General features: G+C 38.6%; 1 protein-coding gene across 1 annotated transcript; it reads right to left on the bottom strand.

Annotated features, from left to right (window-relative positions):
- Positions 1 to 293: 293 nt before the first annotated feature.
- LOC144892964 (olfactory receptor 51I1-like) lies at positions 294 to 47,991 on the bottom strand. Its single transcript, XM_078781975.1, has 3 exons — positions 47,895 to 47,991; positions 594 to 1,475; positions 294 to 469 (listed from the first exon to the last, which is right to left on the bottom strand). Exons 1-3 carry the CDS (start codon positions 47,989 to 47,991, stop codon positions 294 to 296), a joined length of 1,155 nt encoding a protein of 384 aa, XP_078638101.1.
- Positions 47,992 to 60,948: the final 12,957 nt, after the last annotated feature.

Here is a 60,948-nt window from a genome sequence, read left to right as displayed (position 1 = left end):
TTTGTGGTCTTTTGGGTTTTTGGGTATTCAGTGTCTTTTTGAGCCTCAGGGCATTGAAGGGTACTTTGGGTCTTTGGGGTGTTTTGGGTCTTTGGGGTATTTGGGGGTCTTCAGTGTACGTTGGGTCTTTAGGGGTCTTCAGGGTATTTTGGGTCTTCAGGGGTCTTGGTGGTCTGAAGGGTATTGGGGGATTTAAATGGTCGTCAAAGGTCTGAGGGGTCTCAGCAGTCTTAACGCAATTAAGAGGGTTAATTAAGAGGGTGGTGAATTTATTTGAAGAAGAAGAAGACGTTTTAGTCGCATATAAACATACAGAGCGAACCATATTGGTTTGCTCTATTATAATAAGATGTGACAATTGGCTGTGTCACAGAATGTTTTGCAACAAACGTGATGTTCTTCTGGTGAGGCGGGTGTTTTGGTAAAGAAACCTGTCCAGATTTTGAAATTTCAATTTTCACTTTTCTTCCTTTGAATATTATCATTCCCAGTAACAACATTCACACCCAAATTAAATGGCTTTTCATGGTGAATTATTTGCATTTTATGGAAAGCAAGAACGATCGTTGAGCGAATTTCCTGCATTCTGAAACCGAATATTAATGGATTAACAAGAGCTGGTGTTACCGAACTTAAAAGATCCAAGATAAAACCAAACGTGGGAATTCGTAAAAATCGTTTCAACGCAGTTGTGACGATAAGTGAAATAAACTGTGCTAAAGATGCAAACAATTGTGTAAAACATGTGTGCAATGCTTTTAGATTTGCCTCTGTGGATGATTTTCGACATTTACGAACAATACACCATGTGGAGTACAGTGCTGTAAACCCGGTTAATCCAAACACAACATACATAAAAAGTAGAGAATAAATGAGTGAAGGATTAACATTTCCACAAGCTGACCTTGCAACAGGTGCAGGAAGACAGGCAACCTCATGAACTACCACAGAGTAGTTGCAGTACACCATTGTTGTTGGTATTACAACATAGCTTACACCCAACAACAACTCGATTGTTAAAACTACAATCACAAGTTTCACAGCACCACCTTTGTTCACCATCAGAGCCACGTAACTGTACGGCCAGAAAATAGCCCAATGTCGGTCAACGTACATTAACCACGTGGTGAGAAACTGATGAATCCCTGTGTAATATATACTGAACAACTGAACCAAACATTCATTAAACGATATTATTTTACGTCTTGCAATTATTCTACTGAAATAGGATGATATTACCACGACTCCCCATAAAGTGTCAGCGAGCGATGATAAAGCAATGTACATGAGCATGGGTGAATTGAATCCACGATAAAAACAAGCCGCCATGATTGCTGCGTTCAGAGGGATTGAAATACACATGCTAAACGTGAAAATCCACATGATAACTCTCCCGCCGTTATCCAAAGGAATGTCCGACACATCCAATGTGACCGTGAGAGGCAAAGATCCCACAACAGTTTCGTTCATGTCTCCTGTAAAGACACAATGAAAATTGTAATAACTGTGTTACATCAAGTCCATAATGATGAACATAATGAAACATTCACTTTCTGAAACATCTGTGCCTGTCTCACAATATAAAATGACAACCATATATATATATATATATATATATATATATATATATATATATATATATATATATATATATATATATATATGTATGTATATATATATATATATATATATATATATATATATATATATATATATATATATATATATATATATACATACAGACTTGGCATTTAATATGGAATTTTTTTTTCTTTCTTGAATTGGGTTTACTTTCTGAACTCAGTATATCAATCTGGTGAGTTTTTTTTACCCTTCGGTGATGTCTTTGTTGAAAGAACCATGTCACTGAATGTCTTTCGCACCAATAAGTCAATAACAGGATTATATCACAGTAGTCAGGGCCATTAGGGATATTTTGGTTCAAATTCTTCCAAAAGCATCAAATTTGGCGCAGATGTTGCCCATGCCATACTCTTTCGATTTTTGACGGGCGCCAAGGGCGGTATGATCCGGGGACCATACCGGTCCATCCCGCCATGTCACCTGACCTATGACGTCATAATTAGGATATGCATCCAATCACATGGCGTACTATAAGTGGTTAAAGTTCAAAATGAATCGATCGAAAAATGAAGGCAGGGATCCATTTTAAAGGTTTTCATAAAATCCAATATGGCCGCCAGGTCACATGACCTATGACGTCATATTTATGACATGTATACAATCATGTATACATGAATCCGGATCATGATCGCACAAAAATTAAACACAAGGATATGGCATACAGTTCATAAAACATCAAAATCCATACCTTTGTAATTAGACTGATGAACTGCATATGCCTGAAAATTAGGAAATAGACATGTAAATATTTCCTCTAATTGTCAAAAATAAGGTCAGAGTTCGATTACCCAACCCAGAAACATAAAATGATGAACCTCGTGTAAATCTTGACAAAAAAACTCAAAAACCGACATGTTTGACTCAAAAATGACCTTTAAGATGGCCTTGAGGGTTGACCTTGACCTCGAATCATCAAAATAACATCATAATTGGATTCCGCGACCTCGAAAACCACTGAAAAGTGGTATCATATATGATTCCAACCCTTTTGGTTATTTAACTGATTTTCCTCTAATCCGGGTGGCGGCCATTTAGTATTTCGCCAATATGGGGCCCCCCGGGGGGGGGGGGCGACCGTCTTGGCGCCCGTCAAAAATCGAAAGAGTATGGCATGGGCAACATCTGGGCCAAATTTGGTGCTTTTGGAAGAATTTGAACCAAACGGCCCCAAAATATCTCTAAGGGCCCTGACTACAGGTGGCGTGACAAAATGTAAGGACAGGTACATTTGACGATTGGCTTCACAATCGGGTATACAAGGGTTGTTGCGTTCTGTATTAGTGGAAAACAACTGCTGCATGTCTACAAAAGTTATTGCCACTTCCTCTGGAGATGGTCCGTCAACTTGACAATGCTGTTTGTCATGGAGTGGTGGCTTTACGAAATTCTGGCATGAAACAGCGTGCTATTGCTCGGCAGTATGGCATCCCTCAAGGTCAGGTGTCAAAGATCCTGAAACGAAATGCTCAGAGGGGTGTCCCTACTCCAATACCGAGGCCAGGATGTCCACGCAGAACCACAAGGAGAGATGATCGCCAGCTGCACCAGTTAGTCTGCAATGGCCGTACAAAGTCAGCTAATCGGCGTAGGGCTGAGTGGCATCAACTGACAAATGTGCCTGTATCCAGAAGGCTAGTCAACCAACGACTGGTTCAAGCAGGCTATTGTGCCAGGCGTCCCCTGAGAAAGCCACGCCTGACCAGACAACACAGCCAGCACCGATTGCAGTGGGCCAGAGAGCACCGTCAATGGCAGCCAGGACACTGGAATCACGTGACCTTCAGTGACGAGTCTAGATTTCTGGTCTGTCATCAAGATGGCCACGTCCGAGTGCGCAGACAAGTGCATGAAGCCCACAACGAAGATTGTAGAGTGCCAAGAGTCCAAGCTGGAGGTGGTGGGGTGACCGTTTGGGCTGCTTTTCATGCAGGGGGCAAAACTGACCTGGTTGTTCTGAATGGAAACCTGAACCAGTACAGGGTCATTTTGGAAGAAACATTGCTTCCATTTGCTCGTGCAGCCTTTCGAGGAAACTTTGTCTTCCAAGATGACAATGCACGGCCTCATCATGCTCGCATGATCCAACACTTTCTTGCTGAACATGGTGTAGAGCATATGGAGTGGCCTGCCATGTCCCCGGATATGAATCCAATAGAGAACTTGTGGGCAGAATTAACGCATCAAATCGACAACTTAGACCAGCAGCCGACCTCTGTGCGTGAATTGCAGCAGACTATTGTCACTGCATGGCAAGCGATTCCTGTCCAAACCTTGGCAAATCTCGTGAACAGCATGCCTTAACGTGTACGTGCTCTCCTGAATGCTCGTGGGGGTTACACGAAGTACTGAACTGTAATTTTACTGTCCGTAATCCCAGTCATAATTTAGCTTTTGTTTTTGTTGAAAATATTTTTGGCTAATGTGCAAAATAAAGAGATACTTCTGGAAAACGTACAGAAGTTTAACACAGTACTGTCCGTGAATTGAGTTCGATATCAGTTTACATCACTTTCGAGGATCAATTTATTTGCTTCGAAATGTCAAATGTGGTTTTTGTTTCTTTTAAACGTCACATTAACAAAATCTAGAATAATTTCAACATAATTCCAATGAACTTTTGGTTCTAAGACATCTTGAAAAGTAAGTTCACCCCCACAAAAAAAACATTCCATATTAAATGCCAATCCACAAACACAACCGACCAATATACTTGAAAAATTCATCGATTTTGCAAGTAATAAGAAGACGTCATGAGTCGCACGATACTTGCAAAATCCGCCCCCACCCCAAAAAGTTTTCCATTGATACAGCAAATTGTCCATTTCATGAAGATTAAAATTTACAATCTTGATCAAAGCTCGGGTCAACAGGATGAAAAGTGACGATTTTTCAGATGAAAAGTGATGATTTTGCAAGGTTGACCTTGAGTTGACCTTTGGACCTCAAAAATAGTTAGTTTCCCCATTTAGTGACTCAATGTGCAAATGTTGTTCAATTTTCAAGTCAAGCAGATGAAGATTGAGGATATTAAAAATTTGGCCTATGTTGACTTATGTTGACCTCAAAAATAGTTGGTGGTTGAATTCAGTGATCATATATGTAAATCCTCTTCGAAGTTCAAGTCAATCAAATGAAAATTTGTGATTTTAGAAATTTGGCTTATGTTGACCTTTTCGCCTATGTTTACCTAAAATATAATACGTGGTTCAATTCATTGACCAGAGATGCAAGTCTTCTTCAAATTTCAAGTCAATCGGATGAAAATTGAGGATTTTAGAAATTTGGCCTATGTTGACCTTTTGGCCGATGTTGACTTCAAAAATACTTGGTGGTTGAATTCAGTGACCAGATATGCAAGTCCTCTTCAAATTTCAAGTCAATCGGATGAAAATTGAGGATTTTAGAAATTTTGCAAAGATGGTGACCTTTGGCCTATGTTGACCTTTTGACCTATTGACGACAAAAACAATAGGCTTCTTGCTTTTGACTAACTCTACCATTTGGTAAAGTTTCGTGAAGATCGGTTGAAAATTGTGACCTGTAGGCCAGTGACAATCTAACAGACAAACAGACAAACAGACAGACAAACAAACAGACAGACAGAACCACAAACATAACCGACCAATATACTTGAAAAATTCTTCGATTTTGCAAGTAACAAGAAGACGTCATGAGTTGCACGAAACTTGCAAAATCCACCCCCCACCCCCAAAAAAGTTTTCCATTGATAGAGCAAATTGTCCATTTCATGAAGATTAAAATTTACAATCTTGATCAAAGCTTGGGTCAACAGGATGAAATGTGACGATTTTTCAGATGAAAAGTGATGATTTTGGAAGGTTGACCTTGAGTTGACCTTTGGACCTCAAAAATAGTTAGTTTCCCCATTTAGTGACTCAATGTGCAAATGTTGTTCAATTTTCAAGTCAACTGGATGAAAATTGAGGATATGAAAAATTTGGCCTATGTTGACCTTTTCGCCTAAGTTGACCTCAAAAATAGTTGGTGGTTGAATTCAGTGACCATATATGTAAATCCTCTTAGAAGTTCAAATCAATCAAATGAAAATTTGTGATTTTAGAAATTTGGCCTATGTTGACCTTTTTGCCTATGTTTACCTAAAATATAATACGTGGTTGAATACAGTGCCCAGATATGCAAGTCCTCTTCAAATTTCAAGTCAATTGGATGAAAATTGAGGATTTTAGAAATGTGGCCTATGTTGACCTTTTGGCCTATGATGACCTCAAACATACTTGGTGGTTGAATTCAGTGATCAGATATGCAACTCCTCTTCAAATTTCAAGTTAATTGACTGAAAATTTAAGATTTTAGAAATTTGGCCTATGTTGACCTTTTGGCCTATGTTCACCTAAAATATAATTTGTGGTTGAATTCAGTGACGATATATGTAAATCCACTTGTAAGTTCAAGTAAATCAAATGAAAATTTGTGATTTTAGAAATTTGGCCTATGTTGACCATTTGGCCTATGTTCAGCTAAAATATAATTTTTTTTTAATTCAGTGACCAGATATGCAAGTCCTCTTCAAATTTCAAGTCAATTGGATGAAAATTGAGGATTTTAGAAATTTGGCCTATGTTGACATTTTGGCCTATATTGACCTAACAAATACTTGGTGGTTGAATTCAGTGACAAGATATGCAAGTCCTCTTCAAATTTCAAGTCAAATGGATGAAAATTGAGGATTTTAGAAATTTGGCCTATGTTGACCTTTTGGCCTGCGTTTCCCTAAAATATAATACGTGGTTGAATTCAGTAAACAGATATGCAAGTACTCTTCAAATTTCAAGTCGATTGGATGAAAATTTAGGATTTTTGAAATTTGGCCTATGTTGACCTTTTGGCCGATGTTGACCTCAAAAATACTTGGTGGTTGAATTCAGTGACCACATATGCAAGTCCTCTTCAAACTTCAAGTCAATTGGATGAAAATTGAGGATTTTAGAAATTTGGCCTATGTTGACCTCAAAAATACTTGGTGGTTGAATTCATTGACGAAATTTGCAAGTCCTCTTCAAATTTCAAGTCTATTGGATGAAAATTGAGGATTTTAGAAATTTGGCCTATGTTGACCTTTTGGCCGATGTTGACCTCAAAAATACTTGGTGGTTGAATTTAGTGACCAGATATGCAAGTCCTCTTCAAATTTCAAGTCAATCGGATGAAAATTGAGGATTTTAGAAATTTTGCAAAGTTGGTGACCTTTGGCCTATGTTGACCTTTTGACTTATTGACCCCAAAAACAATAGGCTTCTTGCTTTTGACCTACTCTACCATTTGGTGAAGTTTCGTGAAGATCGGTTGAAAATTGTGACCTGTCGGCCGGTGACAAACAAACAGACAAACAGACAAACAGACAGACAGAACCACAAACGCAACCGACCAATATACTTGAAAAATTCTTCGATTTTGCAAGTAACAAGAAGACGTCATGAGTAGCACGATACTTGCAAAATCCGCCCCCACCCCCAAAAGTTTTCCATTGATACAGCAAATTGTCCATTTCATGAAGATTAAAATTTACAATCTTGATCAAAGCTCGGGTCAACAGGATGAAAAGTGACGATTTTTCAGATGAAAAGTGATGATTTTGGAAGGTTGACCTTGAGTTGACCTTTGGACCTCAAAAATAGTTAGTTTTCCCATTTAGTGACTCAATTGGCAAATGTTGTTCAATTTTCAAGTCAATCGGATGAAAATTGTGGATATTAAAAATTTGGCCGATGTTGACCTCAAAAATAGTTGGTGGTTGAATTCAATGACCATATATGTAAATACTCTTCGAAGTTCAAGTCAATCAAAAGAAAATTTGTGATTTTAGAAATTTGGCCTATGTTGACCTTTTCGCCGATGTATACCTAAAATATAATACGTGGTTGAATTCAGTGACCAGATGTGCAAGTCCTCTTCAAATTTCAATTCAATTGGATGAAAATTGACGATTTTAGAAATTTGGCCTATGTTGACCTTTTGGCCTATGTTGACCTCAAATATACTTGGTGGTTGAATTCAGGGACCAGATATGCAATTCCTCTTCAAATTTCAAATCAATTGGATGAAAAATGAGGATTTTAGAAATTTGGCCAATGTTGACCTTTTGGCCTATGTTGACCTTTTGGCCTATGTTCACCTAAAATATAATTTGTGTTTGAATTCAGTGACCAGATATGCAAGTCCTCTTCAAATTTCAAGTCAATTGGATGAAAATTGAGGATTTTAGATATTTGGCCTATGTTGACCTTTTGGCCTATGTTGACCTCAAACATACTTGGTGGTTGAATTCAGTGACCAGATATGCAACTCCTCTTCAAATTTCAAGTTAATTGACAGAAAATAGAGGATTTTAGAAATTTGGCCTATGTTGACCTTTTGGCCTATGTTGACCTTTTGGCCTATGTTCACCTAAAATATAATTTGTGTTTGAATTCAGTGACCAGATATGCAAGTCCTCTTCAAATTTCAAGTCAATTGGATGAAAATTGAGGATTTTAGATATTTGGCCTATGTTGACTTTTTGGCCTATGTTGACCTCAAACATACTTGGTGGTTGAATTCAGTGACCAGATATGCAACTCCTCTTCAAATTTCAAGTTAATTGACTGAAAATTGAGGATTTTAGAAATTTGGCCTATGTTGACCTTTTGGCCTATGTTGACCTTTTGGCCTATGTTCACCGAAAATATAATTTTTAGTTGAATTCAGTGACCAGATATGCAAGTCCTCTTCAAATTTCAAGTCAATTGGATGAAAATTATGGATTTTAGAAATTTGGCCGATGTTGAACTTTTGGCCGATGTTGACCTCAAATATGCTTGGTGGTTGAATTCAGTGACCAGATATGCAAGTCCTCTTCAAATTTCAAGTCAATTGGATGAAAATTGAGGATTTTAGAAATTTGGCCTATGTTGACCTTTTGGCCTATGTTGACATTTTGGCCTATGTTGACCTCAAGAATACTTGGTGGTTGAATTCAGTGACCACATATGCAAGTCCTCTTCAAATTTCAAGTCAATTAGATGAAAATTGAGGATTTTAGAAATTTGGCCTATGTTGACGATTTTGCCGATGTTGACCTCAAAAATACTTGGTGCTTGAATTCAGTGACCAGATATGCAAGTCCTCTTCAAATTTCAAGTCTATTGGATGAAAATTGAGGATGTTAGAAATTTGGCCTATGTTGACCTTTTGGCCTAAGTTGACCTCAAAAATACTTGGTGGTTGAATTTGTTGACCAGATATGCAAGTCCTCTTCAAATTTCAAGTCAATCGGATGAAAATTGAGGATTTTAGAAATTTTGTAAAGTTGGTGACCTTTGGCCTTTTGACCTCTTGACACCAAAAACAATCGGCTTCTTGCTTTTGACCAACTCTACCATTTGGTGAAGTTTCGTGAAGATCGGTTGAAAATTGTGACCTGTAGGCCGGTGACAAACAAACAGACAAACAGAGAGACAGAACCACAAACACAACCGACCAATATACTTGAAAAATTCATCGATTTTGCAAGTAACAAGAAGACGTCATGAGTCGCACGATACTTGCAAAATCCGCCCCCCACCCCAAAAAGTTTTCCATTGATACAGCAAATTGTCCATTTCATGAAGATTAAAATTTACAATCTTGATCAAAGCTCGGGTCAACAGGATGAAAAGTGATGATTTTGCAAGGTTGACCTTGAGTTGACCTTTGGACCTCAAAAATAGTTAGTTTCCCCATTTAGTGACTCAATGTGCAAATGTTGTTCAATTTTCAAGTCAAGCGGTTGAAAATTGAGGATATTAAAAATTTGGCCTATGTTGACCTCAAGAATAGTTTGTGGTTGAATTCAGTGATCATATATGTAAATCCTCTTCGAAGTTCAAGTCAATCAAATGAAAATTTGTGATTTTAGAAATTTGGCCTATGTTGACCTTTTCGCCTATGTTTACCTAAAATATAATACGTGGTTCAATTCAGTGACCAGAGATGCAAGTCCTCTTCAAATTTCAAGTCAATCGGATGAAAATTAAGGATTTTAGAAATTTGGCCTATGTTGACCTTTTGGCCGATGTTGACTTCAAAAATACTTGGTGGTTGAATTCAGTGACCAGATATGCAAGTCCTCTTCAAATTTCAAGTCGATTGGATGAAAATTGAGGATTTTACAAATTTGGCCTATGTTGACCTTTTGGCCTATGTTCAGCTAAAATATAATTTTTTTTAATTCAGTGACCAGATATGCAAGTCCTCTTCAAATTTCAAGTCAATTGGATGAAAATTTAGGATTTTAGAAATTTGGCCTATGTTGACCTTTTGGCCTATATTGACCTAACAAATACTTGGTGGTTGAATTCAGTGACAAGATATGCAAGTCCTCTTCAAATTTCAAGTCAAATGGATGAAAATTGAGGATTTTAGAAATTTGGCCTATGTTGACCTTTTGGCCTGCGTTTCCCTAAAATATAATACGTGGTTGAATTCAGTAAACAGATATGCAAGTCCTCTTCAAATTTCAAGTCGATTGGATGAAAATTTAGGATTTTTGAAATTTGGCCTATGTTGACCTTTTGGCCGATGTTGACCTCAAAAATACTTGGTGGTTGAATTCAGTGACCACATATGCAAGTCCTCTTCAAACTTCAAGTCAATTGGATGAAAATTGAGGATTTTAGAAATTTGGCCTATGTTGACCTCAAAAATACTTGGTGGTTGAATTCATTGACGAAATTTGCAAGTCCTCTTCAAATTTCAAGTCTATTGGATGAAAATTGAGGATTTTAGAAATTTGGCCTAGGTTGACCTTTTGGCCGAAGTTGACCTCAAAAATACTTGGTGGTTGAATTTAGTGACCAGATATGCAAGTCCTCTTCAAATTTCAAGTCAATCGGATGAAAATTGAGGATTTTAGAAATTTTGCAAAGTTGGTGACCTTTGGCCTATGTTGACCTTTTGACTTATTGACCCCAAAAACAATAGGCTTCTTGCTTTTGACCTACTCTACCATTTGGTGAAGTTTCGTGAAGATCGGTTGAAAATTGTGACCTGTCGGCCGGTGACAAACAAACAGACAAACAGACAAACAGACAGACAGAACCACAAACGCAACCGACCAATATACTTGAAAAATTCTTCGATTTTGCAAGTAACAAGAAGACGTCATGAGTAGCACGATACTTGCAAAATCCGCCCCCACCCCCAAAAGTTTTCCATTGATACAGCAAATTGTCCATTTCATGAAGATTAAAATTTACAATCTTGATCAAAGCTCGGGTCAACAGGATGAAAAGTGACGATTTTTCAGATGAAAAGTGATGATTTTGGAAGGTTGACCTTGAGTTGACCTTTGGACCTCAAAAATAGTTAGTTTTCCCATTTAGTGACTCAATTGGCAAATGTTGTTCAATTTTCAAGTCAATCGGATGAAAATTGTGGATATTAAAAATTTGGCCGATGTTGACCTCAAAAATAGTTGGTGGTTGAATTCAATGACCATATATGTAAATACTCTTCGAAGTTCAAGTCAATCAAAAGAAAATTTGTGATTTTAGAAATTTGGCCTATGTTGACCTTTTCGCCGATGTATACCTAAAATATAATACGTGGTTGAATTCAGTGACCAGATGTGCAAGTCCTCTTCAAATTTCAATTCAATTGGATGAAAATTGACGATTTTAGAAATTTGGCCTATGTTGACCTTTTGGCCTATGTTGACCTCAAATATACTTGGTGGTTGAATTCAGGGACCAGATATGCAATTCCTCTTCAAATTTCAAATCAATTGGATGAAAAATGAGGATTTTAGAAATTTGGCCAATGTTGACCTTTTGGCCTATGTTGACCTTTTGGCCTATGTTCACCTAAAATATAATTTGTGTTTGAATTCAGTGACCAGATATGCAAGTCCTCTTCAAATTTCAAGTCAATTGGATGAAAATTGAGGATTTTAGATATTTGGCCTATGTTGACCTTTTGGCCTATGTTGACCTCAAACATACTTGGTGGTTGAATTCAGTGACCAGATATGCAACTCCTCTTCAAATTTCAAGTTAATTGACAGAAAATAGAGGATTTTAGAAATTTGGCCTATGTTGACCTTTTGGCCTATGTTGACCTTTTGGCCTATGTTCACCTAAAATATAATTTGTGTTTGAATTCAGTGACCAGATATGCAAGTCCTCTTCAAATTTCAAGTCAATTGGATGAAAATTGAGGATTTTAGATATTTGGCCTATGTTGACTTTTTGGCCTATGTTGACCTCAAACATACTTGGTGGTTGAATTCAGTGACCAGATATGCAACTCCTCTTCAAATTTCAAGTTAATTGACTGAAAATTGAGGATTTTAGAAATTTGGCCTATGTTGACCTTTTGGCCTATGTTGACCTTTTGGCCTATGTTCACCGAAAATATAATTTTTAGTTGAATTCAGTGACCAGATATGCAAGTCCTCTTCAAATTTCAAGTCAATTGGATGAAAATTATGGATTTTAGAAATTTGGCCGATGTTGAACTTTTGGCCGATGTTGACCTCAAATATGCTTGGTGGTTGAATTCAGTGACCAGATATGCAAGTCCTCTTCAAATTTCAAGTCAATTGGATGAAAATTGAGGATTTTAGAAATTTGGCCTATGTTGACCTTTTGGCCTATGTTGACATTTTGGCCTATGTTGACCTCAAGAATACTTGGTGGTTGAATTCAGTGACCACATATGCAAGTCCTCTTCAAATTTCAAGTCAATTAGATGAAAATTGAGGATTTTAGAAATTTGGCCTATGTTGACGATTTTGCCGATGTTGACCTCAAAAATACTTGGTGCTTGAATTCAGTGACCAGATATGCAAGTCCTCTTCAAATTTCAAGTCTATTGGATGAAAATTGAGGATGTTAGAAATTTGGCCTATGTTGACCTTTTGGCCTAAGTTGACCTCAAAAATACTTGGTGGTTGAATTTGTTGACCAGATATGCAAGTCCTCTTCAAATTTCAAGTCAATCGGATGAAAATTGAGGATTTTAGAAATTTTGTAAAGTTGGTGACCTTTGGCCTTTTGACCTCTTGACACCAAAAACAATCGGCTTCTTGCTTTTGACCAACTCTACCATTTGGTGAAGTTTCGTGAAGATCGGTTGAAAATTGTGACCTGTAGGCCGGTGACAAACAAACAGACAAACAGAGAGACAGAACCACAAACACAACCGACCAATATACTTGAAAAATTCATCGATTTTGCAAGTAACAAGAAGACGTCATGAGTCGCACGATACTTGCAAAATCCGCCCCCCACCCCAAAAAGTTTTCCATTGATACAGCAAATTGTCCATTTCATGAAGATTAAAATTTACAATCTTGATCAAAGCTCGGGTCAACAGGATGAAAAGTGACGATTTTTCAGATGAAAAGTGATGATTTTGCAAGGTTGACCTTGAGTTGACCTTTGGACCTCAAAAATAGTTAGTTTCCCCATTTAGTGACTCAATGTGCAAATGTTGTTCAATTTTCAAGTCAAGCGGTTGAAAATTGAGGATATTAAAAATTTGGCCTATGTTGACCTCAAGAATAGTTTGTGGTTGAATTCAGTGATCATATATGTAAATCCTCTTCGAAGTTCAAGTCAATCAAATGAAAATTTGTGATTTTAGAAATTTGGCCTATGTTGACCTTTTCGCCTATGTTTACCTAAAATATAATACGTGGTTCAATTCAGTGACCAGAGATGCAAGTCCTCTTCAAATTTCAAGTCAATCGGATGAAAATTAAGGATTTTAGAAATTTGGCCTATGTTGACCTTTTGGCCGATGTTGACTTCAAAAATACTTGGTGGTTGAATTCAGTGACCAGATATGCAAGTCCTCTTCAAATTTCAAGTCGATTGGATGAAAATTGAGGATTTTACAAATTTGGCCTATGTTGACCTTTTGGCCTATGTTCAGCTAAAATATAATTTTTTTTAATTCAGTGACCAGATATGCAAGTCCTCTTCAAATTTCAAGTCAATTGGATGAAAATTTAGGATTTTAGAAATTTGGCCTATGTTGACCTTTTGGCCTATATTGACCTAACAAATACTTGGTGGTTGAATTCAGTGACAAGATATGCAAGTCCTCTTCAACTTTCAAGTCAAATGGATGAAAATTGAGGATTTTAGAAATTTGGCCTATGTTGACCTTTTGGCCTGCGTTTACCTAAAATATAATACGTGGTTGAATTCAGTGACCAGATGTGCAAGTCCTCTTCAAATTTCAAGTCAATTGGATGAAAATTGAGGAATTTAGAAATTTGGCCTTTGTTGACCTTTTGGCCTATGTTGACCTTTTGGCCGATGTTGACCTCAAGAATACTTGGTGGTTGAATTCAGTGACCAAATATGCAAGTCCTCTTCAAATTTCAAGTCTATTGGATGAAAATTGAGGATTTTAGAAATCTGGCCTCTGTTGACCTTTTAGCCGATGTTGACCTCAAAAATACTTGGTGGTTGAATACAGTAACCACATATGCAAGTCCTCCTCAAATTTCAAGTCAATTGGATGAAAATTGAGGATTTTAGAAATTTGGCCAATGTTGACCTCAAAAATACTTGGTGGTTGAATTCATTGACCAGATATGCAAGTCCTCTTCCAATTTCAAGTCTATTGGATGAAAATTGAGGATTTTAGAAATTTGGCCTATGTTGACCTTTTGGCCTAAGTTGACCTCAAAAATACTTGGTGGTTGAATTTGTTGACCAGATATGCAAGTCCTCTTCAAATTTCAAGTCAATTGGATGAAAATTGAGGATTTTAGAAATTTTGCAAAGTTGGTGACCTTTGGCCTATGCTGACCTTTTGACCTATTGACCCCAAAAACAATCGGCTTCTTGCTTTTGACCAACTCTACCATTTGGTGAAGTTTCGTGAAGATCGGTTGAAAATTGTGACCTGTAGGCCGGTGACAAACAAACAGACAAACAGACAGACAGAACCACAAACACAACCGACCAATATACTTGAATAATTCATCGATTTTGCAAGTAACAAGAAGACGCCATGAGTCGCACGATACTTGCAAAATCCGCCCCCCACCCCAAAAAGTTTTCCATTGATACAGCAAATTGTCCATTTCATGAAGATTAAAATTTACAATCTTGATCAAAGCTCGGGTCAACAGGATGAAAAGTGACGATTTTTCAGATGAAAAGTGATGATTTTGCAAGGTTGACCTTGAGTTGACCTTTGGACCTCAAAAATAGTTAGTTTCCCCATTTAGTGACTCAATGTGCAAATGTTGTTCAATTTTCAAGTCAAGCGGTTGAAAATTGAGGATATTAAAAATTTGGCCTATGTTGACCTCAAAAATAGTTTGTGGTTGAATTCAGTGATCATATATGTAAATCCTCTTCGAAGTTCAAGTCAATCAAATGAAAATTTGTGATTTTAGAAATTTGGCCTATGTTGACCTTTTCGCCTATGTTTACCTAAAATATAATACGTGGTTCAATTCAGTGACCAGAGATGCAAGTCCTCTTCAAATTTCAAGTCAATCGGATGAAAATTAAGGATTTTAGAAATTTGGCCTATGTTGACCTTTTGGCCGATGTTGACTTCAAAAATACTTGGTGGTTGAATTCAGTGACCAGATATGCAAGTCCTCTTCAAATTTCAAGTCGATTGGATGAAAATTGAGGATTTTACAAATTTGGCCTATGTTGACCTTTTGGCCTATGTTCAGCTAAAATATAATTTTTTTTAATTCAGTGACCAGATATGCAAGTCCTCTTCAAATTTCAAGTCAATTGGATGAAAATTTAGGATTTTAGAAATTTGGCCTATGTTGACCTTTTGGCCTATATTGACCTAACAAATACCTGGTGGTTGAATTCAGTGACAAGATATGCAAGTCCTCTTCAACTTTCAAGTCAAATGGATGAAAATTGAGGATTTTAGAAATTTGGCCTATGTTGACCTTTTGGCCTGCGTTTACCTAAAATATAATACGTGGGTGAATTCAGTGACCAGATGTGCAAGTCCTCTTCAAATTTCAAGTCAATTGGATGAAAATTGAGGAATTTAGAAATTTGGCCTTTGTTGACCTTTTGGCCTATGTTGACCTTTTGGCCGATGTTGACCTCAAGAATACTTGGTGGTTGAATTCAGTGACCAAATATGCAAGTCCTCTTCAAATTTCAAGTCTATTGGATGAAAATTGAGGATTTTAGAAATCTGGCCTCTGTTGACCTTTTAGCCGATGTTGACCTCAAAAATACTTGGTGGTTGAATACAGTGACCACATATGCAAGTCCTCCTCAAATTTCAAGTCAATTGGATGAAAATTGAGGATTTTAGAAATTTGGCCTATGTTGACCTCAAAAATACTTGGTGGTTGAATTCATTGACCAGATATGCAAGTCCTCTTCCAATTTCAAGTCTATTGGATGAAAATTGAGGATTTTAGAAATTTGGCCTATGTTGACCTTTTGGCCTAAGTTGACCTAAAAAATACTTGGTGGTTGAATTTGTTGACCAGATATGCAAGTCCTCTTCAAATTTCAAGTCAATCGGATGAAAATTGAGGATTTTAGAAATTTTGCAAAGTTGGTGACCTTTGGTCTATGCTGACCTTTTGACCTATTGACCCCAAAAACAATAGGCTTCTTGCTTTTGACCAACTCTACCATTTGGTGATGTTTCGTGAAGATCGGTTGAAAATTGTGACCTGTAGGCCAGTGACAAACAAACAGACAAACAGACAGACAGAACCATAAACACAACCGACCAATATACTTGAAAAATTCATCGATTTTGCAAGTAACAAGAAGACGTCATGAGTCGCAAGATACTTGCAAAATCCGCCCCCCACCCCAAAAAGTTTTCCATTGATACAGCAAATTGTCCATTTCATGAAGATTAAAATTTACAATCTTGACAAAGCTCGGGTCAACAGGATGAAAAGTGACGATTTTTCAGATGAAAAGTGATGATTTTGCAAGGTTGACCTTGAGTTGACCTTTGGACCTCAAAAATAGTTAGTTTCCCCATTTAGTGACTCAATGTGCAAATGTTGTTCAATTTTCAAGTCAAGCGGATGAAGATTGAGGATATTAAAAATTTGGCCTATGTTGACCTATGTTGACCTCAAAAGTAGTTGGTGGTTGAATTCAGTGATCATATATGTAAATCCTCTTCGAAGTTCAAGTCAATCAAATGAAAATTTGTGATTTTAGAAATTTGGCCTATGTTGACCTTTTCGCCTATGTTTACCTAAAATATAATACGTGGTTCAATTCAGTGACCAGAGATGCAAGTCCTCTTCAAATTTCAAGTCAATCGGATGAAAATTGAGGATTTTAGAAATTTGGCCTATGTTGACCTTTTGGCCGATGTTGACTTCAAAAATACTTGGTGGTTGAATTCAGTGACCAGATATGCAAGTCCTCTTCAAATTTCAAGTCAATCGGATGAAAATTGAGGATTTTTGAAATTTTGCAAAGATGGTGACCTTTGGCCTATGTTGACCTTTTGACCTATTGACGACAAAAACAATAGGCTTCTTGCTTTTGACTAACTCTACCATTTGGTGAAGTTTCGTGAAGATCGGTTGAAAATTGTGACCTGTAGGCCAGTGACAATCTAACAGACAAACAGACAAACAGACAGTCAAACAAACAGACAGACAGAACCACAAACACAACCGACCAATATACTTGAAAAATTCTTCGATTTTGCAAGTAACAAGAAGACGTCATGAGTTGCACGATACTTACAAAATCCACCCCCCTCCCCCAAAAAAGTTTTCCATTGATACAGCAAATTGTCCATTTCATGAAGATTAAAATTTACAATCTTGATCAAAGCTTGGGTCAACAGGATGAAATATGACGATCTTTCAGATGAAAAGTGATGATTTTGGAAGATTGACCTTGAGTTGACCTTTGGACCTCAAAAATAGTTAGTTTCCCCATTTAGTGACTCAATGTGCAAATGTTGTTCAATTTTCAAGTCAATTGGATGAAAATTGAGGATATGAAAAATTTGGCCAATGTTGACCTTTTCGCCTAAGTTGACCTCAAAAATAGTTGGTGGTTGAATTCAGTGACCATATATGTAAATCCTCTTAGAAGTTCAAATCAATCAAATGAAAATTTGTGATTTTAGAAATTTGGCCTATGTTGACCTTTTTGCCTATGTTTACCTAAAATATAATACGTGGTTGAATTCAGTGCCCAGATATGCAAGTCCTCTTCAAATTTCAAGTCAATTGGATGAAAATTGAGGATTTTAGAAATGTGGCCTATGTTGACCTTTTGGCCTATGATGACCTCAAACATACTGGGTGGTTGAATTCAGTGATCAGATATGCAACTACTCTTCAAATTTCAAGTTAATTGACTGAAAATTGAGGATTTTAGAAATTTGGCCTTTGTTGACCTTTTGGCCTATGTTCACCTAAAATATAATTTGTGGTTGAATTCAGTGACGATATATGTAAATCCTCTTGTAAGTTCAAGTCAATCAAATGAAAATTTGTGATTTTAGAAATTTGGCCTATGTTGACCATTTGGCCTATGTTCAGCTAAAATATAATACGTGGTTGAATTCAGTGAACAGATATGCAAGTCCTCTTCAAATTTCAAGTCAATTGGATGAAAATTATGGATTTTAGAAATTTGGCCGATGTTGAACTTTTGGCCAATGTTGACCTCAAATATGCTTGGTGGTTGAATTCAGTGACCAGATATGCAAGTCCTCTTCAAATTTCAAGTCAATTGGATGAAAATTGAGGATTTTAGAAATTTGGCCTATTTTGACCTTTTGGCCTATGTTGACATTTTGGCCTATGTTGACCTCAAGAATACTTGGTGGTTGAATTCAGTGACCACATATGCAAGTCCTCTTCAAATTTCAAGTCAATTAGATGAAAATTGAGGATTTTAGAAATTTGGCCTATGTTGACGATTTTGCCGATGTTGACCTCAAAAATACTTGGTGCTTGAATTCAGTGACCAGATGTGCAAGTCCTCTTCAAATTTCAAGTCTATTGGATGAAAATTGAGGATTTTAGAAATTTGGCCTATGTTGACCTTTTGGCCTAAGTTGACCTCAAAAATACTTGGTGGTTGAATTTGTTGACGAGATATGCAAGTCCTCTTCAAATTTCAAGTCAATCGGATGAAAATTGAGGATTTTAGAAATTTTGCAAAGTTGGTGACCTTTGGCCTATGCTGACCTTTTGACCTATTGACCCCAAAAACAATAGGCTTCTTGCTTTTGACCAACTCTACCATTTGGTGAAGTTTCGTGAAGATCGGTTGAAAATTGTGACCTGTAGGCCGGTGACAAACAAACAGACAAACAGACAGACAGAACAACAAACACAACCGACCAATATACTTGAAAAATTCATCGATTTTGCAAGTAACAAGAAGACGTCATGAGTCGCACGATACTTGCAAAATCCGCCCCCCACGCCAAAAAGTTTTCCATTGATACAGCAAATTGTCCATTTCATGAAGATTAAAATTTACAATCTTGATCAAAGCTCAGGTCAACAGGATGAAAAGTGACGATTTTTCAGATGAAAAGTGATGATTTTGCAAGGTTGACCTTGAGTTGACCTTTGGACCTCAAAAATAGTTAGTTTCCCCATTTAGTGACTCAATGTGCAAATGTTGTTCAATTTTCAAGTCAAGCGGTTGAAAATTGAGGATATTAAAAATTTGGCCTATGTTGACCTCAAAAATAGTTTGTGGTTGAATTCAGTGATCATATATGTAAATCCTCTTCGAAGTTCAAGTCAATCAAATGAAAATTTGTGATTTTAGAAATTTGGCCTATGTTGACCTTTTCGCCTATGTTTACCTAAAATATAATACGTGGTTCAATTCAGTGACCAGAGACAACCCTCCCATCTACTTTCTCAACAATCCTCTCCAAGAAGTTCTGTCGCTCAAGATTTTGGGTCTCACTATCTGCCATGATCTTTCTTGGGAAAACCACATTTCCAAGCTGGCCTCCAAAGCCAGTCGCCGACTGGGCATCCTCCGTCGTGCGAAGTCCTTCCTCGGCACACCTGAGCTCCTCACCACATACAAGGCTTTCATCCGCAGCTCAATGGAATACTGTTCTCCCCTATGGGCCGGTGCTCCTGCCTCACACCTAGCTCGGCTTCACGCTGTTGAAACCAAAGCTTTCAGAATTATTGGAATCTCCCGCGATGAAGCTATCTCTGAGGGCCTTTCACTCACTCACCGCAGGCAGGTAGGTGGTCTTTCTGTCTTCTACCGACTCCTCTCCGGCCTTGCACCCCCAGCTCTCTCTGTGCTCTGTCCCCCAAATATTCCTACAGGTCGCACAAGATCTGCCAGCAACCCTCTGATGGTTAAACTGCCGAAATCTCGGCTCTCTGCTCACCTTCACTCTTTCATTCCTCTTTTCTCCCGCCTCTGGAACAAACTCCCTCACTCCCTTCAATCCCACTCCTCCCTCCAGGTCTTTAAAACAGCTGTTCACCACCATCTCTTATCTTCCCCCATCCAAAACCTTGATCTTTTCTACCCCCGCTAATTCACCCCAGATCCACGTTGTTTGAAATTCCAACTTCTTTCCTGGAAGTCCTGGCAGTGTCCATATGTTTTATACCTCTCCCACCGCCCCCTTCCCACGCCCCCCCCCCCCAAAGCCCTCGCCCTCTCTCAGATCTCTCGATGTCTCCATGTCTCTCGGTCCCTGCTCTCAAATGTTGTGTTTGTGTCCTTCCCCCTCTCTCCCCATCTTGTCTACCGCTCCCGATGTTATATGTTTTATGTGTCGGTTTGTCTTTCTGTGTGATTAATGTTCGCTCTTTCACGAGCCTCGATCTTGTATTAAAAAAAAAAAAAAAAAAAAAAAAAAAAAGATAAAAAAAAAAGTCCTCTTCAAATTTCAAGTCAATCGGATGAAAATTGAGGATTTTAGAAATTTGGCCTATGTTGACCTTTTGGCCGATGTTGACTTCAAAAATACTTGGTGGTTGAATTCAGTGACCAGATATGCAAGTCCTCTTCAAATTTCAAGTCGATTGGATGAAAATTGAGGATTTTACAAATTTGGCCTATGTTGACCTTTTGGCCTATGTTCAGCTAAAATATAATTTTTTTTAATTCAGTGACCAGATATGCAAGTCCTCTTCAAATTTCAAGTCAATTGGATGAAAATTTAGGATTTTAGAAATTTGGCCTATGTTGACCTTTTGGCCTGCGTTTACCTAAAATATAATACGTGGTTGAATTCAGTGACCAGATGTGCAAGTCCTCTTCAAATTTCAAGTCAATTGGATGAAAATTGAGGAATTTAGAAATTTGGCATTTGTTGACCTTTTGGCCTATGTTGACCTTTTGGCCGATGTTGACCTCAAGAATACTGGGTTTTTGAATTCAGTGACCAAATATGCAAGTCCTCTTCAAATTTCAAGTCTATTGGATGAAAATTGAGGATTTTAGAAATCTGGCCTCTGTTGACCTTTTGGCTGATGTTGACCTCAAAAATACTTGGTGGTTGAATACAGTGACCACATATGCAAGTCCTCCTCAAATTTCAAGTCAATTGGATGAAAATTGAGGATTTTAGAAATTTGGCCTATGTTGACCTCAAAAATACTTGGTGGTTGAATTTGTTGACCAGATATGCAAGTCCTCTTCAAATTTCAAGTCTATTGGATGAAAATTGAGGATGTTAGAAATTTGGCCTATGTTGACCTTTTGGCCTAAGTTGACCTCAAAAATACTTGGTGGTTGAATTTGTTGACCAGATATGCAAGTCCTCTTCAAATTTCAAGTCAATCGGATGAAAATTGAGGATTTTAGAAATTTTGCAAAGTTGGTGACCTTTGGTCTATGCTGACCTTTTGACCTATTGACCCCAAAAACAATAGGCTTCTTGCTTTTGACCAACTCTACCATTTGGTGATGTTTCGTGAAGATCGGTTGAAAATTGTGACCTGTAGGCCAGTGACAAACAAACAGACAAACAGACAGACAGAACCATAAACACAACCGACCAATATACTTGAAAAATTCATCGATTTTGCAAGTAACAAGAAGACGTCATGAGTCGCAAGATACTTGCAAAATCCGCCCCCCACCCCAAAAAGTTTTCCATTGATACAGCAAATTGTCCATTTCATGAAGATTAAAATTTACAATCTTGACAAAGCTCGGGTCAACAGGATGAAAAGTGACGATTTTTCAGATGAAAAGTGATGATTTTGCAAGGTTGACCTTGAGTTGACCTTTGGACCTCAAAAATAGTTAGTTTCCCCATTTAGTGACTCAATGTGCAAATGTTGTTCAATTTTCAAGTCAAGCGGATGAAGATTGAGGATATTAAAAATTTGGCCTATGTTGACCTATGTTGACCTCAAAAGTAGTTGGTGGTTGAATTCAGTGATCATATATGTAAATCCTCTTCGAAGTTCAAGTCAATCAAATGAAAATTTGTGATTTTAGAAATTTGGCCTATGTTGACCTTTTCGCCTATGTTTACCTAAAATATAATACGTGGTTCAATTCAGTGACCAGAGATGCAAGTCCTCTTCAAATTTCAAGTCAATCGGATGAAAATTGAGGATTTTAGAAATTTGGCCTATGTTGACCTTTTGGCCGATGTTGACTTCAAAAATACTTGGTGGTTGAATTCAGTGACCAGATATGCAAGTCCTCTTCAAATTTCAAGTCAATCGGATGAAAATTGAGGATTTTAGAAATTTTGCAAAGATGGTGACCTTTGGCCTATGTTGACCTTTTGACCTATTGACGACAAAAACAATAGCCTTCTTGCTTTTGAATAACTCTACCATTTGGTGAAGTTTCGTGAAGATCGGTTGAAAATTGTGACCTGTAGGCCAGTGACAATCTAACAGACAAACAGACAAACAGACAGACAAACAAACAGACAGACAGAACCACAAACACAACCGACCAATATACTTGAAAAATTCTTCGATTTTGCAAGTAACAAGAAGACGTCATGAGTTGCACGATACTTACAAAATCCACCCCCCACCCCCAAAAAAGTTTTCCATTGATACAGCAAATTGTCCATTTCATGAAGATTAAAATTTACAATCTTGATCAAAGCTTGGGTCAACAGGATGAAATATGACGATTTTTCAGATGAAAAGTGATGATTTTGGAAGATTGACCTTGAGTTGACCTTTGGACCTCAAAAATAGTTAGTTTCCCCATTTAGTGACTCAATGTGCAAATGTTGTTCAATTTTCAAGTCAATTGGATGAAAATTGAGGATATGAAAAATTTGGCCAATGTTGACCTTTTCGCCTAAGTTGACCTCAAAAATAGTTGGTGGTTGAATTCAGTGACCATATATTTAAATCCTCTTAGAAGTTCAAATCAATCAAATGAAAATTTGTGATTTTAGAAATTTGGCCTATGTTGACCTTTTTGCCTATGTTTACCTAAAATATAATACGTGGTTGAATTCAGTGCCCAGATATGCAAGTCCTCTTCAAATTTCAAGTCAATTGGATGAAAATTGAGGATTTTAGAAATGTGGCCTATGTTGACCTTTTGTCCTATGATGACCTCAAACATACTGGGTCGTTGAATTCAGTGATCAGATATGCAACTACTCTTCAAATTTCAAGTTAATTGACTGAAAATTGAGGATTTTAGAAATTTGGCCTTTGTTGACCTTTTGGCCTATGTTCACCTAAAATATAATTTGTGGTTGAATTCAGTGACGATATATGTAAATCCTCTTGTAAGTTCAAGTCAATCAAATGAAAATTTGTGATTTTAGAAATTTGGCCTATGTTGACCATTTGGCCTATGTTCAGCTAAAATATAATACGTGGTTGAATTCAGTGAACAGATATGCAAGTCCTCTTCAAATTTCAAGTCAATTGGATGAAAATTATGGATTTTAGAAATTTGGCCCATGTTGAACTTTTGGCCAATGTTGACCTCAAATATGCTTGGTGGTTGAATTCAGTGACCAGATATGCAAGTCCTCTTCAAATTTCAAGTCAATTGGATGAAAATTGAGGATTTTAGAAATTTGGCCTATTTTGACCTTTTGGCCTATGTTGACATTTTGGCCTATGTTGACCTCAAGAATACTTGGTGGTTGAATTCAGTGACCACATATGCAAGTCCTCTTCAAATTTCAAGTCAATTAGATGAAAATTGAGGATTTTAGAAATTTGGCCTATGTTGACGATTTTGCCGATGTTGACCTCAAAAATACTTGGTGCTTGAATTCAGTGACCAGATGTGCAAGTCCTCTTCAAATTTCAAGTCTATTGGATGAAAATTGAGGATTTTAGAAATTTGGCCTATGTTGACCTTTTGGCCTAAGTTGACCTCAAAAATACTTGGTGGTTGAATTTGTTGACGAGATATGCAAGTCCTCTTCAAATTTCAAGTCAATCGGATGAAAATTGAGGATTTTAGAAATTTTGCAAAGTTGGTGACCTTTGGCCTATGCTGACCTTTTGACCTATTGACCCCAAAAACAATAGGCTTCTTGCTTTTGACCAACTCTACCATTTGGTGAAGTTTCGTGAAGATCGGTTGAAAATTGTGACCTGTAGGCCGGTGACAAACAAACAGACAAACAGACAGACAGAACAACAAACACAACCGACCAATATACTTGAAAAATTCATCGATTTTGCAAGTAACAAGAAGACGTCATGAGTCGCACGATACTTGCAAAATCCGCCCCCCACGCCAAAAAGTTTTCCATTGATACAGCAAATTGTCCATTTCATGAAGATTAAAATTTACAATCTTGATCAAAGCTCAGGTCAACAGGATGAAAAGTGACGATTTTTCAGATGAAAAGTGATGATTTTGCAAGGTTGACCTTGAGTTGACCTTTGGACCTCAAAAATAGTTAGTTTCCCCATTTAGTGACTCAATGTGCAAATGTTGTTCAATTTTCAAGTCAAGCGGTTGAAAATTGAGGATATTAAAAATTTGGCCTATGTTGACCTCAAAAATAGTTTGTGGTTGAATTCAGTGATCATATATGTAAATCCTCTTCGAAGTTCAAGTCAATCAAATGAAAATTTGTGATTTTAGAAATTTGGCCTATGTTGACCTTTTCGCCTATGTTTACCTAAAATATAATACGTGGTTCAATTCAGTGACCAGAGACAACCCTCCCATCTACTTTCTCAACAATCCTCTCCAAGAAGTTCTGTCGCTCAAGATTTTGGGTCTCACTATCTGCCATGATCTTTCTTGGGAAAACCACATTTCCAAGCTGGCCTCCAAAGCCAGTCGCCGACTGGGCATCCTCCGTCGTGCGAAGTCCTTCCTCGGCACACCTGAGCTCCTCACCACATACAAGGCTTTCATCCGCAGCTCAATGGAATACTGTTCTCCCCTATGGGCCGGTGCTCCTGCCTCACACCTAGCTCGGCTTCACGCTGTTGAAACCAAAGCTTTCAGAATTATTGGAATCTCCCGCGATGAAGCTATCTCTGAGGGCCTTTCACTCACTCACCGCAGGCAGGTAGGTGGTCTTTCTGTCTTCTACCGACTCCTCTCCGGCCTTGCACCCCCAGCTCTCTCTGTGCTCTGTCCCCCAAATATTCCTACAGGTCGCACAAGATCTGCCAGCAACCCTCTGATGGTTAAACTGCCGAAATCTCGGCTCTCTGCTCACCTTCACTCTTTCATTCCTCTTTTCTCCCGCCTCTGGAACAAACTCCCTCACTCCCTTCAATCCCACTCCTCCCTCCAGGTCTTTAAAACAGCTGTTCACCACCATCTCTTATCTTCCCCCATCCAAAACCTTGATCTTTTCTACCCCCGCTAATTCACCCCAGATCCACGTTGTTTGAAATTCCAACTTCTTTCCTGGAAGTCCTGGCAGTGTCCATATGTTTTATACCTCTCCCACCGCCCCCTTCCCACGCCCCCCCCCCCAAAGCCCTCGCCCTCTCTCAGATCTCTCGATGTCTCCATGTCTCTCGGTTCCTGCTCTCAAATGTTGTGTTTGTGTCCTTCCCCCTCTCTCCCCATCTTGTCTACCGCTCCCGATGTTATATGTTTTATGTGTCGGTTTGTCTTTCTGTGTGATTAATGTTCGCTCTTTCACGAGCCTCGATCTTGTATTAAAAAAAAAAAAAAAAAAAAAAAAAAAAGATAAAAAAAAAAGTCCTCTTCAAATTTCAAGTCAATCGGATGAAAATTGAGGATTTTAGAAATTTGGCCTATGTTGACCTTTTGGCCGATGTTGACTTCAAAAATACTTGGTGGTTGAATTCAGTGACCAGATATGCAAGTCCTCTTCAAATTTCAAGTCGATTGGATGAAAATTGAGGATTTTACAAATTTGGCCTATGTTGATCTTTTGGCCTATGTTCAGCTAAAATATAATTTTTTTTAATTCAGTGACCAGATATGCAAGTCCTCTTCAAATTTCAAGTCAATTGGATGAAAATTTAGGATTTTAGAAATTTGGCCTATGTTGACCTTTTGGCCTGCGTTTACCTAAAATATAATACGTGGTTGAATTCAGTGACCAGATGTGCAAGTCCTCTTCAAATTTCAAGTCAATTGGATGAAAATTGAGGAATTTAGAAATTTGGCATTTGTTGACCTTTTGGCCTATGTTGACCTTTTGGCCGATGTTGACCTCAAGAATACTGGGTTTTTGAATTCAGTGACCAAATATGCAAGTCCTCTTCAAATTTCAAGTCTATTGGATGAAAATTGAGGATTTTAGAAATCTGGCCTCTGTTGACCTTTTGGCCGATGTTGACCTCAAAAATACTTGGTGGTTGAATACAGTGACCACATATGCAAGTCCTCCTCAAATTTCAAGTCAATTGGATGAAAATTGAGGATTTTAGAAATTTGGCCTATGTTGACCTCAAAAATACTTGGTGGTTGAATTTGTTGACCAGATATGCAAGTCCTCTTCAAATTTCAAGTCTATTGGATGAAAATTGAGGATGTTAGAAATTTGGCCTATGTTGACCTTTTGGCCTAAGTTGACCTCAAAAATACTTGGTGGTTGAATTTGTTGACCAGATATGCAAGTCCTCTTCAAATATCAAGTCAATCGGATGAAAATTGAGGATTTTAGAAATTTTGTAAAGTTGGTGACCTTTGGCCTATGCTGACCTTTTGACCTCTTGACCCCAAAAACAATCGGCTTCTTGCTTTTGACCAACTCTACCATTTGGTGAAGTTTCGTGAAGATCGGTTGAAAATTGTGACCTGTAGGCCGGTGACAAACAAACAGACAAACAGACAGACAGAACCACAAACACAACCGACCAATATACTTGAATAATTCATCGATTTTGCAAGTAACAAGAAGACGTCATGAGTCGCACGATACTTGCAAAATCCGCCCCCCACCCCAAAAAGTTTTCCATTGATACAGCAAATTGTCCATTTCATGAAGATTAAAATTTACAATCTTGATCAAAGCTCAGGTCAACAGGATGAAAAGTGACGATTTTTCAGATGAAAAGTGATGATTTTGCAAGGTTGACCTTGAGTTGACCTTTGGACCTCAAAAATAGTTAGTTTCCCCATTTAGTGACTCAATGTGCAAATGTTGTTCAATTTTCAAGTCAAGCGGTTGAAAATTGAGGATATTAAAAACTTGGCCTATGTTGACCTCAAAAATAGTTTGTGGTTGAATTCAGTGATCATATATGTAAATCCTCTTCGAAGTTCAAGTCAATCAAATGAAAATTTGTGATTTTAGAAATTTGGCCTATGTTGACCTTTTCGCCTATGTTTACCTAAAATATAATACGTGGTTCAATTCAGTGACCAGAGATGCAAGTCCTCTTCAAATTTCAAGTCAATCGGATGAAAATTAAGGATTTTAGAAATTTGGCCTATGTTGACCTTTTGGCCGATGTTGACTTCAAAAATACTTGGTGGTTGAATTCAGTGACCAGATATGCAAGTCCTCTTCAAATTTCAAGTCGATTGGATGAAAATTGAGGATTTTACAAATTTGGCCTATGTTGACCTTTTGGCCTATGTTCAGCTAAAATATAATTTTTTTTAATTCAGTGACCAGATATGCAAGTCCTCTTCAAATTTCAAGTCAATTGGATGAAAATTTAGGATTTTAGAAATTTGGCCTATGTTGACCTTTTGGCCTATATTGACCTAACAAATACTTGGTGGTTGAATTCAGTGACAAGATATGCAAGTCCTCTTCAACTTTCAAGTCAAATGGATGAAAATTGAGGATTTTAGAAATTTGGCCTATGTTGACCTTTTGGCCTGCGTTTACCTAAAATATAATACGTGGTTGAATTCAGTGACCAGATGTGCAAGTCCTCTTCAAATTTCAAGTCAATTGGATGAAAATTGAGGAATTTAGAAATTTGGCCTTTGTTGACCTTTTGGCCTATGTTGACCTTTTGGCCGATGTTGACCTCAAGAATACTTGGTGGTTGAATTCAGTGAACAAATATGCAAGTCCTCTTCAAATTTCAAGTCTATTGGATGAAAATTGAGGATTTTAGAAATCTGGCCTCTGTTGACCTTTTAGCCGATGTTGACCTCAAAAATACTTGGTGGTTGAATACAGTAACCACATATGCAAGTCCTCCTCAAATTTCAAGTCAATTGGATGAAAATTGAGGATTTTAGAAATTTGGCCTATGTTGACCTCAAAAATACTTGGTGGTTGAATTCATTGACCAGATATGCAAGTCCTCTTCCAATTTCAAGTCTATTGGATGAAAATTGAGGATTTTAGAAATTTGGCCTATGTTGACCTTTTGGCCTAAGTTGACCTCAAAAATACTTGGTGGTTGAATTTGTTGACCAGATATGCAAGTCCTCTTCAAATTTCAAGTCAATCGGATGAAAATTGAGGATTTTAGAAATTTTGCAAAGTTGGTGACCTTTGGTCTATGCTGACCTTTTGACCTATTGACCCCAAAAACAATCGGCTTCTTGCTTTTGACCAACTCTACCATTTGGTGAAGTTTCGTGAAGATCGGTTGAAAATTGTGACCTGTAGGCCAGTGACAAACAAACAGACAAACAGACAGACAGAACCATAAACACAACCGACCAATATACTTGAAAAATTCATCGATTTTGCAAGTAACAAGAAGACGTCATGAGTCGCAAGATACTTGCAAAATCCGCCCCCCACCCCAAAAAGTTTTCCATTGATACAGCAAATTGTCCATTTCATGAAGATTAAAATTTACAATCTTGACAAAGCTCGGGTCAACAGGATGAAAAGTGACGATTTTTCAGATGAAAAGTGATGATTTTGCAAGGTTGACCTTGAGTTGACCTTTGGACCTCAAAAATAGTTAGTTTCCCCATTTAGTGACTCAATGTGCAAATGTTGTTCAATTTTCAAGTCAAGCGGATGAAGATTGAGGATATTAAAAATTTGGCCTATGTTGACCTATGTTGACCTCAAAAGTAGTTGGTGGTTGAATTCAGTGATCATATATGTAAATCCTCTTCGAAGTTCAAGTCAATCAAATGAAAATTTGTGATTTTAGAAATTTGGCCTATGTTGACCTTTTCGCCTATGTTTACCTAAAATATAATACGTGGTTCAATTCAGTGACCAGAGATGCAAGTCCTCTTCAAATTTCAAGTCAATCGGATGAAAATTGAGGATTTTAGAAATTTGGCCTATGTTGACCTTTTGGCCGATGTTGACTTCAAAAATACTTGGTGGTTGAATTCAGTGACCAGATATGCAACTACTCTTCAAATTTCAAGTTAATTGACTGAAAATTGAGGATTTTAGAAATTTGGCCTTTGTTGACCTTTTGGCCTATGTTCACCTAAAATATAATTTGTGGTTGAATTCAGTGACGATATATGTAAATCCTCTTGTAAGTTCAAGTCAATCAAATGAAAATTTGTGATTTTAGAAATTTGGCCTATGTTGACCATTTGGCCTATGTTCAGCTAAAATATAATACGTGGTTGAATTCAGTGAACAGATATGCAAGTCCTCTTCAAATTTCAAGTCAATTGGATGAAAATTATGGATTTTAGAAATTTGGCCGATGTTGAACTTTTGGCCAATGTTGATCTCAAATATGCTTGGTGGTTGAATTCAGTGACCAGATATGCAAGTCCTCTTCAAATTTCAAGTCAATTGGATGAAAATTGAGGATTTTAGAAATTTGGCCTATTTTGACCTTTTGGCCTATGTTGACATTTTGGCCTATGTTGACCTCAAGAATACTTGGTGGTTGAATTCAGTGACCACATATGCAAGTCCTCTTCAAATTTCAAGTCAATTAGATGAAAATTGAGGATTTTAGAAATTTGGCCTATGTTGACGATTTTGCCGATGTTGACCTCAAAAATACTTGGTGCTTGAATTCAGTGACCAGATGTGCAAGTCCTCTTCAAATTTCAAGTCTATTGGATGAAAATTGAGGATTTTAGAAATTTGGCCTATGTTGACCTTTTGGCCTAAGTTGACCTCAAAAATACTTGGTGGTTGAATTTGTTGACGAGATATGCAAGTCCTCTTCAAATTTCAAGTCAATCGGATGAAAATTGAGGATTTTAGAAATTTTGCAAAGTTGGTGACCTTTGGCCTATGCTGACCTTTTGACCTATTGACCCCAAAAACAATAGGCTTCTTGCTTTTGACCAACTCTACCATTTGGTGAAGTTTCGTGAAGATCGGTGAAAATTGTGACCTGTAGGCCGGTGACAAACAAACAGACAAACAGACAGACAGAACAACAAACACAACCGACCAATATACTTGAAAAATTCATCGATTTTGCAAGTAACAAGAAGACGTCATGAGTCGCACGATACTTGCAAAATCCGCCCCCCACGCCAAAAAGTTTTCCATTGATACAGCAAATTGTCCATTTCATGAAGATTAAAATTTACAATCTTGATCAAAGCTCAGGTCAACAGGATGAAAAGTGACGATTTTTCAGATGAAAAGTGATGATTTTGCAAGGTTGACCTTGAGTTGACCTTTGGACCTCAAAAATAGTTAGTTTCCCCATTTAGTGACTCAATGTGCAAATGTTGTTCAATTTTCAAGTCAAGCGGTTGAAAATTGAGGATATTAAAAATTTGGCCTATGTTGACCTCAAAAATAGTTTGTGGTTGAATTCAGTGATCATATATGTAAATCCTCTTCGAAGTTCAAGTCAATCAAATGAAAATTTGTGATTTTAGAAATTTGGCCTATGTTGACCTTTTCGCCTATGTTTACCTAAAATATAATACGTGGTTCAATTCAGTGACCAGAGACAACCCTCCCATCTACTTTCTCAACAATCCTCTCCAAGAAGTTCTGTCGCTCAAGATTTTGGGTCTCACTATCTGCCATGATCTTTCTTGGGAAAACCACATTTCCAAGCTGGCCTCCAAAGCCAGTCGCCGACTGGGCATCCTCCGTCGTGCGAAGTCCTTCCTCGGCACACCTGAGCTCCTCACCACATACAAGGCTTTCATCCGCAGCTCAATGGAATACTGTTCTCCCCTATGGGCCGGTGCTCCTGCCTCACACCTAGCTCGGCTTCACGCTGTTGAAACCAAAGCTTTCAGAATTATTGGAATCTCCCGCGATGAAGCTATCTCTGAGGGCCTTTCACTCACTCACCGCAGGCAGGTAGGTGGTCTTTCTGTCTTCTACCGACTCCTCTCCGGCCTTGCACCCCCAGCTCTCTCTGTGCTCTGTCCCCCAAATATTCCTACAGGTCGCACAAGATCTGCCAGCAACCCTCTGATGGTTAAACTGCCGAAATCTCGGCTCTCTGCTCACCTTCACTCTTTCATTCCTCTTTTCTCCCGCCTCTGGAACAAACTCCCTCACTCCCTTCAATCCCACTCCTCCCTCCAGGTCTTTAAAACAGCTGTTCACCACCATCTCTTATCTTCCCCCATCCAAAACCTTGATCTTTTCTACCCCCGCTAATTCACCCCAGATCCACGTTGTTTGAAATTCCAACTTCTTTCCTGGAAGTCCTGGCAGTGTCCATATGTTTTATACCTCTCCCACCGCCCCCTTCCCACGCCCCCCCCCCCCCAAAGCCCTCGCCCTCTCTCAGATCTCTCGATGTCTCCATGTCTCTCGGTTCCTGCTCTCAAATGTTGTGTTTGTGTCCTTCCCCCTCTCTCCCCATCTTGTCTACCGCTCCCGATGTTATATGTTTTATGTGTCGGTTTGTCTTTCTGTGTGATTAATGTTCGCTCTTTCACGAGCCTCGATCTTGTATTTAAAAAAAAAAAAAAAAAAAAAAAAAGATAAAAAAAAAAGTCCTCTTCAAATTTCAAGTCAATCGGATGAAAATTGAGGATTTTAGAAATTTGGCCTATGTTGACCTTTTGGCCGATGTTGACTTCAAAAATACTTGGTGGTTGAATTCAGTGACCAGATATGCAAGTCCTCTTCAAATTTCAAGTCGATTGGATGAAAATTGAGGATTTTACAAATTTGGCCTATGTTGACCTTTTGGCCTATGTTCAGCTAAAATATAATTTTTTTTAATTCAGTGACCAGATATGCAAGTCCTCTTCAAATTTCAAGTCAATTGGATGAAAATTTAGGATTTTAGAAATTTGGCCTATGTTGACCTTTTGGCCTGCGTTTACCTAAAATATAATACGTGGTTGAATTCAGTGACCAGATGTGCAAGTCCTCTTCAAATTTCAAGTCAATTGGATGAAAATTGAGGAATTTAGAAATTTGGCATTTGTTGACCTTTTGGCCTATGTTGACCTTTTGGCCGATGTTGACCTCAAGAATACTGGGTTTTTTAATTCAGTGACCAAATATGCAAGTCCTCTTCAAATTTCAAGTCTATTGGATGAAAATTGAGGATTTTAGAAATCTGGCCTCTGTTGACCTTTTGGCCGATGTTGACCTCAAAAATACTTGGTGGTTGAATACAGTGACCACATATGCAAGTCCTCCTCAAATTTCAAGTCAATTGGATGAAAATTGAGGATTTTAGAAATTTGGCCTATGTTGACCTCAAAAATACTTGGTGGTTGAATTTGTTGACCAGATATGCAAGTCCTCTTCAAATTTCAAGTCTATTGGATGAAAATTGAGGATGTTAGAAATTTGGCCTATGTTGACCTTTTGGCCTAAGTTGACCTCAAAAATACTTGGTGGTTGAATTTGTTGACCAGATATGCAAGTCCTCTTCAAATATCAAGTCAATCGGATGAAAATTGAGGATTTTAGAATTTTTGTAAAGTTGGTGACCTTTGGCCTATGCTGACCTTTTGACCTCTTGACCCCAAAAACAATCGGCTTCTTGCTTTTGACCAACTCTACCATTTGGTGAAGTTTCGTGAAGATCGGTTGAAAATTGTGACCTGTAGGCCGGTGACAAACAAACAGACAAACAGACAGACAGAACCACAAACACAACCGACCAATATACTTGAATAATTCATCGATTTTGCAAGTAACAAGAAGACGTCATGAGTCGCACGATACTTGCAAAATCCGCCCCCCACCCCAAAAAGTTTTCCATTGATACAGCAAATTGTCCATTTCATGAAGATTAAAATTTACAATCTTGATCAAAGCTCGGGTCAACAGGATGAAAAGTGACGATTTTTCAGATGAAAAGTGATGATTTTGCAAGGTTGACCTTGAGTTGACCTTTGGACCTCAAAAATAGTTAGTTTCCCCATTTAGTGACTCAATGTGCAAATGTTGTTCAATTTTCAAGTCAAGCGGTTGAAAATTGAGGATATTAAAAACTTGGCCTATGTTGACCTCAAAAATAGTTTGTGGTTGAATTCAGTGATCATATATGTAAATCCTCTTCGAAGTTCAAGTCAATCAAATGAAAATTTGTGATTTTAGAAATTTGGCCTATGTTGACCTTTTCGCCTATGTTTACCTAAAATATAATACGTGGTTCAATTCAGTGACCAGAGATGCAAGTCCTCTTCAAATTTCAAGTCAATCGGATGAAAATTAAGGATTTTAGAAATTTGGCCTATGTTGACCTTTTGGCCGATGTTGACTTCAAAAATACTTGGTGGTTGAATTCAGTGACCAGATATGCAAGTCCTCTTCAAATTTCAAGTCGATTGGATGAAAATTGAGGATTTTACAAATTTGGCCTATGTTGACCTTTTGGCCTATGTTCAGCTAAAATATAATTTTTTTTAATTCAGTGACCAGATATGCAAGTCCTCTTCAAATTTCAAGTCAATTGGATGAAAATTTAGGATTTTAGAAATTTGGCCTATGTTGACCTTTTGGCCTATATTGACCTAACAAATACTTGGTGGTTGAATTCAGTGACAAGATATGCAAGTCCTCTTCAACTTTCAAGTCAAATGGATGAAAATTGAGGATTTTAGAAATTTGGCCTATGTTGACCTTTTGGCCTGCGTTTACCTAAAATATAATACGTGGTTGAATTCAGTGACCAGATGTGCAAGTCCTCTTCAAATTTCAAGTCAATTGGATGAAAATTGAGGAATTTAGAAATTTGGCCTTTGTTGACCTTTTGGCCTATGTTGACCTTTTGGCCGATGTTGACCTCAAGAATACTTGGTGGTTGAATTCAGTGAACAAATATGCAAGTCCTCTTCAAATTTCAAGTCTATTGGATGAAAATTGAGGATTTTAGAAATCTGGCCTCTGTTGACCTTTTAGCCGATGTTGACCTCAAAAATACTTGGTGGTTGAATACAGTAACCACATATGCAAGTCCTCCTCAAATTTCAAGTCAATTGGATGAAAATTGAGGATTTTAGAAATTTGGCCTATGTTGACCTCAAAAATACTTGGTGGTTGAATTCATTGACCAGATATGCAAGTCCTCTTCCAATTTCAAGTCTATTGGATGAAAATTGAGGATTTTAGAAATTTGGCCTATGTTGACCTTTTGGCCTAAGTTGACCTCAACAATACTTGGTGGTTGAATTTGTTGACCAGATATGCAAGTCCTCTTCAAATTTCAAGTCAATCGGATGAAAATTGAGGATTTTAGAAATTTTGCAAAGTTGGTGACCTTTGGTCTATGCTGACCTTTTGACCTATTGACCCCAAAAACAATCGGCTTCTTGCTTTTGACCAACTCTACCATTTGGTGAAGTTTCGTGAAGATCGGTTGAAAATTGTGACCTGTAGGCCAGTGACAAACAAACAGACAAACAGACAGACAGAACCATAAACACAACCGACCAATATACTTGAAAAATTCATCGATTTTGCAAGTAACAAGAAGACGTCATGAGTCGCAAGATACTTGCAAAATCCGCCCCCCACCCCAAAAAGTTTTCCATTGATACAGCAAATTGTCCATTTCATGAAGATTAAAATTTACAATCTTGACAAAGCTCGGGTCAACAGGATGAAAAGTGACGATTTTTCAGATGAAAAGTGATGATTTTGCAAGGTTGACCTTGAGTTGACCTTTGGACCTCAAAAATAGTTAGTTTCCCCATTTAGTGACTCAATGTGCAAATGTTGTTCAATTTTCAAGTCAAGCGGATGAAGATTGAGGATATTAAAAATTTGGCCTATGTTGACCTATGTTGACCTCAAAAGTAGTTGGTGGTTGAATTCAGTGATCATATATGTAAATCCTCTTCGAAGTTCAAGTCAATCAAATGAAAATTTGTGATTTTAGAAATTTGGCCTATGTTGACCTTTTCGCCTATGTTTACCTAAAATATAATACGTGGTTCAATTCAGTGACCAGAGATGCAAGTCCTCTTCAAATTTCAAGTCAATCGGATGAAAATTGAGGATTTTAGAAATTTGGCCTATGTTGACCTTTTGGCCGATGTTGACTTCAAAAATACTTGGTGGTTGAATTCAGTGACCAGATATGCAACTACTCTTCAAATTTCAAGTTAATTGACTGAAAATTGAGGATTTTAGAAATTTGGCCTTTGTTGACCTTTTGGCCTATGTTCACCTAAAATATAATTTGTGGTTGAATTCAGTGACGATATATGTAAATCCTCTTGTAAGTTCAAGTCAATCAAATGAAAATTTGTGATTTTAGAAATTTGGCCTATGTTGACCATTTGGCCTATGTTCAGCTAAAATATAATACGTGGTTGAATTCGGTGAACAGATATGCAAGTCCTCTTCAAATTTCAAGTCAATTGGATGAAAATTATGGATTTTAGAAATTTGGCCGATGTTGAACTTTTGGCCAATGTTGACCTCAAATATGCTTGGTGGTTGAATTCAGTGACCAGATATGCAAGTCCTCTTCAAATTTCAAGTCAATTGGATGAAAATTGAGGATTTTAGAAATTTGGCCTATTTTGACCTTTTGGCCTATGTTGACATTTTGGCCTATGTTGACCTCAAGAATACTTGGTGGTTGAATTCAGTGACCACATATGCAAGTCCTCTTCAAATTTCAAGTCAATTAGATGAAAATTGAGGATTTTAGAAATTTGGCCTATGTTGACGATTTTGCCGATGTTGACCTCAAAAATACTTGGTGCTTGAATTCAGTGACCAGATGTGCAAGTCCTCTTCAAATTTCAAGTCTATTGGATGAAAATTGAGGATTTTAGAAATTTGGCCTATGTTGACCTTTTGGCCTAAGTTGACCTCAAAAATACTTGGTGGTTGAATTTGTTGACGAGATATGCAAGTCCTCTTCAAATTTCAAGTCGATTGGATGAAAATTGAGGATTTTAGAAATTTGGCCTATGTTGACCTTTTGGCCGATGTTGACTTCAAAAATACTTGGTGGTTGAATTCAGTGACCAGATATGCAAGTCCTCTTCAAATTTCAAGTCGATTGGATGAAAATTGAGGATTTTAGAAATTTGGCCTATGTTGACCTCAAAAATACTTGGTGGTTGAATTTGTTGACCAGATATGCAAGTCCTCTTCAAATTTCAAGTCTATTGGATGAAAATTGAGGATGTTAGAAATTTGGCCTATGTTGACCTTTTGGCCTAAGTTGACCTCAAAAATACTTGGTGGTTGAATTTGTTGACCAGATATGCAAGTCCTCTTCAAATATCAAGTCAATCGGATGAAAATTGAGGATTTTAGAATTTTTGTAAAGTTGGTGACCTTTGGCCTATGCTGACCTTTTGACCTCTTGACCCCAAAAACAATCGGCTTCTTGCTTTTGACCAACTCTACCATTTGGTGAAGTTTCGTGAAGATCGGTTGAAAATTGTGACCTGTAGGCCGGTGACAAACAAACAGACAAACAGACAGACAGAACCACAAACACAACCGACCAATATACTTGAATAATTCATCGATTTTGCAAGTAACAAGAAGACGTCATGAGTCGCACGATACTTGCAAAATCCGCCCCCCACCCCAAAAAGTTTTCCATTGATACAGCAAATTGTCCATTTCATGAAGATTAAAATTTACAATCTTGATCAAAGCTCGGGTCAACAGGATGAAAAGTGACGATTTTTCAGATGAAAAGTGATGATTTTGCAAGGTTGACCTTGAGTTGACCTTTGGACCTCAAAAATAGTTAGTTTCCCCATTTAGTGACTCAATGTGCAAATGTTGTTCAATTTTCAAGTCAAGCGGTTGAAAATTGAGGATATTAAAAACTTGGCCTATGTTGACCTCAAAAATAGTTTGTGGTTGAATTCAGTGATCATATATGTAAATCCTCTTCGAAGTTCAAGTCAATCAAATGAAAATTTGTGATTTTAGAAATTTGGCCTATGTTGACCTTTTCGCCTATGTTTACCTAAAATATAATACGTGGTTCAATTCAGTGACCAGAGATGCAAGTCCTCTTCAAATTTCAAGTCAATCGGATGAAAATTAAGGATTTTAGAAATTTGGCCTATGTTGACCTTTTGGCCGATGTTGACTTCAAAAATACTTGGTGGTTGAATTCAGTGACCAGATATGCAAGTCCTCTTCAAATTTCAAGTCGATTGGATGAAAATTGAGGATTTTACAAATTTGGCCTATGTTGACCTTTTGGCCTATGTTCAGCTAAAATATAATTTTTTTTAATTCAGTGACCAGATATGCAAGTCCTCTTCAAATTTCAAGTCAATTGGATGAAAATTTAGGATTTTAGAAATTTGGCCTATGTTGACCTTTTGGCCTATATTGACCTAACAAATACTTGGTGGTTGAATTCAGTGACAAGATATGCAAGTCCTCTTCAACTTTCAAGTCAAATGGATGAAAATTGAGGATTTTAGAAATTTGGCCTATGTTGACCTTTTGGCCTGCGTTTACCTAAAATATAATACGTGGTTGAATTCAGTGACCAGATGTGCAAGTCCTCTTCAAATTTCAAGTCAATTGGATGAAAATTGAGGAATTTAGAAATTTGGCCTTTGTTGACCTTTTGGCCTATGTTGACCTTTTGGCCGATGTTGACCTCAAGAATACTTGGTGGTTGAATTCAGTGAACAAATATGCAAGTCCTCTTCAAATTTCAAGTCAATTGGATGAAAATTGAGGATTTTAGAAATCTGGCCTCTGTTGACCTTTTAGCCGATGTTGACCTCAAAAATACTTGGTGGTTGAATACAGTAACCACATATGCAAGTCCTCCTCAAATTTCAAGTCAATTGGATGAAAATTGAGGATTTTAGAAATTTGGCCTATGTTGACCTCAAAAATACTTGGTGGTTGAATTCATTGACCAGATATGCAAGTCCTCTTCCAATTTCAAGTCTATTGGATGAAAATTGAGGATTTTAGAAATTTGGCCTATGTTGACCTTTTGGCCTAAGTTGACCTCAACAATACTTGGTGGTTGAATTTGTTGACCAGATATGCAAGTCCTCTTCAAATTTCAAGTCAATCGGATGAAAATTGAGGATTTTAGAAATTTTGCAAAGTTGGTGACCTTTGGTCTATGCTGACCTTTTGACCTATTGACCCCAAAAACAATCGGCTTCTTGCTTTTGACCAACTCTACCATTTGGTGAAGTTTCGTGAAGATCGGTTGAAAATTGTGACCTGTAGGCCAGTGACAAACAAACAGACAAACAGACAGACAGAACCATAAACACAACCGACCAATATACTTGAAAAATTCATCGATTTTGCAAGTAACAAGAAGACGTCATGAGTCGCAAGATACTTGCAAAATCCGCCCCCCACCCCAAAAAGTTTTCCATTGATACAGCAAATTGTCCATTTCATGAAGATTAAAATTTACAATCTTGACAAAGCTCGGGTCAACAGGATGAAAAGTGACGATTTTTCAGATGAAAAGTGATGATTTTGCAAGGTTGACCTTGAGTTGACCTTTGGACCTCAAAAATAGTTAGTTTCCCCATTTAGTGACTCAATGTGCAAATGTTGTTCAATTTTCAAGTCAAGCGGATGAAGATTGAGGATATTAAAAATTTGGCCTATGTTGACCTATGTTGACCTCAAAAGTAGTTGGTGGTTGAATTCAGTGATCATATATGTAAATCCTCTTCGAAGTTCAAGTCAATCAAATGAAAATTTGTGATTTTAGAAATTTGGCCTATGTTGACCTTTTCGCCTATGTTTACCTAAAATATAATACGTGGTTCAATTCAGTGACCAGAGATGCAAGTCCTCTTCAAATTTCAAGTCAATCGGATGAAAATTGAGGATTTTAGAAATTTGGCCTATGTTGACCTTTTGGCCGATGTTGACTTCAAAAATACTTGGTGGTTGAATTCAGTGACCAGATATGCAACTACTCTTCAAATTTCAAGTTAATTGACTGAAAATTGAGGATTTTAGAAATTTGGCCTTTGTTGACCTTTTGGCCTATGTTCACCTAAAATATAATTTGTGGTTGAATTCAGTGACGATATATGTAAATCCTCTTGTAAGTTCAAGTCAATCAAATGAAAATTTGTGATTTTAGAAATTTGGCCTATGTTGACCATTTGGCCTATGTTCAGCTAAAATATAATACGTGGTTGAATTCAGTGAACAGATATGCAAGTCCTCTTCAAATTTCAAGTCAATTGGATGAAAATTATGGATTTTAGAAATTTGGCCGATGTTGAACTTTTGGCCAATGTTGACCTCAAATATGCTTGGTGGTTGAATTCAGTGACCAGATATGCAAGTCCTCTTCAAATTTCAAGTCAATTGGATGAAAATTGAGGATTTTAGAAATTTGGCCTATTTTGACCTTTTGGCCTATGTTGACATTTTGGCCTATGTTGACCTCAAGAATACTTGGTGGTTGAATTCAGTGACCACATATGCAAGTCCTCTTCAAATTTCAAGTCAATTAGATGAAAATTGAGGATTTTAGAAATTTGGCCTATGTTGACGATTTTGCCGATGTTGACCTCAAAAATACTTGGTGCTTGAATTCAGTGACCAGATGTGCAAGTCCTCTTCAAATTTCAAGTCTATTGGATGAAAATTGAGGATTTTAGAAATTTGGCCTATGTTGACCTTTTGGCCTAAGTTGACCTCAAAAATACTTGGTGGTTGAATTTGTTGACGAGATATGCAAGTCCTCTTCAAATTTCAAGTCAATCGGATGAAAATTGAGGATTTTAGAAATTTTGCAAAGTTGGTGACCTTTGGCCTATGCTGACCTTTTGACCTATTGACCCCAAAAACAATAGGCTTCTTGCTTTTGACCAACTCTACCATTTGGTGAAGTTTCGTGAAGATCGGTTGAAAATTGTGACCTGTAGGCCGGTGACAAACAAACAGACAAACAGACAGACAGAACAACAAACACAACCGACCAATATACTTGAAAAATTCATCGATTTTGCAAGTAACAAGAAGACGTCATGAGTCGCACGATACTTGCAAAATCCGCCCCCCACGCCAAAAAGTTTTCCATTGATACAGCAAATTGTCCATTTCATGAAGATTAAAATTTACAATCTTGATCAAAGCTCAGGTCAACAGGATGAAAAGTGACGATTTTTCAGATGAAAAGTGATGATTTTGCAAGGTTGACCTTGAGTTGACCTTTGGACCTCAAAAATAGTTAGTTTCCCCATTTAGTGACTCAATGTGCAAATGTTGTTCAATTTTCAAGTCAAGCGGTTGAAAATTGAGGATATTAAAAATTTGGCCTATGTTGACCTCAAAAATAGTTTGTGGTTGAATTCAGTGATCATATATGTAAATCCTCTTCGAAGTTCAAGTCAATCAAATGAAAATTTGTGATTTTAGAAATTTGGCCTATGTTGACCTTTTCGCCTATGTTTACCTAAAATATAATACTTGGTTCAATTCAGTGACCAGAGACAACCCTCCCATCTACTTTCTCAACAATCCTCTCCAAGAAGTTCTGTCGCTCAAGATTTTGGGTCTCACTATCTGCCATGATCTTTCTTGGGAAAACCACATTTCCAAGCTGGCCTCCAAAGCCAGTCGCCGACTGGGCATCCTCCGTCGTGCGAAGTCCTTCCTCGGCACACCTGAGCTCCTCACCACATACAAGGCTTTCATCCGCAGCTCAATGGAATACTGTTCTCCCCTATGGGCCGGTGCTCCTGCCTCACACCTAGCTCGGCTTCACGCTGTTGAAACCAAAGCTTTCAGAATTATTGGAATCTCCCGCGATGAAGCTATCTCTGAGGGCCTTTCACTCACTCACCGCAGGCAGGTAGGTGGTCTTTCTGTCTTCTACCGACTCCTCTCCGGCCTTGCACCCCCAGCTCTCTCTGTGCTCTGTCCCCCAAATATTCCTACAGGTCGCACAAGATCTGCCAGCAACCCTCTGATGGTTAAACTGCCGAAATCTCGGCTCTCTGCTCACCTTCACTCTTTCATTCCTCTTTTCTCCCGCCTCTGGAACAAACTCCCTCACTCCCTTCAATCCCACTCCTCCCTCCAGGTCTTTAAAACAGCTGTTCACCACCATCTCTTATCTTCCCCCATCCAAAACCTTGATCTTTTCTACCCCCGCTAATTCACCCCAGATCCACGTTGTTTGAAATTCCAACTTCTTTCCTGGAAGTCCTGGCAGTGTCCATATGTTTTATACCTCTCCCACCGCCCCCTTCCCACGCCCCCCCCCCCAAAGCCCTCGCCCTCTCTCAGATCTCTCGATGTCTCCATGTCTCTCGGTCCCTGCTCTCAAATGTTGTGTTTGTGTCCTTCCCCCTCTCTCCCCATCTTGTCTACCGCTCCCGATGTTATATGTTTTATGTGTCGGTTTGTCTTTCTGTGTGATTAATGTTCGCTCTTTCACGAGCCTCGATCTTGTATTAAAAAAAAAAAAAAAAAAAAAAAAAAAAAGTCCTCTTCAAATTTCAAGTCAATCGGATGAAAATTGAGGATTTTAGAAATTTGGCCTATGTTGACCTTTTGGCCGATGTTGACTTCAAAAATACTTGGTGGTTGAATTCAGTGACCAGATATGCAAGTCCTCTTCAAATTTCAAGTCGATTGGATGAAAATTGAGGATTTTACAAATTTGGCCTATGTTGACCTTTTGGCCTATGTTCAGCTAAAATATAATTTTTTTTAATTCAGTGACCAGATATGCAAGTCCTCTTCAAATTTCAAGTCAATTGGATGAAAATTTAGGATTTTAGAAATTTGGCCTATGTTGACCTTTTGGCCTGCGTTTACCTAAAATATAATACGTGGTTGAATTCAGTGACCAGATGTGCAAGTCCTCTTCAAATTTCAAGTCAATTGGATGAAAATTGAGGAATTTAGAAATTTGGCATTTGTTGACCTTTTGGCCTATGTTGACCTCAAGAATACTGGGTTTTTGAATTCAGTGACCAAATATGCAAGTCCTCTTCAAATTTCAAGTCTATTGGATGAAAATTGAGGATTTTAGAAATCTGGCCTCTGTTGACCTTTTGGCCGATGTTGACCTCAAAAATACTTGGTGGTTGAATACAGTGACCACATATGCAAGTCCTCCTCAAATTTCAAGTCAATTGGATGAAAATTGAGGATTTTAGAAATTTGGCCTATGTTGACCTCAAAAATACTTGGTGGTTGAATTTGTTGACCAGATATGCAAGTCCTCTTCAAATTTCAAGTCAATCGGATGAAAATTGAGGATTTTAGAATTTTTGCAAAGTTGGTGACCTTTGGTCTATGCTGACCTTTTGACCTATTGACCCCAAAAACAATAGGCTTCTTGCTTTTGACCAACTCTACCATTTGGTGAAGTTTCGTGAAGATCGGTTGAAAATTGTGACCTGTAGGCCAGTGACAAACAAACAGACAAACAGACAGACAGAACCACAAACACAACCGACCAATATACTTGAAAAATTCATCGATTTTGCAAGTAACAAGAAGACGTCATGAGTCGCACGATACTTGCAAAATCCGCCCCCCACCCCAAAAAGTTTTCCATTGATACAGCAAATTGTCCATTTCATGAAGATTAAAATTTACAATCTTGACAAAGCTCGGGTCAACAGGATGAAAAGTGACGATTTTTCAGATGAAAAGTGATGATTTTGCAAGGTTGACCTTGAGTTGACCTTTGGACCTCAAAAATAGTTAGTTTCCCCATTTAGTGACTCAATGTGCAAATGTTGTTCAATTTTCAAGTCAATTGGATGAAAATTGAGGATATGAAAAATTTGGCCTATGTTGACCTTTTCGCCTAAGTTGACCTCAAAAATAGTTGGTGGTTGAATTCAGTGACCATATATGTAAATCCTCTTAGAAGTTCAAATCAATCAAATGAAAATTTGTGATTTTAGAAATTTGGCCTATGTTGACCTTTTTGCCTATGTTTACCTAAAATATAATACGTGGTTGAATTCAGTGCCCAGATATGCAAGTCCTCTTCAAATTTCAAGTCAATTGGATGAAAATTGAGGATTTTAGAAATGTGGCCTATGTTGACCTTTTGGCCTATGATGACCTCAAACATACTTGGTGGTTGAATTCAGTGATCAGATATGCAACTCCTCTTCAAATTTCAAGTTAATTGACTGAAAATTGAGGATTTTAGAAATTTGGCCTATGTTGACCTTTTGGCCTATGTTCACCTAAAATATAATTTGTGGTTGAATTCAGTGACGATATATGTAAATCCTCTTGTAAGTTCAAGTCAATCAAATGAAAATTTGTGATTTTAGAAATTTGGCCTATGTTGACCATTTGGCCTATGTTCAGCTAAAATATAAAAAAATTTTAATTCAGTGACCAGATATGCAAGTCCTCTTCAAATTTCAAGTCAATTGGATGAAAATTGAGGATTTTAGAAATTTGGCCTATGTTGACATTTTGGCCTATATTGACCTAACAAATACTTGGTGGTTGAATTCAATGACAAGATATGCAAGTCCTCTTCAAATTTCAAGTCAAATGGATGAAAATTGAGGATTTTAGAAATTTGGCCTATGTTGACCTTTTGGCCTACGTTTACCTAAAATATAATACGTGGTTGAATTCAGTGAACAGATATGCAAGTCCTCTTCAAATTTCAAGTCGATTGGATGAAAATTTAGGATTTTTGAAATTTGGCCTGTGTTGACCTTTTGGCCGATGTTGACCTCAAAAATACTTGGTGGTTGAATTCAGTGACCACACATGCAAGTCCTCTTCAAATTTCAAGTCAATTGGATGAAAATTGAGGATTTCAGAAATTTGGCCTAAGTTGACCTCAAAAATACTTGGTGGTTGAATTCATTGACCAAATTTGCAAGTCCTCTTCAAATTTCAAGTCTATTGGATGAAAATTGAGGATTTTAGAAATTTGGCCTAGGTTGACCTTTTGGCCGAAGTTGACCTCAAAAATACTTGGTGGTTGAATTTAGTGACCAGATATGCAAGTCCTCTTCAAATTTCAAGTCAATCGGATGAAAATTGAGGATTTTAGAAATTTTGCAAAGTTGGTGACCTTTGGCCGATGTTGACCTTTTGACTTATTGACCCCAAAAACAATAGGCTTCTTGCTTTTGACCTACTCTACCATTTGGTGAAGTTTCGTGAAGATCGGTTGAAAATTGTGACCTGTCGGCCGGTGACAAACAAACAGACAAACAGACAAACAGACAGACAGAACCACAAACACAACCGACCAATATACTTGAAAAATTCTTCGATTTTGCAAGTAACAAGATGACGTCATGAGTAGCACGATACTTGCGAAATCCGCCCCCACCCCCAAAAGTTTTCCATTGATACAGCAAATTGTCCATTTCATGAAGATTAAAATTTACAATCTTGATCAAAGCTCGGGTCAACAGGATGAAAAGTGACGATTTTTCAGATGAAAAGTGATGATTTTGGAAGGTTGACCTTGAGTTGACCTTTGGACCTCAAAAATAGTTAGTTTTCCCATTTAGTGACTCAATTGGCAAATGTTGTTCAATTTTCAAGTCAATCGGATGAAAATTGAGGATATTAAAAATTTGGCCTATGTTGACCTCAAAAATAGTTGGTGGTTGAATTCAGTGACCATATATGTAAATACTCTTCGAAGTTCAAGTCAATCAAAAGAAAATTTGTGATTTTAGAAATTTGGCCTATGTTGACCTTTTCGCCGATGTATACCTAAAATATAATACGTGGTTGAATTCAGTGACCAGATATGCAAGTCCTCTTCAAATTTCAATTCAATTGGATGAAAATTGACGATTTTAGAAATTTGGCCTATGTTGACCTTTTGGCCTATGTTGACCTCAAATATACTTGGTGGTTGAATTCAGGGACCAGATATGCAATTCCTCTTCAAATTTCAAATCAATTGGATGAAAAATGAGGATTTTAGAAATTTGGCCAATGTTGACCTTTTGGCCTATGTTGACCTTTTGGCCTATGTTCACCTAAAATATAATTTGTGTTTGAATTCAGTGACCAGATATGCAAGTCCTCTTCAAATTTCAAGTCAATTGGATGAAAATTGAGGATTTTAGATATTTGGCCTATGTTGACTTTTTGGCCTATGTTGACCTCAAACATACTTGGTGGTTGAATTCAGTGACCAGATATGCAACTCCTCTTCAAATTTCAAGTTAATTGACTGAAAATTGAGGATTTTAGAAATTTGGCCTATGTTGACCTTTTGGCCTATGTTGACCTTTTGGCCTATGTTCACCGAAAATATAATTTGTAGTTGAATTCAGTGACCAGATATGCAAGTCCTCTTCAAATTTCAAGTCAATTGGATGAAAATTATGGATTTTAGAAATTTGGCCGATGTTGAACTTTTGGCCGATGTTGACCTCAAATATACTTGGTGGTTGAATTCAGTGACCAGATATGCAAGTCCTCTTCAAATTTCAAGTCAATTGGATGAAAATTGAGGATTTTAGAAATTTGGCCTATGTTGACCTTTTGGCCTATATTGACATTTTGGCCTATGTTGACCTCAAGAATACTTGGTGGTTGAATTCAGTGACCACATATGCAAGTCCTCTTCAAATTTCAAGTCAATTAGATGAAAATTGAGGCTTTTAGAAATTTGGCCTATGTTGACGATTTTGCCGATGTTGACCTCAAAAATACTTGGTGCTTGAATTCAGTGACCAGATGTGCAAGTCCTCTTCAAATTTCAAGTCTATTGGATGAAAATTGAGGATTTTAGAAATTTGGCCTATGTTGACCTTTTGGCCTACGTTGACCTCAAAAATACTTGGTGTTTGAATTTATTGACCAGATATGCAACTCCTCTTCAAATTTCAAGTCAATCGGATGAAAATTGAGGATTTTTAGAAATTTTGAAAAGTTGGTGACCTTTGGCCTATGCTGACCTTTTGACTCATTGACCCCAAAAACAATAGGCTTCTTGCTTTTGACCAACTCTACCATTTGGTGAAGTTTCGTGAAGATCGTTTGAAAATTGTGACCTGTAGGCCGGTGACAAACAAACAGACAAACAGACAAACAGACAGACAGACAGACAGACAGACAGACAGACAGACAAACAAACAAACAGACAGACAGAACCACAAACACAACCGACCAATACACTTGAAAAATTCTTCGATTTTTCAAGTAACAAGAAGACGTCATGAATAGCACGATACTTGCAAAATCCGCCCCCCCCCCCCCCCAAAAGTTTTCCATTGATACAGCGAATTGTCCATTTCATGAAGATTAAAATTTACAATCTTGATCAAAGCTCGGGTCAACAGGATGAAAAGTGATGATTTTTCAGATGAAAAGTGATGATTTTGGAATGTTGACCTTGAGTTGACCTTTGGACCTCAAAAATAGTTAGTTTCCCGATTTTGAGCTTGGAAGCTGAAATTTCGGCACCATAGTGAGCAAGTCCTTTGTCAAAAACGGTATTTTGTTTTTTGATTAATCAATTAATTGAGGAGTTATTTAATTATTAGCGATTAATTCAGTACTTATTTAATAAATCAAATTTCCTTCCTCTTCTGACCATTAACTCAGGCACCTTTTGAGTTAGGAAGCTGATATTTGTACATTCCAATGACCTGGTGATTTGGCTGCAAAGGCTATTTTTGATTTATTAATCAATCAATTAATGAATTAATCGATTAATTATTAAATTATTCGATTAATGACAAATTTTTTTTTAAGTTACAGATTCCGATGAAATGGTGGTGGTTAATGTGTTCTTTGACCGAATTGAATAATAATTTAATTTTTTAATGATTATTATTTATTTATTTTCATTATTAATCATTTATTTATTTTCTTTCTCATTTGGCCAATATCTCAGGCACCTTTTGAGCTCGGAAGCTAATATTTGGACATGAGTGACAAAGTGATGTGGCTATCAAGGATATTTTTGATGTATTGATTAATCAATTAATCAATTAACCGATTAAATATTTAATTATTCGATTAATTACTAAAAAAAAAAAAAAAAAGTCAGTTACAGATTCTGATGAAATGGTGGTGGTTTATGTGTTCTGTGGCCGAATTGATTAATAATTTAATTTTTTTATGATTATTATTTATTTATTTTCATTATTAATCATTTATTTATTTTCTTTCTCATTTGGCCAATATCTCAGGCACCTTTTGAGCTCGGAAGCTAATATTTGGACATGACAGTGACCAAGTGATGTGGCTATCAAGGCTATTTTTGATTTATTGATTAATCATTTAATCGATTAATTATTTGTTGATTAATTGATTAATCATTTATTGATTAATCAATTAATTATTTAATTTTTTATTAATGACTTATTTAATTACATTTCAAAAAGATACATGTTCGGATGAAGCACTAGGGGTTTAGTTATGCTATTAGCCAATTGATTAAGAAAATATTTTGTGATAATCTTTTCTTGATTTTTATTATACAATTAATCAATCAATTAGTGTACACCTCACCCTCCCAATGCAGCCCCTATGAGCTGCACTGCGGTATTGCCGGGCGCCGGAGGCATCCCGGCAATGCCGCGCTGACGGATATATAATTATTTGGCACGGGGTTGGTGGACTTTGAATGTATCTGTACTTGTTCTTTTCCTTATTAAACGATATTATTCGTTGTAGTTTTTGATTCGGGTCACAACCTTTATTCTGTGGTGGGGTCATGGGGGTTTGCGTTGTGTTGAAACAGCAAGCAAGTTGGCAAAAATTTACATTTATGTCATGGGGGTCCTGTCCTGCATATAAAAGCTGATATAAGTTTGTTATTAGTTTCAATATCAAATAATATTGAAGCAAATGGTCAAAAAAAATCAAATTCAATTTTCAAATTTTCAATTCCAGTTTCAAATATCAAATTCAATTTTAAAAAATGGCAAATTTGATATTTCCCAGAAAAGTTTAATGTCCCATTCTTTCCCATTCTTGCAGAGCAGAAAAGAGAGGATGACTTGGGCTGCATGTTGAACTGTGGATAACAGTCTGGCAAGGTGTAGTAGACATGGCCAATTCACCTGGTGCACTGAAAGACACGAGCCAAGTGAAAGTGTGTGTGTTGTCTCAAGTCACGCACGAGATAGGCCAAGCACCTGGGAGCGAGCCCAGCGAAAGGCAGGCCTGAAAAAAGGTGTCATGTTTGTGTTCTGGCCTGCGTGTGCTTCGGGACAGAGCGAGAGCAGTGTGAGCAAGCAAGCATCCATGGCTGTTAGCTAAGGAACGACCAAATTAAAAAGAGCACAAGTGCGCCAAAAAAAACGAATAAATGGAAGTGCTGTGACAGCAGGTATTGTAATAAGCCAGCATATTTGCCTGTATCCCGAACCCACTTCGTATTTAAAAGAGCCTCACACAGGACCACGGTGTTCATACAAGCGTCTGGCATTGGTACTCTGAACACCTGCCATGCGGCCAACTGAACATACATGCCCAGGTGGTGCACAATGCATTGATTCTGTACCAGCAGCTGTGGATCAAATAAGAGCGAAGTTCATGAGCAAGTGCGTCCAGTGTAACCTGACAGTGTCTGACACAAAGAGCCTCAAAACCGTTCTTTCATTTGTTCCTGAACCATGCGTTTCAGTTTGAATCAACCGTGCTCGTCAGTCTGATATAAATTCCACCTCCATGAAATAAAAAGGTCGGGATTACGAAATACTGATAAAAATAAATAATACAAGTACAGATACATCCAAAGTACACCGCCCCTGTGACAAATAAATACATATATTCCAGTGGGGGCATTGCCGGGGCGCCACTGGCGCCCGGCAATACCGCCGTGCAGCTCGGAGAGACTGTATTTGGTGGAAGAGGTCTATAATAATTGATTGATTAATTGCATAATTAAAATCAACAAATTATGATCACACAATATTTTCTTAATCATTTGGCTGAGAGCATACCTAAACCACCGGTGCGTCGTCTGAAGTACTAACTTTTTTAAAATTGATGAAATGTTATTTATTGATTTTTTTAAAAATGATTAATCAAAAAATAATTAATCGATTCATTGATGACTCAATAAATCAAAAATATCCTTTATGGCCACATCACTTGGTCACTGTCGTGTCCAAAAATTAGCTTCATGGCTCAAAAGGTGCCTGAGAAATTGCCCAGATTGGAAACAAAATAAATATATGATTAATAATTAAAATAAATAAATAACAATCATAAAATAATTAAGTAATTAATTAATTGGCTGAGAGAATACCTAAACCACCACCGTTTCATCCGAAACTGTACCTTAATTTTTAAAATTAATTAAGTCATTAATCCAACAATTAAATAATTAATCGATTAATTGATAAATCAATAAATCAAAAATAGCCTTTTCAGATAAATCACTTGATCACTGTCATGTCCAAATATCAGCTGCCAAGCTCAAAAGGTGCCCAGAAGAGAAAGGAAATAATTCCAAGAAGAGAAAGGAAATATATAAGTACTTAAATAATCGATAGTAATTAAATAACTAATCAACTAATTGATGAAGCAAAAAACAATTATTATTTTTTGCCAAGTTACTTGCTCACTATTGTGCCGAAATTTCAGCTTCCTAGCTCAATGGATGGCTGAGATATGGCCCGGACGAACAAACAAACAATCAAACAAACAAACAACCGGAGTGAAAACTGAGTACTCCCTTTCAGCGCGCGTCATTGCAGGGACCTCTTCGGTGCCCAGCAAGGACATTATGCAGCGCCTGGAGCTGGCAAAGGAAAGGAGCGTTGTACAATAAAAAAATACAAAAAAGAAACAAGAACGGCACTCGGTAGAGTGCATGCATATCTCTGCGAGGCTGAACAGTTTACGTTTTGTATCCCACTGATAGGCCGGATCTGGATTCGGACCTGAACCAAAATCTAATTGGCTTGTTCTTGTCGCTTAAACAACTAATGTACGAAGCTTCGTCCGAATATGTCCATAACTTTTTGAGATATCTTGCTATCTTTTGCTTTTCACCTGATCTCTCAATGGGGAAGAATCACGGAAATATTTGAATAGCCGGATCTGGATCCGGATCTTCACCAAAATCTAATAATTTTGTCCTTGTCGCACACACAACCTCACCTCCAAATTTCCTCCGAATCCGTCCACAACTTTTTGAGACACCTTATTCACAGACAGACAGACAGGGGTGAAAACATAACCTCCATCCACCTTTGGGGGTGAAGGTAATAAACAAAGTATTATGATGAAATAACCATGCAAACAATACCAATAACCAAATTATAGGTTATGCGAATTAAAATCGATGAAATACACAAAATTATCTGAAACACGTAATGCTCGAAAAATCGCATCATTCTCAAATATGTAACAATATAGCAAGTATTTATCTGTAGCTCTTGATGTGTGTAATCAAATAAACTGAGCGAAGTGAGCGAGACCACACAGTTCAGGATGATGTTGAATAAATGCACTGATATATTTACGATACACACATCATGTTCATCCACAACACAACATATAGTATTCCATGAGATGCACAGCACACATCATGTTAATCCACGAGACAACATCACATAATATTCCATGAGATGCACAACACACATCATGTTCATCCACGAGACAACCCCACATAATAATCCATGAGATGCACACACACATCAGGTTCATCCACAACACAACATATAGTATTCCATGAGATGCACAACACACATCATGTTCATCCACAACACATCACCACATAATATTCCATGAGATACACAACACACATCAGGTTTATCCACAACTCAACACCACATAATATTCCATGAGATGCACAACACACATCAGGTTCATCCACAACACAACATATAGTATTCCATGAGATGCACAACACACATCATGTTCATCCACGAGACAACACAACATAATATTCCATGAGATGCACAACACACATCTTGTTCATCCACAACACAACACCACATAATATTCCATGAGATGCACAACACACATCATGTTCATCCACAACACAACATTTAGTATTCCATGAGATGCACAACACACATCATGTTCATCCACAACACAACACCACATAATAATCCATGAGATGCACAACACACATCATGTTCATCCACGAGACAACACCACGTAATATTCCATGAGATGCACACACACATCATATCATCCAAAAAACAACAACACATAATATTCCATGAGATGCACACACACATCATGTTCATCCACGAGACAACACCACATAATATTCCATGAGATGCATAACACACATCATGTTCATCCACAACACAACATATAGTATTCCATGAGATGCACAACACACATCAGGTTCATCCACAACACAACATATAGTATTCCATGAGATGCACAACACACATCATGTTCATCCACGAGACAACACCACATAATATTCCATGAGATGCATAACACACATCATGTTCATCCACAACACAACATATAGTATTCCATGAGATGCACAACACACATCAGGTTCATCCACAACACAACATATAGTATTCCATGAGATGCACAACACACATCATGTTCATCCACGAGACAACACCACATAATATTCCATGAGATGCACAACACACATCAGGTTCATCCACAACACAACATATAGTATTCCATGAGATACACTACACAAATCATGTTCAGCCACGAGACAACACCACATAATCTTCCATGAGATGCACAACACACATCATGTTCATCCACAACACAACATGTAGTATTCCATGAGATGCACAACACACATCATGTTCATCCACGAGACAACACCACATAATATTCCATGAGATGCATAACAGACATCATGTTCATCCACAACACAACATATAGTATTCTATGAGATGCACAACACACATCACGTTCATCCACAACACAACATATAGTATTCCATGAGATGCACAACACACATCATGTTCATCCACAACACAACATATAGTATTCCATGAGATGCACAACACACATCATGTTCATCCACAACACAACATATCGTATTCCATGAGATGCACAACACACATCATGTTCATCCACAACACAACATAAAGTATTCCATGAGATGCACAACACACATCATGTTCATCCACAAGACAACACCACATAATATTTCATGAGATGCACAACACACATCAGATTCATCCACAACACAACATATCGTATTCCATGAGATGCACAACACACATCACGTTCATCCACAAGACAACACCACATAATATCCCATGAGATGCATAACACACATCATGTTCATCCACAACACAACATATAGTATTCCATGAGATGCACAACACACATCATGTTCATCCACGAGACAACTCCACATAATATTCCATGAGATGCACAACACACATCAGGGTCATCCACAACACAACATATAGTATTCCATGAGATGCACAACACACATCAGGTTTATCCACAACACAACACCAGATAATATTCCATGAGATGCACAACACACATCAGGTTTATCCACAACACAACACCACATAATATTGCATGAGATGCACAACACACATCAGGTTTATCCACAACACAAAACCACAAAATAATCCATGAAATGCACGACACTCATCACGTTCATCCACAACACAACACCACATAATATTGCATGAGATGCACAACACACATCAGATTTATCCACAACACAAAACCACAAAATAATCCATGAAATGCACGACACTCATCACGTTCATCCACAACACAACGCCACATAATATTACATGAGATGCACCACACACATCATGTTCATCCACAACACAACACCACATAATATTGCATGAGATGCACAACACACATCAGGTTTATCCACAACACAAAACCACAAAATAATCCATGAAATGCACGACACTCATCACGTTCATCCACAACACAACGCCACATAATATTACATGAGATGCACCACACACATCATGTTCATCCACAACACAACACCACATAATATTCCATGAGATACACTTGATCTGTCGAACTCTAACTGTGAGATGAATTCTACTTTACATACCAAATCACCTACTTGTATCGAGTACAGGAACCTCATATCTTCCCCAGTATGTTCTATCTGATTCTCCATTACCGGTATATAAATGCTCGGAATAATTCTAAAGAGAGTACTTGGGCCTCAGGGAGCTTTCTACAGATTGGACAAATTGGATTTCTTCTTGGATGCCTGATTGTTAAATTAAGTGAAAACATGAACAGAATTGTGTTTAGTTCTTTCACCTGAACCAGTGGCATGTGATGCTCTTCACCCAGGTTCGAATCCTACATGCTGTCCTGTACCATATACAGTCACGTGAAAAAGTAAGTACACCCCATGTAAAGTTTTGACTTTTTCAACATATTTCAACATAGCTATTTGATCTTCATTTCAACAATATTGGTCGATAAAGGTGATATAATATAACAAATATCATGAAACATTTACATTTTGTAGTCCATTGTATAATTTAAATAAACATAAATGCAAATTTCGCATGTGGAAAAAGTAAGTACACCCTTACATTTATCACTACTTCAAATACCTGAAATTAGAATCAGGTCCACCAGATCAAGAGCAAATGATTAGAACATCGGTGGAGAGGATCTTGGAGGAACCTGTCTTATTTCAACCTCAGACATTTCGTTTGGTTTGCTCTTTTTTGTTGAAGTGTGTGGGCTCACCATGCCTAGATCAAAAGAGCTCTCTGAGGCCTTCAGAAAGAAGGTTATAGATGCCTACGAGTCCGGGAAGGGATTTAAAAAGATCTCCAAACAATTTGAAATCAATCATTCGACTGTCCGGAAGATCATCTACAAGTGGAGACGATTCCAAACAACTGCCAACTTGTTCAGGCCAGGCCGCCCCAGCAAGTTCAGGCCGAGAGCAGACCGCAAGATACTGAAAGAAATCTCTAAGAACCCCGGAATGTCATCACGGCACCTACAGGTAGCTCTTGCCACTGTTGATGTCAAAGTGCACGAGTCTACCATTAGAAAGAGGCTGCACAAATTTGATCTACATGGGAGGTGTGCCAGGAGGAAACCTTTGCTGTCCATAAAGAACATCAGGGAAAGACTAATGTTTGCCAATGAACACCTAGGCAAAGACCAGCACTTCTGGAACAATGTGCTCTGGACAGATGAGTCAAAGGTAGAGCTATTTGGCCACATTACCAGAAGACATGTTTGGCGAAAACCAAAGACAGCATTTGACCACAAGAACCTGATACCAACTGTAAAGCATGGTGGTGGAAATATTATAGTTTGGGGCAGCTTTGCTGCATCAGGGCCTGGGCAGCTCACCATCACAGAATCCACCATGAATTCTTCATTGTACCAGAGGGTGCTTGAGGATAATGTGAGGACTGCCGCTTCCGGTCTTGACTGCGAGGTTTCGTTTATTCTCAGCTGTCCACGCTCTCCATCGAAATCGAAGTTAATGTAATTGTTCCCATTTGTATTTTCGTTATAACTGTATTTATTTTATGGTGTGTGTACGTATAGTGTGTCCCGAGGAAGATTTTCGGTGCAAATCTTTCATACCTGTATAGAAAATCGTGTTAATTCGTGTCGTGTCTTTTGAGGCCTTGTACACGTACAGTGTCCAACCTTGAGGCTTTGTTTTTCTCTCAGCGGTCCGTCGTTTGTGCTCCAATAACTTTCGCACTCTGTTTTCCCAGTCTTTCACCCCATAGCCTACTTCCTTGTTTAAAATCTCAACTAAAAAAAAAACAAAAAAACAAAAAAAACATTTCCTTCTCTGTTCTTATTCGTTGTTCTCATTCGTTTATTCGTTCTTATTCATTCGTTCGTTCTTCGACCATGTGTTTCTCCCCCATTTCCCCAGATAGTTTTCACTGTTAAACTTTAAAATGTTTACACTTTCCCCTCAATTTCTGTATTCCATCGTATATTATAACACCGTTTTCTTCTTCTTCTTTAAAAGGTTGCTTTCGACTTGATCACCAAATCTATTCATCCCAAAAAAAAATTCCATCTCTTACAGTGCCTCTTTTCTACATTCCCTAAACTCTCCTGCACTCCATCCTCCCTCCAGCGTCCTTAAACGTATTTTTGACTCGAAGGTCACAAGAAACTCATTTTGCAAATAGATGTTCATTTCCCATTCATCGTACACTTTCTAAAATTCAATCTCAGCCCTCCCCTCCAAATCTTCCCCATAACCCCTCCCCTCCAAATCTTCCCCATCACTCCTCCCCTCCAAATCTTCGCCATCACCCATCCCTTTCAAATCGTCCCCGTTGCCCCCCCTCCAAATCCTCCCCATCACCCATCCCTTTCAAATCTCCCCCCTTTCCCCTTCCCTCCTAAACTCCCCCAACACCCTCCCCTCCAAGACTCCCCCTCGCCCCTCCCCTCCTAGACTCCCCCCTCACCCCTCCCCTCCAAATCTCCCCCATATCCCAACCCTTTCAAATCCGTCCCCTTGTCCCTTCCCTGCTAAACTCCCCCCTCGCCCTCCCCTTCAGATCTCCCCACCCTCATTTCTTCTCAATTTCCCCCCTCTCACTCCCCCTCCTCAAAGCGTCCTCCCCGCTTCTTCCCCCTTCCAACTCTCACCTCCATCTCCCCAACCTTCTGCCTCGCTCTTCCTCCTCCTCAAATAACACATCATTGTGCCTCACCCAATCACCATAAAACCTTTTGTCCGCCCCATCCCTCCCTTTCGCCGAGCTATTCGGAAATCTCTGACACACCTTCAACAGCTCTCCCTACTTCTTCCACCTCTTCCACATCTTACCCTACCCCTCCTCCCCCCTGTTCTGTATCCGATGCTCCCCCGTCCTCTTCATTAACGGTATGGACCTCAAACATCCGGGGCCTTCGTTCAAACTTACCACTGATCTCTCCATACAGGTTGCTTCTGACAAACCAGACGTGATCTGCTTCACAGAAACTTTCCTCCTTCATGATGTCTCTGATTCCTTAGTATCTCTCCCGGGTTACTCCCTCCTCCGGTGTGATAGACCTGAGCCTCGTCCTGGAGGTGGGGTTGCTATCTTTATCAAAAACTCTCTTCCTCACTCGCCCTGCACTGCACTCTCTCCACCTCACCCCCAGGAATACCTCTGGCTACGGCTTCCCCTTCGCTCCCACCTCTTGTTCGTATGTGTGTTGTACCGTCCACCAAACAGTGATGACTCCATCTACATCTCGCTGTCTGATAATATGGACCAACTTCTATCTACTCATCCCAACTCTCTCTTCCTCATATGTGGTGATTTCAATTGTCACCATGCCAGTTGGCTGGGTGTAGGTACCTCTCTCAGCAGCCATGCCTCCTCAGCAAAGGACTTCTGCGACTCACTGGGACTGACACAATCTGTCAATTTCCCGACCCGGATCTCAGTCAACGGAGCATCTTCTCTTCTGGACTTGGTTATGACTAACTTCCCTGAAAATGTCTGCTGCTCTTCTTCTGCTCCAATCGGCTCATCTGATCATATGCCTGTTAAAGTGGACATCTCTCTGACCATTCTCAGGGAGCCTGCTCTGCGTCGACGAGTCTGGCATTTCACTCAGGCTAGCTGGCACGGTCTTCAAGCAGTCATCAATCATCTGGACTGGTCTCCCATCTCTACCACCTCTGACATCAACTCATCCTGGGATTCTTCCAAAGTAAATTGCTCTCTTTCATGCACAGATTTATCCCATCTCGTCTTCAGTTGTCATACCCTTCCTCCCGTCCATGGTACACGGAACCTTGTGGTGAGGCTGTTGCCCAGAAACAAATTGCCTTCGTCTCCTGGAAAGCAAATCCAACGGAAGGAAATCTCATCTCCTTTCACAAAGCGCGAAACAAGTGTGTGTCGACCCTCAGTAGAGCCAGGAAATAATATCTCTCCATTCTCAAAGACCGAACTCTCTTATCTGTCTCCCTCTTCCAAATCCTGGTGGCGTCTGGTCAAATCTGTTTCTGGTGTTTGTTCCCCCTCCATCCCCTCCCTTACCTCAAACGGCTACACAGCTGACTCCACACGTGAAAAAGCTGAATGCCTCAACTCTGTGTTTTCCTCTAAATCTTGTGTCCCAAACCCATCCCTCTCTGTACCCACCATACCCAGTCGTACCCAGCTGCTTCTGGACTCCGTGTCCTTTCCTCTTGACAAGGTGGAAAAGTTTCTGTCAACCCTCGACTCTGATTCTGCAACTGGACCTGACGGCATCAGCCCACGGGTCCTAAAATCCTGTTCTTCCGCTCTTTCACTCCCTCTCTCTGTTCTCTTCACCCTCTCTTTTGCTCAAGGTCAACTGCCATCTGCTTGGAAATCAGCCAACATCACCGCTTTACACAAAAAAGGTGCAAAAACAGATCCTAGCAACTACAGACCAATCAGCCTTCTCCCAATTATCAGCAAAGTCATGGAATCCATCATTGCTTCGGATATGAAATCTTTCCTCTTCTCCAATGGCTTGATCTCTGATCATAAATTTGGTTTCAGGCCAGGTCACTCTACTCTGGACATGCTGCTTCTGCTGTCTCAACAATGGATGGAGGTCCTCAATGCCAAACAGGAAATTAGAGCTGTCTCCCTCGACATATCACGTGCCTTCGATATGGTCTGGCACCCCGCTCTGCTCACCAAACTCTCCTCCTTTGGTATCCATGGAAATCTCCACGCATGGCTGGCGGACTTCCTCTCGAGTCGTAGTCAACGTGTGGCCCTGAATGGGTTTCCCTCATCTCCTCTTCCTGTTCAGGCTGGAGTTCCCCAAGGCAGTGTTCTGGGCCCTGTGCTTTTTCTGGTCTTCATCAATGATCTCTCTGACTCTCTTGAAAATCATCTCTATCTCTTTGCTGATGACTCCACTCTCTGCCGCTCCATTCCTCATCCCTCAGATCGGCAGTCTGCAGCCTCCACACTCTCTGTAGACCTGAACAGAATCACAAACTGGGCAAACAAGTGGACCATGTCTTTCAATCCTGACATATCTCACACTCTTACGATGTCTCTCTGAAAAGACCTACTGGACAACCCTCCCATCTACTTTCTGAATAATTCTCTCCAAGAAGTTCTGTTCCTCAAGCTTTTGGGTTTCACTATCTGCCACGATCTTTCCTGGGAAAACCACATTTCCAAGCTGGCCTCCAAAGCCAGTCGCCGACTGGGCATCCTCCGTCGTGCGAAGTCCTTCCTTGGCACACCTGAGCTCCTCACCACATATAAGGCTTTCATCCTCAGCTCAATGGAGTACTGCTCTCCCCTCTGGGGTGGTGCTCCTGCCTCACACCTAGCTTGTCTTCACGCTGTTGAAACCAAAGCGTTCAGAATCATTGGAATCTCCCGCGATGACGCTATCTCCAAGCGCCTTTCACTTACTCACCACAGGCAGGTTGGTGGTCTTTCCGTCTTCTACCGACTCCTCTCCGGCCTTGCCCCCCCCAGGTCTCTCTGGGCTCTGTCCCACAAACATTCCTGCAGGTCGCACAAGATCTGCCTGCAACCCTCTTATGGTTAAACTGCCAAAATCAAGACTCTCTGCTCACCTTCACTCCTTCATTCCTCTTTTCTCCCGCCTCTGGAACAAACTCCCTCACTCTCTTCAATCCCACTCCTCCCTCCAGGTCTTTAAAACGGCTGTTCACCACCATCTCTTATCTTCCCCAATCCAAAACCTTGGTCTTTTCTACCCCCGCTAATTTCACCCCAAATCCACTTTTTTGAGGTGCCGACTTCTTTCCTGGAAGTCCTTAGTGTCCTTGCGTTTTATATGTATCCTGCCTCCCCCCAGGACCTCTCCCTCCCACACATCTCCCGATGTCCCTGCTCTCAAATGTTGTGTTTTGTGCTTCCTCCCCTTCTCTCCCCATCTTGTCGACCGCTCCCCTTTTTATATACTTTGTTTGCTTGTTTGCTTGTTTGTTTGATTTGTTTGTTTGATAAGTGTTAGCTCTTTCACGAGCCTCGACTCTGTATTCAAAAAAAAAAAAAGAAAAAAAAAAAGGCCATCTGTCGGAAAGTTGAAGCTCAACCGAAGGTGGACCTTGCAACATGACAATGACCCAAAACATACCAGTAAATCCACCAAGGAATGGCTGAAAAGAAAGAAATGGAGGGTTCTGGAATGGCCAAGTCAAAGCCCGGATCTAAATCCCATCGAGATGTTGTGGGGGGATTTGAAACGAGCTGTGCATGCAAGAAACCCCTCAAACATCGCACAGCTGAAATAATTCTGCATGGAGGAGTGGGAAAAAATTTCTCCCAGTTGATGTCAGAGACTGGTAGACACTTATAATAAACGCCTACTTGAGGTTGTTTCTGCCCAAGGGGGCAATACCACCTATTAGAGCCAAGGGTGTACTTACTTTTTCCACATGTGAAATTTGAATTTATGTTTATTTAAATTATACAATGGACTACAAAATGTAAATGTTTCATGATATTTGTTATATTATATCACCTTTATCTATCAATATTGTTGAAATGAAGATCAAATAGCTGTATGTTGAAATATGTTGAAAAAGTCAAAACTTTACATTGGGTGTACTTACTTTTTCACATGACTGTATGTCAGGAAGTCGATATGCTTCCTATTTAGGGATGGTATCGACACTCCATAAGAGTTCAATTCAACATAAATGCTGAAAAAGATCTACCGAGATACAAATTTATAAACTTCAGTAACGTGACCTTCTCGTCATCTGCAGAGGATTTCAACAATCATGGAACTCTTGGCGAGCATCGCTGAACTACAAAAACGGCAGATACCCCCAAAATTGCCTGTTTACAGTACAGTTTTGGGGGTGGCGGTTGGGGGCTTCATGGTGCAAGGCACCCCCAAAATTCGTATTCTTCTTTACCCACAACCTATCTCAAAATAAGTTGAAGCTCAGTACTTGGTTTAAACACAAATCTATTGCTTTTTTTTTTACAGTAAAAAGGCACATGACTTCTCCAAAGTTTCATACACGAAAAGGATTCAACAAAGTAGTCAGAGCTGCACACATGCGGGATTGCAAATGAAGGGAAGGACTCTTTGGTTTGGCGGGAAAAACCTGCCAATTAGCCTGATGTGGGCGTCCCCGGAGTGACTCATTTGTCCGAGGGCGAAACACACCTACCTACCTCATTCATGTTTGTGGTTAATGATGGATTCGTATTGCTGTCTTTCGAAAATATACTAGCAGAGTGCCCGCCTAAGGACGACACTATGGGCGTTCTTGTTCCAAGCGTACAACACATTTTCTGCCATCTCTTATTGGAGGATATTTTCTGCTGATGCAACTGATTTGACTTGGATTTCTTGATTATTTTTTTGGTAATATTGCTGATCTGATCAACTTAGGTGATTGGTTTTTGAGACTTGGCCTTGATCTCATGACAACTTGGCCTTGGTTTTTGAGGCATCTCAATTTTCCAGAAAAACAAACAAACATCAACCGTCACCCTAGCTAACAATACCCACGACCAAACCACACTCACACCTTCCCCACTACTCCCCCTTCCACCATCTCCTCAAAATCCCTCTTCAACCATCACCCGAGCTAACAATTTCCACGACAACCCCACATCTCCCCACCACCCTCCCCTCCATCATCTCCTCAAAATCCCCCTTCTACTGTCCCCCGAGCAAGCAATACCCACGACAACCCCACACTCCCCCCCCTACCCTCCCTTCAAAATCCCCCTTCAATCATCACCCGAGCCATCAATACCCACGACAACCCCACATGCTCCCCCCCCC

The sequence above is a fragment of the Myxine glutinosa genome, chromosome 1 (assembly GCF_964187855.1).
Source record: "Myxine glutinosa chromosome 1, kmMyxGlut1.1, whole genome shotgun sequence".
In the NCBI taxonomy this organism is placed as follows: domain Eukaryota; kingdom Metazoa; phylum Chordata; class Myxini; order Myxiniformes; family Myxinidae; genus Myxine; species Myxine glutinosa.
Note: the sequence above shows the minus strand (reverse complement) of the source record. Positions and strands in the feature narration are given on the sequence as shown.

Bases quoted from the DNA above. Each gene is read 5' to 3' on its own strand.
- LOC144892964 (XM_078781975.1), bottom strand. From the start codon at position 47,991: ATGACCCCACCACAGAATAAAGGTTGTGACCCGAATCAAAAACTACAA. The intron at 1,476-47,894 runs GTCCACCAACCC...GTGTCTTTACAG, and splicing joins CAAGTACAGATACATTCAAA to GAGACATGAACGAAACTGTT. The intron at 470-593 runs GTTTCAGAATGC...TAATATTCAAAG, and splicing joins TGTTAATCCATTAATATTCG to GAAGAAAAGTGAAAATTGAA.